The following is a 72,089-nucleotide window of genomic DNA, read 5'->3' as shown; positions in this document are numbered from 1 at the left end:
TCTCTGGATTCGATTACGATATACAGTACAAAAGTACTAAAATGCATACTAATGTGGACGGATTGTCGCGTTTACCCGCGCCGTCAAAGGAAAAGGGTAAAGAAATTTCAGTTGAAGATGTGTTCTACACTTCTCAGTTAGAACAAATTCCGGTCACGAGCGCGGAAATCAGCCGTGAAACTAGGCGGGAGCGCGTTATGTCACGTGTATTTAGGCAAGTACAACAAGGTTGGAATACCAATGATAATGACCCTCTTTTGAAAGGCTATTACGCGCGACGAAATGAATTGACGATTCACCACGGATGCTTAATGTGGGGCATTAGGGTGATAATTCCCATTAAGATGCGCGAACATGTGCTTGATTTATTGCACATCAGCCATCCAGGTATCGTTAAAATGAAGGCACTAGCGCGTAGTTACGTCTGGTGGCCTGGCATTGACACTGACATCGAACACATGGTTAAAAGATGCGAACCGTGTCAGATGCAACAGAAATCGCCCGCGAAAGTTCAGTTACACCCGTGGGAATGGCCTATGTCAAGTTGGGAGCGAATACATGTAGATTTCATAGGTCCATTTCTTGGACGCATGTTTTTGGTTATCGTAGATGCTCATTCGAAATGGCCAGAAGTCATCGAAATGAAATCGATAACTTCTGAAAGAACAATTGAAGAATTGCGTACAATATTCGCAAGATACGGCTTGCCCAAGCAATTAGTATCAGACAATGGTTGTCAATTTACATCTGAAGAATTTTCTCTGTTTATGAAGAGAAACGGGATATGTCATATAAGAACTGCGGTAGCAAAACCGTCCACAAATGGTCTTGTGGAAAGGTTCAATGGCTCTTTCAAATCTGCAATGCGCGCTTTAATGCATGAAAACACCGATTTCAATTTGAAGATCAACTCTGTCTTGTTGGCATATCGTAATACGCCACATTGTACGACGGGGGAAACTCCTGCAAAACTGTTTTTCGGCCGGAATTTGCGCAGTAAACTTGATTTGATGATACCCGACACACAGACACGAGTCACTAATGGTCAAATGCAATTGTCAATGGCTGACAATAGAAAAGTTCGCGAATTCGAATTAGGCCAACGTGTCTTAGCGCGAGATTTCAGACCTACTTCAAGGGAAAAATGGACCCCTGGGTCAATAGTTTCTCGAGATGGTCCACTATTATACAAAGTAGATATCGGGAATAATATGACATGGAAACGCCATGTTGATCAGCTTCGCGCGTCGGAAATGCAGAAGTATTCTGGTATAAATGTACCTGTTTTCACACCCTTAGAAACTACTTTAAATGCCGCGAACACAAATGTCAGTGAACTTCAGCCGGCACCGAATTCGATGGAAATAAATGAGTCCCGGGATAATCGTTGTAATGATACGGATTTACGATTGCCAGAAAGACGCTATCCATTACGCAATAGAAGACCGCCCGAACGCCTGCAGTACTAATGACACTGATGGTTTAATGTTAGGCCAATTACGTTTATAGTGACATACAGACATTAACTTTAGTTGGCAGGAGAGAAAGACAGGTCATCAGTTGTTTTTACAACCTGTGTCGAATTCGGACGCTCACTAATGTTCTTTGATTGCATGCTATAATGAATAAACGGTCATGCTTAGTTAATAGGTCATGAACTTGAAATCTTCAATGTTTTATTGATTATTCATTATAATTGTTAGAATTGTGTACATTGATATTTACATGTAAACGCATGTGTTTGTATGTTCATTTTTATTTACATGTATGATCAATGAAATTAAAAGGGGAGAATTGTTGTGTATTGAGATAATGCCGCTACGCCACGCCTACTTGTAAATGAAGCGTAGCAACGCCCCGCCCGATGTTCTTTATAACTGCATGTTGACCGCTGATCTAGTTAGTTAGTTGTTAGGCATCGATTGCTTCTATCGTTGAATGATAATAAAGTAGCCACTGAAATAATTATGCGTTTCACTTCGTTTGTTTACCCAAACACACAACAGTATGCTATGCGTTTGAGATTTTCATCTTGAAACAAGCAAAACAACAGTCCTTGCTAAAAGAAATGTAAACAATATTGGTCCTGACTAAAAGAAATGTAAACAATATTGGTCCTGACTAAAAGAAATGTAAACAATATTGGTTCTGACGTAAAGAAATGTAAACTAGAAATGGCGCGGCAGAGGCCGACGCGTATCCCCACGCCGCATGTTTGACCCAGGGGCGCCCCAGGAATGGTAATGGGGGCCATGCATAGTTGAGATTGACCGTATTGTCATAAGAGCTGTTCAGTATCAATTTGAAGTAAAATGGTGTAGAAATGAAGAAGTAAATGTAAAATAACCTAAAACAAGAGATGTGTTTGTCAGAAACACAATGCCCCCTAATACGCCGCTTTTAATTTTTTATTTAATTATTTTTTTGACCTTTGACCTTAAAGGATGACCTTGAAGGATGACCACTCAAAATGTAAAGCTCCATGAGATACACATGCATGCCAAATATCAAGTTGCTATCATCAATACATGTACTGCAAAAGTTATGACCAAGGTTAAAGGCAGACAGGTAGGCAGGCAGGCATGGGCAGGCAGGCAGGTAGGAAGGCAGGCAGACAGGCATGAAGGCAGGCAGGCAGAACAAAAAAATCCCCCGATCATTTGATACGGCATAAAAATGAGTAAAAATCTCTGACCCAGCCCCACCCCAACCCCAATAACTTTTTACCCAGGGGTCAGATCAAAATTCCAAATAGTGCAATGTCGCACATATGCTCATAGCTACCATGTGTGTAAGTTTCAGAATCTAGTGTTGGAGGAGATAGTGGCAAGGACAGACGGCGGAGATAACCACATAAAAGATTTCAAAATCTAAACGCGGACCCTAGGTTCAAGGTCGAGGTCAAAGGGGTCAAAATTTGTATGTGCATCATGGAAAGGTCCAGATACACATGCGTACCAGCTATGAAACCAATATCTGAAGAAACACAGACGTTATGAGCTTTTTTTGAATCCCGGTCGTAGATTTCGAAACCTGATCGCGGACCCCAAGTTCAACAATTTCATGCGCATAAAAAAGGTGTTGTTCAGATAACATGAGTACCAAATATGAAAGCAATATCTGAAGGGATACAGTAGGTACATGTATGAGCCTTTTTTCGAATCGTGGTCGCAGATTTCGGAACCTGAACGCTGACCTCAAGTTTAAGGTAAAGGTCACAGGGGTCAAAAATTAAATGCGCATGGAAAGGTGTTTTCCAGATACACATGCATATCAAATATGAAAGCAATATCTAAAGGGACACAGTAGTTATGAGCTTTTTTCAAAACTCGGTTGCAGATTTCGAAACCTGAACGCTGACTTCAAGTTCAAAGTCCGCCAGGGTAAGATCAAAATGCCAAATACCTCACCGTCGCACATATGCTCATAGCTACCATGTGTGTAAGTTTCAAGGTTCTAATGCTAATAGTGTAGGAGGAGATAGTGGCCAGGATGGACGGACAGACGGTGGAGATAACCATATAATCCCCACTTTTTCTCTGAATAGTGTGGGGATAACAATATTGGATAACCATATGATATTGATAAAATAATTAAACATTTGTTAAATTTTGTAATTATTTTCCTCAACAATCTGGAAAATACGTTGAGCAGCGTTTATATTTTGCCTTTAAATACTTAAGTCTGCATGGCTTCGTGGTAGCGCATTAGCTTTGGCTTCAAGAGGTCCCTGCTTCAAATTCATGGTATTTTTAATCAACTGTATTTTCTTGCTATAATAATTAGTTAAGAATATTTAAAACATTATTATAGATTTGTTGATCAACAATGACATTTTTCAACAAGAGCTGTCACCGTAGGATGACAAATGCCCCTTATAAACGCTTGATAGAAGTTATGAGCATTTGACCATGCTAAATCCTTGAAATGCACTAAGTGACCCCGTGACCTAGTTTTTGACCCAGCATGACCCATATTCGAACTTGACCTAGATATTGTCTAGATACAACTTCTGACAAAGTTTGGTAAAGATCCGATGAAAAGTATTTGAAATAGAGAGCGTACACGAAAAGCGTGACAGACAGACTGACAGACTTACAGACGGACAGTGCAAAAACTATATACCCCCTTTTCTTTGAAAGGGGGCATAAAAATACAAAACGTGAAATTCAATGTGAACTGTGAACAATTCCCTTTAAGTAATGAAAATAGGACATAAAATCACCCATTAAAAAATTGTGGTCGCAGTAAAAGGGGCTTGTGTCTTCCATGGCCAAGTATTATTAACGTCAATAATAATAAATGTAATTTTATTTGAAAATCAAAAAGTCAAACAAAGTTAAATTGATCGTTATCTCGTAAAACACAGAGTTTTCCCGCGTTGCCTACGCAGAGGGCAGCCACGTCAACTTATCAATTTTGCCGATTGTTCAAGGCGGCGTCCCAAATCATGCAAACGCCACGTATCGCGAAATTTTCTTAATCTCCCTTGGCGTAACTGCACGCGGCGTATGGAGGAAAATTGGGGAAAACACGTGGAGTGTACTGTAGTATACTTATTATTAAATGTAGAAGAGTCTCAACAACAGCCACAAGTCAGGACCACCCATATATGTGATATACCTAGTATTTACAGCCCCATATATCATAACCAAATCAACCAGCATAAGACCCAAACAACAAAACAAGGGCTGTTTGTAAAACATGCATGCCCCCCTATATGGGCTATAAGTTGTAGCAGCAGCCATTGTGAGAATACGTTTTTTGTCACTGTGAACAACGGTGGTGGTGGTGGTGGTGGTGGTGGTGGTGGTGGTGGATATAATGCATTACAAAAATGCAGTTAGCCTTACATTTGGTAAAATTTTAATATATTACAAGGGAGGCAAATGCTGTAACAGAAAGAACATGCATAAACGGTAGTTGTTTCCCTTGTTTGAACCATGCTAAATCCTTAAAATGCCTATTTCCAGTAACTGTGACCTTCACCTGTGACCTTGACCTTTGACCTAGTGACCTCAAAATCAAAAGGGGTCATCTGCGAGTCATGATCAATGTACCTATGAAGTTTCATGATCCTAGGCCCAAGCGTTATTGAGTTATCATCTGACAACCACCTGGTGGACGGACCGACCGACAGACAGACATACCAACATGAGCAAAGCAATATACCCCCTCTTCTTCGAAGGGGGGCATAATAACGTAAGAAAAGAACATTATTGGTAAACTTTGTTCAACCTGCTAATAAATTCATGCGATTGTTGAAATATGTGTAAAAACAGCTAGGGAATACAGTTTCAGGGCTTTTTTTAAGCGGACGCCCGCTTTCCCTTGCCGGGTTAAAATCGCCCCAGGCAAGTGATTTTCCAAAGCAGATAGTCCGCCGGGCAAGTCCGTTTCGTATTAGCACAAATGCGGTATTTTTTCGACTTTTCTCCTTGTATCTATTTATTTTCTTTGGGTCAATATATTTTTTATCAAGTACAAGTAAAACGAGATTTGATTGGTCGCTTGCGTTGTATAAGCCAATCTAAACGCTCAAAACAAGTTCTACTCGGCAGACGTTTCAACATGGCGGACGGCAGCGTCCAGCCAATCTTTTCTATTTTTCATGAAAGTAACTCGAAACACTGAAAGGAACAAGCCAAAACAACCGAAAAAGAAAGGAAGAGAAAATATGAAAATGAATCACGAAAGCGTAACTTTCAAACTATTGTAAAAATATTTCATTTATTTCACAACAAAACATCGTGGCTTGATGAATTTCCATGGCTTGAATTTGATAAAGAGTTGCGATTGATGAAATGCAAGATTTGTCTCAAATTTGAAAACAACAGTAGTTTCGTAACAGGTTCAATTTTTTTTTTGAAAAGATTCTGTTAAAGCGCATGAGGATTCACAGTCACCCTACGTAACCCTAACCCTATCCCTAATGTAAAAAAGGATGAGGCTCAAAATTAATCTATGCCATAACTTCTATAGATATAGTGACAACTATACCGTTTTAAATTGTTAAAAGTAATAAACTCTTCATATGTATTGTATTCAATAGTGACTATTCAATGAAATAAAACTGTCCAGATTTTGTTTTGTTGACAACTTTATATTATAAAAACGATTATTATATTAATTTTGATACATTGAATATAGCTGAAATTAAGTCTAGCATAATAATGCATGTGAATCAATGCTTTAAAGATCAAATGACAATAAAAAATTGACTTCAAAATAGGGCAACCAGTTTTTAATGAGGGCAAGTAGATGTTCAAAGTAACTTGCCCCCTGGGCAAGTGAGTGTCAATTTGTTACGTTAACCCCTGAGTTTGTACACATACTGACATTCACTATTAAATATGAAATGTTTCCAATAGGACCAGATTGACTTGGGGCTGCTTACTTGTTCACATTCATGATTATCTCCCTTTGAAATAGGTGGCAAAATTTAAAAAATGAAACGTTACAATCTATTTTTGAAATGACAGGTTGCGATGTATAACGGAGATGTTTAGTGTTAAGTCAATTTTTTACTTGCAATGGTTTGTAAGAAGCATCATACAGTTTTTGCAAAACTGATTTTGTTATCGCATTTTGTGAGTGTGCGAGTTTCAATTAAGAGCCCTGGCTAATAACTTCCTAAACACACACTGTACTTGTTAAATTGTTATATCTGCATTATTTATTGTAAGAAATAGTGGATCACTGCACATTCTTAAACTTAACTTTTTAACAATCAAGTGTTTTTTTTTGGGATGAAATATTCGGCGTTATTTTGCCCCATTCCACCATCTTTAGAGCATGTATTTTTCCCCCAAATATTTTTAAAATTCCCCTCTCGGAAGTGTTATTCAATTTTAATCAATACCTCATTTAAACACTGACAATTGATTATGATACATTCTATGTTCTGCAGTGTACCAGTACATGTGCATGTAGCAACAGGATATTTATCATATTGATGCATCTGCGCTGCAGGTAATCAGATTATCACCTTCAATCGGAGGCGATTTAATTAACACCCCGCTGATAAGATAACAGGATTAACACCTTTAATCAGTTGTGATGTAATTAAAACTCCCCTGATAGTTTATCTGTGCATTCCGTTGATATTTCTACCATGAAATAAATGAAACACAAGTTAAATGCCCCGTCTTATATATTTCTTTATAATTTTTAATGGTGATCATACCTGGTTTTCTGTTGTTTTTTTATCATTGTTCACATTTGTTATCATACATGTAATCATGATTTTGAATTATGTACATGTAACTTTACTAACTTCTTTGAATATGTATGTATGTTACAAGATGTGGCCTCCATGCGGCAAGAGCTGGGCAACATTTCATTACTTTGGAAAACCACCTCATATATAGAGTGAGAAATTGAGTGCTTTTGGGTGATTCTGTGCTGACGTGGGAGTGCTTTTTGGTGGCCTAAAATACTACTGTGCTTTATATTTAAACTTATATCAATATTTAATGAAGTAATTATTGACTTAATACATACAGTCAATCTTGTGGATGCGACCACTTGCATTAAGCGACCTTTGTCTTATGCGACCATTTTGAAATCCCACGGAGCTTTTTTGCTATATAATGATATTGTATTTAGCGACTTTTGTCTTACGCGACCAGCGACCGCTGATTTCTATGTATTTTGATGTCCAAATCTTGAATTAAGCGACCACTAGGAGGTAAAAGTGGTTAATGTATTGATCTTTCAGGGACAAAACCGTGTTAATTGTTTATCTAAGCCGATAAGATGTACTGTTACACCGCTGCTTTGTTTTCACACCAACCATTATGATTATGCTTTGTCTCATTGACCGGTTCTGACCGGTATTGTTGTAGACTGCATATCAATTTATTGAGTTCAATAATAGAGGAACGTTTTACGCACAGTCTACAGCTTAAAAAGTTTACTATGTGGAACGTTAAGAGACAACGCCGATTTTTCTCGAGTATAGATAACAGGTGCAGAAACAATGCACTGTACGTGACAAACATTTCCTGAGAAGTGCGGAAAATAAACTATTAATCGGCAACATCTGTCAAAATCCGTACATTACCAATTTGTAATTATGCTAATTTGTAGATATTTGTTAGCCAATCACATTGTTATTTACTTAATAAATTTTCCAATCAGGTCTGTTTGTTTGTTTTTAATTGACGTGTTTTAATTTTTTCAGCTCATTATGTATCATAATCGAGTCAGATTTCCTTAAGCGTACATGCAGAAATTAAAATGTCAAAACGAAAAGTGTTAACGTTGAACGTGAAATTTCCGGTTTTGGAATAGTCAAAGAGTAAAAGTGCACGTAAAATTGCAGATGAGTTTGGAGTCGGTAAAACTCAAATTCAGAACATTCTTAAGCGTAAAGCCGAGGTGCTTGAAGACGTGGAAAACTATGTGTCAGGTGAAAAAAAACGTGAAAAATATTTCCTTGTCTATGTTGTTTTTGCAAATAAATATGACTGTACACACAATTCATTTATAATATATGATAATTTATAATAAGTGAAAAAATAAAACACATTATAAGTAAAATATTGTTTATGTATTGTGTTTATATTCATTTTATTATAAAAGTTAAAATCATTGTTGACAAAAGAGATTATCCTTCATATAGATTAAAATTGAGGGTAAGCATTCTTCCAGAATGGCCTTTTTTATTTAGAGACCACTTTTGATTACTCCCTTGAGTGGTCTCTTAATACAAGATTGACTGTATATACATCTTTTCAATCCATTAAAAACGGCCCTTATAGCTTACTTTCATGTATATATAGAGAAATTGAATGTTTTTCTGTGATTTTCAGTGTTTTCGGTGATTGTATGGACCCCCCGGGCTCATGAGCAAACACTTATTGTTTTCTGCAAACAGGTCTAATGAAGTATCTGGAGAAAGTGTAATTGAACTAAAACTGAATTACAAAACACATATGTTGAGTTAATAAATATCAGCACAGGGTCAACGAACTAAACAACTTGAAAACTGAAGTTTTATAGATTAGGCCTAGTTGCAATAATCCAACTCCCAGCATCCCTCCGGGTCCTGGGAGTTGCAACTGGTTTCTCGATTTACCATAGCAAATTCACCGCCTGAAATCCGGTGTAGCGGTCCATTTTTTACCCGGCCAGTTTTTTTCCGGGGAAAGATTGGCCTAGGCCAGATTGCCCCGGGGAAAGATTGGCCTACGCCGTTTTTCCCCCGGGGAAAAAATGGCCCAGGCCATTCTTTCCCCCCCCCCAAGGCCAAATTCCCCCCCCTACTTAAAGAATTAATTGCAACATGACTCTTGGCCATTTTTTCTCCCCTCGGCCAATTTTACGCCCTACATAAAAATTTATTTTAACATGACTCTCGGCCATTTTTTCTCCCCTCAGCCAATCTTCCCCCCCTCCCTACTGAAAAATTTATTGCAAAATGACTCTTTGCCATTTTTTTCTCCCCTCTGCCAATTCCCCCCCTCCTCCCCATATTTAAGAATTTATTTTAACATGACTCTGCTATTTTTTCTCCTCTCCGCCATCCCCCCCCTCTACTTAAGAATTAACTTTAACATGACTCTCGGCCAATCTTTCCCCCCTCCCTTCTTAAGAATTTATAGCAAAAAGACTCTCAGCCATTTTTTCTCACCTTTGCCAATCCCCCTTTCCCCCTTCCTCTGCTTAAAGAATTAATTGCAACATGACTCTTGGTCATTTTTTCTTCCCTCGACCAATTGTCCCCTCTACTTAAGAATTTATTTTAACATGACTCTCGGCCATTTTTATTCCCCTCTGCCAATCCTTCCTGCCCCCCCCCCCCACTTAAGAATTTATTGCAAAATTACTCTTGGCCATTTTTTCTGCCCTCCGCCAATTCTCACCCCCACCCCCCTCTACTTAAGAATTTATTTCACATGGCCATTTTTTCCCCCTCACTCAATTTTTTCCCCACCTTAATTATTGATTTTAACATGATCGCTACTGTCTGCCATTTTTCTTCCCTTGAGCAATTCACCCCCTCTGTACAGATGTGCTTGATAGAATAATACAAGTATCAAGTTAATAAAAGGGCAATCAAGGTCAAATGTCAAATCGGGTTAAAATATCTTTAGTATTTTGTTTAGCAACTCTCAATCAAATTCTGTTGTTAAACTACTTGTACATGGTAGGGGGGAAAACTGGCCAGGGGTGAAAAACTGGACGAAAAGTGACGAAGAAATGTAAAAGATAAGTAAAATAAACGATAAGGGGGTGGAGGCAGTTTTAGCAACTCTCAATCAAATTCTGTTGTTAAAACTTCTTTTACATGGTAGGGGGGAAAAACTGGCCAGGGGGGAAAAAATGGCCGAAAAGTGAAAAATAAATGTAAAAGATAAGTAAAATAAAAGATAAGACTGTGTGGAGGCAGTTTTAGCAACTCTCTATCAAATTCTATTGTTAAAATTACTTTTACAAGGTGGGGGGGGGGTGGAAACTGGCCAGGGGGAAAAAATGGCCGAAAGGTGTAGACGGAAAGATATATTAAATGAAAAATTAGGGGGGGAAGAATTGGACTAGGGGGGGAAGAATTGACCTAGGCCATTTTTTCCCCCGGGGAAAAAGTGGCCAGGGGGGGGGAAATGGCCTTTACACCGGGCGCTCATTTATTGGTCCATTTATGCCCAGTGGACTCTCCCATCCTTCTAAATTGGATCAATTTATTTCCAAAATTAGGGGTGTCAAGTATATTTATTTCTATATTTAGAATATTTCATAAAGAAATTCATTGAAGCAAACAGCGTAGACCCAGATGAGACCCCGCATCATGCGGCGTCTCATCTGGGTCTACGCTGTTTGCAATGTCCTTTTTTCAGGACGCTAGGCATGAATGGGTTAAATTAGCAACATAACTATTTTCTGGGATGAATTAACACAAATAGATCGTCAATATATCTATCAGGGATGGAAATTAGTGGTTGCCCGTGAGCCCGGGGCAAGTTGATTTTAGCCTTGGCAACTTAAATTCAAAAGTTGGTAGTCCAGTCGGGCAACTAGCTTTTTTAAGCTTGAAACATTCAAGTACAAATAAACATTTAATAAAATTGGCGACTGTTGATTAATAATTTAAATAATATTATTCATAAAGGCCAAGGAAATTATTCAACTCAGACTCATATTAAGACATTGTACACAGAAAATGTGTAATGTAAGCAATTTTGTTCAGTTATCTTTGATTTAAAGAAAGTATTAGATACACATGACAATACATGTACATTGTACTGGACTCGTTAGTCTTTAGCTGGGCAACCAAAATAGTAAAGATGGTTGCCCATGTGGGCAACAAATTGTAAAACGTTAGTTTCCATCCCTGTCTATAATGAGCAAATTAAGATAACTTACATGATATGGTGTACTCGCAGAAGAAAGAGTTTAATCAAAGTTTCAAACACGTCAACCGTAAATGTAAATGTCAACTTGTTTGCATATGGAACAGTTTTTATTAACCAAAAGAAAAATTAAAGGAACGCATGCGGTGTGTTTACAACAACATGTACCAATAAACAGTTTACCTATGCTTTTCTCCGAACATACAATTTATGTTTTTAAGAAAGGTTATTTTCAAATATTAAATATTTGTTTTAAATGGACAGATATTTTATATATAATTTGTTCAAATTGTAATTAATACTTATGTTAATTGTATATGAATAGCGGTCAGATCTGCCGTAAGGGAATTGTAATACAACATCTGCAGCAGCAACATGTATTAGCTCTAAAGCATACAATTGCTTTTAACCATATTCAAAATAGAAAATAACAAAAGTGTAATGCATGGATGATAAGATTTATGATTTCCCCAGGCGATTTTAGCCCAGCGGGCTAAAATGCGTGCACTTGAAATTCTCACAAGCGCTTGCTGTCTGCATTCGGCCAATGTTCAATCAAAACATGCACGCTCTTATCAGCGGTGTGTGCATAAGGGGCTTAGATAACATGTATGAACGATTTATGGGTCGTTCATGGGGATCAATTATGGTGTTTGTTTTCTAATAATGGCCAATAATGATCTATTATTACCGGTACATGTGGACTAACAGCAATTGACCAGTCGCCAAAGTATCGATCGCTCCGCCCACATTTTTCAATCGGCCAATCAGATATCGATTTTTCACATACACCTCAGCAACGCTTATCTGGCCGCCATTTTGTCCGACAAACAAAGCGTGTTGTACATATGGAATGGACGTAATTATCAAGCGTTTACACAGATTTGATATCAAATGCATGATCATTACTGTTCGATCATTATTCAAAATTGTAGGTGCTATACATACTTTATAAAAGGTTATTATTTTATCTTTATTTCTTGAACATATGAACGAGTAATGAGTAAACAAACACAATAAATAGTTTAACCACACCAGGTGTGTGTTCTATAAAACGTGTTATACTGTTAGATGCACAATATTATTAAGCAGTATTGGCAACATAATAATTGCCACACGTGCTTATTAATCTCAGCGTAATTGTCGATAATAAATAACAGTATGTTGCGTGGATCTCAGAATGAAGGAACATTAAGGCATTGTAAGGTACTGTACACAAGAAAAGAAAACTATTTAATTACTTAAATGATTTCTAATTATATATTTATTTTCTGTGGATCATAAACAAGGGAAATCATTATAAATTGTTAACTTAAATATTGTTTTCACTAAAGTAAAAACAACAAAAAGATGATTTCAACGCGGCTAAGCCAGCTTAAAGCGACTTCAAGTGTAAAATGTACGGCTTATAATACAACAACAACATTTCTAATACAACATATATTGTTACGGGGAGAAATGTGAAAATTGCAATTAACATATAAGGGCCATCTTGTTATAAATAAGCAAATGCATAATATGCTAAATGTATTCAATTCGAATGTTCGTGAACAGCACCGTAATACCAACATTTCATTTTTTGATAGTGAAATGTAACAGGTTCTCATTAAACATTAATGAAATAAAATGCATATTAGACTGTCTGTTAATGAAACCACGAAATTAGGCCTGTATTAAATTATGGTTACAATCAAAATTTTATTTATTTCTAAATAAACAAAAATCGGTGTCTTTTTGGAAATAACACAATAAAACAAAGATCTAAACATTTTTAATAATTTTTAATAAACAAAAAACCCATCATGATATGGATATGTCATTTGCATTGAATAAAAATATTTTCAAAATTATATATGAATAGCCACCGGGTTCACTGTCAGACGTATAGATACAAGTTCAAAATTAATATGAAATAAATGCTCATTTTTACAACGGATTTTTCATCAACTCCCTATATAATATGTATAAGAAACGTTTCTGATAGTCAGTCTGCCGTTAACTCATTTATTTTGATTACGCCATTTCTCTCTAAAGTATTTATGATTGTATTAACGTTTTAAAAGCAGTTTAGTTTAGTGTGCGGCTTTAATAATTAATATTATAGAAAAGAGCATGATACATCATTACAAATATAGAATTTCCCTCACGTTATCCGCTATAATTGCGATCTGCTTATCAGAGTTTTCTAATCACTAGACCACGTGACTATGTGGGCGGAGCGATCGATAATTTGGCGACTGGTCAATTAAAGATAAGCTCAATTGTTTGTTTGTTCTATTTTAATAAGTTTAAACCTATTTATTGTAGCTCGATTGCATCGAAAGCCGTAGGTTTATATAAATGCTCTCGAGTCCATTTCCTGGGACTAGAACCAGTACTTAGTGTCTTTTGGGGAGATCAAAGGAACGCTCCCAGTGGGGATTGAACCCGTGACCTCCCGATCTCTAGGCGGACACCATATCCACTACGCCACAACGATCTTTTAAATATTTAAATTGTTTACGACTATTGCAGAAAATAAAAAGTATAAAGAACTTGCTTCAAAAACAAACCGTAACTGATGTGTGTTGCGGTTGTGCGTAATTTAAGATATAAATACAATTAATTGGAATCAAACGTCTTATTTGATTGCTCTCGACCATTTACAGTAACATTACAACTCAAAATCATAGAACATTTCATACAATTGTTCGTAAAATAAACTTAACCAATTAAAAATCAGTGTTTTTTATGGCAATTGACCAGTCGCCAAATTATCGATCGCTCAGCCCACATAGTCACGTGGTCTAGTGATTAGAAAACTCCGACAAGCAGATCGCAATTATAGCGGATTACGTGAGGGAAATTCTATATTTGTAATGATGTTTTATGCTCTTTTCTATAATATAAATTATTAAAGTCGCACACTAAACTAAACTGCTTTGTAAAACGTTAGTACAATCATAAAAACTTTAGAGAGAAATGGCGTAATCAAAATAAATGAGTTAACGGCAGACTGACTATCAGAAACGTTTCTTATACATATAATATAGGGAGTTGATGAAAAATCCGTTGTAAAAATGAGCATTTATTTCATATTGATTTTGAACTTGTATTCAACCGTCTGACAGTGAACCCGGTGGCTATTCATATATAATTTTGAAAATATTTTTATTAAATGCAAATGACATATCCATATCATGATGTTTTTTTTTGTTTATTAAAAATGTTTAGATCTTTGTTTTATTGTGTTATTTTTAAAAAGACACCGATTTTTTTTATTTAGATATAAATTCAATTTTGATTGTAACCATAATTTAATACAGGCCTAATTTCGTGGTTTCATTAACAGATAGTCTAATATGCATTTTATTTCATTTATGTTTAATGCGAACCTGTTACATTTCACTACCAAAAAATGAAGTGTTGGTATTACGGTGCTGTTCACGAACATTCGAATTGAATCCATTAAGCATATTATGCATTTGCTTATTTATATCAAGATGGCCCTTATATGTTAATTTCAATTTTCACATTTCTCCCCGTATCAATAAATGTTGTATTAGAAATGTTGTTGTTGTATTATAAGCCGTACATTTTACACTTGAAGTCGCTTTAAGCTGGCTAAGCCGCGTTGAAATCACCTTTTTGTTGTTATTACTTTAGGTAAAACAATATTTAAGTAAACAGTTTATAATGATTTCCCTTGTTTATGCTCCACAGAAAAAAATATATAATTGGAAATCATTTAAGTAATTAAATAGTTTTCTTTTCTTGTGTACAGTACCTAACAATGCCTTAATGTTCCTTCATTCTGAGATCCACGCAACATACTGTTATTTATTAATCATCGACAATTACGCTGATATTAATAAGCACGTGTGGCAATTATTATGTTGCCCAAACTGCTTAATAATATTGTGCATCAAACGGTATAACACGTTTTATAGAACACACACCTGGTGTGGTTAAACTATTTATTGTGTTTGTTTTCTCATTACTCGTTCATATGTTCAAGAAATAAAGATAAAATAATAACCTTTTATAAAGTATGTAAAGCACCTACAATTTTGAATAATGATCGAACAGTATTGATCATGCATTTGATATAAAATCTGTGTAAACTCTTAAAAATTACAGCCATTCCACATGTACAACACGCTTTGTTTGTCGGACAAAATGGCGGCCAGATAAGCGTTGCTGAGGGGTGTGTGAAAAATCGATATCTGATTGGCTGATCGACAAAATGTGGGCGGAGTTGGCGACTGGTCAATTGCCGAAATTTCAACGCTGGATGTGGACTGGTAAAATAGATTTTTGTAGATACAAAATGCTCGTTTTCATTATTGTTTTGCATATCTATTCATACGACACCTGGACACTAAAATGGTGTTCGTGTGTCATATGAATAGATATATGCGCAGGAATTAATTGTGGCCACAAATAAATAAACACGAGCATTTTGTATCTAAAAAAATCTATGTACTCATATCACATCTAGCGTTGAAATTTTGGATATTGCTATAAGGAACACTGATTGTTAAGCTGATAACTTTATTTTACGAAATACTTAACAAAATTTTCGTTGATTTTGAGCGTTATAGAGACTTTAAAATGTGTTCACATTATTTTCTTAACGGCGACTATAGCTTAACAGTACAAATATTTAATATATTCAGATCCAATAGATATATAGTTTCTTTCATATTTACGAAATTCGCTATATACAGTACAGCCAAAGCGGCACAAACATAATCCGCGGCTACGCCACGGCCAGATTATTAGTCCGCGGCGGCCGAATCGTGTGTTCACGCGGCGTATCGCCGTGGCACTCGGCATCGATCCGCTCAACGACGCCGAGTCTGTTTTAACCTCGCGTACTTTCGCGGAGTAAATCCGCCGCATACGTACGCGGCGGATCGAGTGAAAAGATATCCACCTACATGTACATACATGTATGTGTAGCGTAGAATTAATTACGAGCAACTGTGTATGTTTCGTTCGATTATCATTATTATATTTGTAATCCGAAACACACTTCAGAATTTTAATGCTAACGCGTCCTTTGGCAAATTCTAGCGTCAAATAAACAGTGCTAAAATATCCTTTGTTTCATAAAAAGCGCGCGAAAATTATGCAGACATGTAGAACGTCGTTTGGAAAGTTTGGGTGTATTTTGTGTTGTATAAATACATGAACATCACGTCATGCGTAAATCGCGTGTTCAGTGGAGAAAAAAAAACGCCCCGATTAGACGTTATTTCATCATCTCTATAAATAGTAACAAATGCCCAAATGTATTTGAATCTTAAGGAAATATCGAGAATGTTTGTGTATCGTAAATATTTGCCAGCATTTGCTTTAAAACTGGAATATACGGGATTATCGGGTAATTAGTAGCGATGTTAACTGTATAATATGAACAAAATAAAACGTGTTTATATACGCATATTCAAACAATAGTTGTAATAAGCTGATAATTAACAAAACTACAAATACGTCGTCACCGTCTTGATTATTGATGGGGCTTCAAACTGCTAATTTTCTCAGCTAAAATATAATAGCGGAATCAACATGCAATTAATTTATAAATCCACCATATGCTGGAGCCTTGACCGCTTGTATGTGCGAAATCATAATTACGTGACCTTGTTTATGTGTGAAATACATACGCGGGAAACAAACTTAATAATTGACCAGACACATTAACTATGCTTACATGTATATGCTAATACAATCCGCGCACAATAAATTTATTATGATTTTAATTATTATTATAATTGTTCTTTCAAAATTTGTTAACTACATGTAACTAATAATTAAAAAAAAAATATTTCATGATCGCATCGAATCGGCATCATGTCGTGGACCGTGGCATGCCTCGGCGGACAGATGCGACGTTTCGCGGCGAAATGCGACTTGCCGCCGCATACTGACGCGGCTTCAACGACTGACGCGGCATCGACTCGTTTCGCCTTGCCGCCGCGGATCGCGAAATACGTTTGTTCCGCTTTGGCTGTACTGTACCTGCAACACATTTTTCTTTAGTCTTTGTGCATGACAGAATACAATATAATAAACGACCAGTAGTTGGAAGCAAGATTTTCCATGGGTCACTGAATGTTTTTCAATATTTTTTTTGCTTTCTGTTTATTTTGGTAGTTATTTAATATTATAATATATGACTAGAATGAAATGAACTGTGGACAAATACATAAATATTCAAAGAAATGTTGTGATTTGGTAGCTCCAAAGTAGTGTGGATTTTGATTTATAGCATTTAGAAAGTATATAAAGAATTCGACACCAACCGCCTGCCGCAGTGCCTGACCAAATTCCTGGGGAAATGCCATTATGTATATATTATTCGCTTGTTATTCTTGTTTGTTTATCATAACATTTTAATCAGTGACAAGAATCAAATGAAAAATCTCTCCAAAACACCAACACATCCGCATTTTGCACAGCCAGGCTTTTGCCGCCCTAAGCCACGGGTCCGAAATTCGGCCCCATTCCCAATGCAAATCTGGTTGTTTTTTTCCCAATTGAAAAAAAATATTCCCAATTCCAAAAAAAAAATATAAAAAATTTCCTTAAAATATATCAGTTAACCTGATCCGGTGTTGAAAATAGAAAGTGTTGCATAATTAAATTATCTGTTGCCTTGAATTTGTTTTAAAAACTTTAACATATGTTAATGATCATTTAAGACTTTCCTTATTTTCCTCAAAATCTGGCGCTTCGCACGATTTTTTTCACCTGGTGGTGGTGGTGGTGGTGGTGTGGTGGTGGTGGTAGTGGTGGTGGGGGTGGTGGTGATCAAATGGGAAAAGGTAACCTAGCACTGGCAGTAAATATGGGGCTCATTTACAGGTCAGATTTGGAATCTCTGCTGTAAAATGAGATTTTAAATGAATTAAAGGGAGGCAATGCTGTAATAAAAAGAACATGCATAAACAGTAGTTGTTTCCCTTGTTTGAACCATGCTAAATCCTTAAAATGCCTATTTCCAGTAACTGTGACCTTCACCTGTGACCTTGACCTTTGACCTAGTGACCTCAAAATCAATAGGGTTCATCTGCGAGTCATGATCAATGTACCTATGAAGTTTCATGATCCTAGCCCCAAGCGTTCTTGAGTTATCATCCGGAAACCACCTGGTGGACGGACGGACCGACCGACCAACCGACTGACTGACCGACCGACATGAGCAAAGCAGTATACCCCCTCTTCTTCGAAGGGGGGCATAATAAGTTATCAAAATAGTCGTTATTTACCAGTTAACGGCTTCTTTGAAATATAAGAAACACTATTTACATGCGATAATTTTTCCCATTTGAGCCAATTTTGCGAATAATTTTTTTCCCAAAACTGGGGTTTTCACAACGCGAAATTCCCAAAATTCCAGTGTGGCGTATTCCTAAAATAGAGCGGGAAAAGCCTGACAGCAACTCGAACAACACTGACAAAGATCACACTCACATACAGAACAATTCTTTAAAACTCAACCTTCCCTAACGCATAACACACTTTCACCCATCTCTTTAGTCAACAAAGTCCTTAATACAAACAGCCTTAAGCACTCAACACTCTTAAACCTCTCTCTCAGTCAACTGTCTCCCACGAACGAACGACCATACGGATAGACAACGGCAAGGGAAGGGTTCTATATCGAGGGGTGAAAGCGAAACAGCTCTAAGTGAATTTTTCAAAAATGTTCAGGAGAAGGTTTAAACTGTATCAGAAGAACAATTAAAACAATGAAGGCTTTAAAATTTAAAGTTATATTGAGAATTGTCTGCTATAATCACATTTTTGTTAAACATGTTTGTATTTTCACAAATAAAGAAGTTATTTGAAAAAATGTCACTTAGACCTTTTTCGCAATAAAATATCACATTTTTTTTACTTAAAGTTAAGAGTGAAAAAGTTCTAAGTGCTTTTAAAACAACGTTTAATGATCAATTTACAGTATTTATTTCATATGCAATACTTTTCACATTTTGAAACAAAGAATATTATACATAAAATGCAAAAAAATGGCACTAAGAACCTTTTCGCACTGAAAAAACAAAAAATTCGACTTATTTTTCAGAGCGAAAAGTTCTAAGTGACATAAAGTGAATTGAAAAGTATTGGAAATTCTCACTTTATTGCGTATTTTTTTAATTATATACATTTGACATTCTTAATATGAGTATTTTTTAAATATATTTGGAAATATTGTTATTTAGAACCATTTTGCTTTAAACAGATAGCATAAAAATACTGTATTGATATTATTTAATAGTGCTGAAAAGTTCAAATTGACAATTTATCTTATTTTATTCTAAATACTTTTTTTTGCAATTGTTTGTAATCAAATGTCCCAAAACACTGAATGGATTTTTTTATATTGTACTGTTTTACAAAAACAACAACGAGATACACTTTGACAAAAGTATAGTAGATGTTGTGTGTGTTTCCAACAATTAGTAACATGTAAGAAAAGGTGAATTGTATCAACGAACTTGATTGAACCTTATTTTTTTCATTCCTTCTTGAAACACATATTGGAATCTTATGCTGATTTTTCCATCATGTTGCTATTTTCTATCATATTTGTTATATTGATTGATACTTTGGCAGATTTTGGACTTATTTTGTAGGCAGTCATGTCCATTAAACAACGAACGTTATGGGTAAGTAATTAACAACTTTACATTTTTAATGATTTACAATAATAAGTATTAGCATGGTATTGAACGCTGTATTATAAATAACACACCTAGTATTTTTAGAATGGGCATTGCAACTTAGATAGGTAACTGAACTGTTATAAGGTAATAATTAGCAAATTTACAAAATATCATAATTTGCACAAATTGACATCATTCAGTTGTTTGATTACATCTCATCAGAATTGTAACCTGCTGATTTACATCCACTGGAACCGATACAAAGCAAATCACATCACACCAGAATAGAAACTAGCTGATGAGCATCCATTAGCAGAGTTACCAACCGAATCACATCACACCAAAATAGTTACCTACTGATTCACAATTACCCAGATCAGTTACCAACCGAATCACATCACACCAGAATGGTAACCTATTGCTTATCATTTCAGTTACCAACCAAGTCACATCACACCAGAATTGTTACCTATGGATTCTCCTTTCACAAACACAGTAAGCAACCCAATCACATCACACCAGAATGGTAACCTTCTGATTCACATTTCACCATCTCATATACCAACCGAATAACATCAAAACAGAATGGTAACCTACTGATTCACATTTCACCAACACAGTAAGCAACCAAATCACATCACAACAGAATGATAACCTACTGATTCACATTTCACCAACACAGTAAGCAACCAAATCACATCACAACAGAATGGTAACCTACTGATTCACATTTCACCAACACAGTAAGCAACCAAATCACATCACAACAGAATGGTAACCTACTGATTCACATTTCACCAACACAGTAAGCAACCAAATCACATCACAACAGAATGGTAACCTACTGATTCACATTTCACCAACACAGTAAGCAACCAAATCACATCACAACAGAATGGTAGCCTACTGATTCACATTTCATCATCTCAGTAACCAACCAAATCACATCACACCAGAATGGTTACCTACGGATTCTAATTTTACCAACACAGTTAGCAACCAAATCACATCACACCAGAATGGTTACCTAAGGATTCACATTTCACAATCTCAGTTACTTATTGAATAACATCACAACAGAATGGTTACCTACGGATTCTCATTTTACCAACACAGTAAGCAACCAAATCACATCACACCAGAATGGTTACCTATTGATTCACATTTCACCATCTCAGTTACCAACCGAATAACATCACACCAGAATGGTAACCTACCTATTCACATTTCACCATCTCAGTAACCAACCAAATCACATCACACCAGAATGGTTACACTACGCGACCCGTGATTTTTGCCGCGATTCTCACATCACCGCAATCGATTCAACGTGACAAATTGCGGTGTTTCCGAGCGACAAGAAAATTTGGGTGATGTCTCGGCGACCGTCGCGCGATGTATCTCACTGTTGCGCAATCAGCGCAAATCACCTCGAACTGCCGTGATTCCCCTTTTTAAGCGATTAACGTTGAGGGTTACACTACATTACATGTTACATGTATGTATACACTTACATTATACATTGCAATAATAAAGCTTTTGTTGTTGTTGTTAACAATGGGCGTATTAGCTAAAATACTCCTGTTCTGACATGAACTTGATGAAGTAATGTCGGAAGCTTTAACGGCTCCAAATTAATATAACAGCGCAGAATTATCATGCAATAATTATTGAACATAACATGTAAACATTATGTAACTAATTGCATTAGCAGAATGTTTATTAAAACTTACAATCAATTATATTCCAGGCCAGAATACACTACCACTGTTCAAATTCCACATTGTTGCCATATACATGTAGCGTAGCACTGTGTTAATTGAAAGTTGCATAGTATTTCGTCATTGGTCGGTTATAAATACCTTGTTTCTCTATACATGGTATTTGATTTAGACGAAACTAATAATTTGGTAATTTACGCGAAATATGATATAAGTTTTCCTTTTAAACTTTGATCTTACCGTGTGTGTTTATTGACGTTATTAATTATGTAAATACTTATTTTTGCTTTTCATTAAGAATTATAACGTGTAGCCCTTTTGTTAACAGTGTTTAGCAAAATATTCGCGCCTTAAGGCACGGAAAACTGTTTAAGTAACACTTTCATTTAAAGTTTAAATGTAATCGGTAGATTACGTCTCATTATTTGGATTAAATTATGCTATACTTATTTATTTTCTGTTTCAGGCTCCAATGTGGATAACTCGTGTTAGTCGCGTTACTTTCCGAGTGTTGTAAAACATCACAATGCTTGATAAGCAGGAAATCCGAAATACATAACTGTTCTATTTTTAAGTACCTGCTATTATGACATCGTGTATATAATATGTTGTTATTACATCATTGCCTATATATTAAAGCCATTAAACATTGTGTTTGTTTTGCTGAAAAATAACGAGTATATCAACGTAGCACTAAGCATTCGCAGAGTTCAATAAAAATGATGATGTATAATGTACATGCATTTCTCTGGGTTTTCAAGCCCAAAACAAAAAAACCTCAACATTTGATTATTTATTGTGTACTTTCCAGCGGGTGATAGTGTTTGTTCTAGTGTCTAATTGGCACTCTTTGTACGTGTTCAAACTGTGAAAAGATGTGTCAATCACAGAAACAACAAGATGGCGCTGCCAATTAAGTGCGATAATGGATCAAAGGGCATTGACAAAAAATAACAGTTTGTATATATTTTTTGGCGTTTACTCAGATGGTCTCTCACAACAAAAAAACTATACAAGTCAAGGTGTTATGTTTTACTTCTCAGTAACGATACGGATACGGCGTGTTTGATTTGATATGACTTTAAAAGAAATATCAAATTGTTGGCGATATAACTGTTTTAAAAATACCAAAGAAACATTCACCGAAATCAACAGAATGCAATGTTCTCTGCGCTACGCAGTTTGTATAAAAAATCAATACTTACACATTCTATACCTTGACCTTGTACATTGCCGCATAATTTTCGCGCTCTTTTGTCGGAAAATATACATGATGGCTATTTTGGAAGCTTTTGTAAACGTCGTGTTAACATTAAAACATCGGAAGTGTGTGTCGAATTATAAATTATTATTATCGTTTGGGAATTTAACGGAACATTTATACTTAATGGTATAATTGTTCTGAATTGTATATTGTTACAACGCTTTACTTGTCGAACAAATGTTTTGATAATAATATGCATTAATAGCACAATTTCCAGGAGGAAAGCGTTTTTTACATGAAGGCCTATGACGCAATAAAACGTTTTTTTGTAAGATCGTATTGCATTGGATCTAAATTTAAATATGCTCGTCCAATGAAAGCTGTGTTACACATCATGCACTGTACTCTTGACACTTGGCGTAGTCATAGAATGCCGGACAAAACCCCTCCCGGATAAAAACCTCTCGTCAGTTTTATAGGGGCCGGACGAAAACCCTCCAATGAATAAACGGGGACAGACAAAAACCCTCCCATGAAAAAAACGGGGGAGGACAAAAACCCTCCCATGAAAAAACGGGACCGGACAAAAACCCTCCCGTAAAATCTGAGCCACGAATTCAACTATCAACAATTATTTATGAATTTTTTCGGTCATTTCCGAATGTCATTTCCGACATTTGTATTTTGTTTTGTCGGTTATCCGAGATATTTATTTTATGTAATAGTGACTTCACTTCAGTAGTAAACATTACACTATATATTGACTAATTAAAATATTTCCGAATTGAAATGTTGTTATTTTACACCCATTTGAAGTCAATTTTATATGTTTGATTACTTAGTATGAATAACAAGTAGGTGTTTATATAAAATATATAAAATATCAAATTGTGCGCCGGCCAGTGCATTAAGAACATCAAAGTCGTGTTTTTTTAGTCATCATCGGAAAAATAACAGAGGCGGACACAGGCTTCCCAAGACATTCTTTATTTCGTTTTATAACAAGTATTATGAAGTCTAGACAGTATAATGTTACATACATTGACAAATAAGCATATTCAATCAATAAACAAAAACCAACATCGTAGACACGCGTGTGCCTTTACACAAACAAATTGCTTTTATATGTTGCAGATTCACAGTATGATATTTTGAACAAATGTTGTCAGCATTGAGTGATTTTTTCGGATTAATGAATCAACATTGTGTGAAGCAACTACATTTGTCGGCGTTTAATTGCTTTTAATTGATTCTGTGATTAAACTACTTAAAAACTAAAAGTAGTTGCAGATTCACAGTTTGCTATTTTGAGTAAATTTTGCGGATTAATGAATGCAACAATGTGTGAAGCAATTACATTTGTCGGTGTTTAATTGCTTTCACGGGAGGGTTTTTGTCCGCAGTTGCAGATTCACAGTTTGCTATTTTGATACATATTATTGTATGCCATTAACTAGTTAATTGTTATGATTAGCTGATTAGTGGGCCTAAATAACTGAATCATTGACATATTTGACAATACAGTATGCTTTATATATTGTCTGCAAAAATGCAATTGAAAACGTTACAGTCAAAGCTAAATTAAATAAGTAATTAAGACAAATTAGTTACATGCTAACGAATTGATAGTTGTTAACAGAATTTTACTTTCATTTTCGCAAAGTTTTCAGAAACTTCCCGGAAAGCACGTTTTTTGCATGAATGAGCTTATGACGCGATTAATCGTTGCACTGTATCGTATTGCATACAATCTAAATTTAAATTCACTTGTCTCATTTAATGTTTTAATTGGTGTTGTTATTATATTGGATTATCGGATATATATGCACATTAGAGAGCGGTATGTTTACAGGTAATGGATACACATTTTCTTTCAATTTCATACCCATGAAAACACAATACACACAATGGGTAATTTTATCGGATTAATGAATGCAACACAAAGTGTTTCTTTTACGGGAAGATTTTTGTCCGGTCCCATTTTTTCATGGGAGGGTTTTTGTCCTCCCCCGTTTTTTTCATGGGAGAGTTTTTGTCCGCCCATGTTTATTCATGGGAGGGTTTTCGTCCGCCCCCTATGAAAATGACGGGAGGGTTTTTATCCGGGAGGGGTTTTGTCCGTATTCCGTAGTCATAGTTGTGTTGAATGAAATTCTCAAACATATTTACCGACATAAATGTTTAAGATTATTTTTCGCAAGTAATGTTGCAATTATGTTGGATTATTTGATAGTTGTGAACTTTAGAAAAGCGTTATGTATACAGTTATCAATACGATTCGGTTTGTATGCATGAATTGGCGAATCATCGATGTCACCGAGATCCACTGCGATCACGGCGAATTGCGGCGAATCGCAGCAAATCACCACAACATTGAGGGGATTTAGCGCGAAGATTATCTTGCTCTCGCGCGACGTCGGAGTGACGAGTTACGTGAAATTGCGGTGATTTTACACCCAAAAAGCAAAATGCCTGCCTTGACTCTGCTAATTAGGCAAAAATCACGGGTCGCGTAGTGTACCTATGGATTCTCATTTCACCAACACAGTAAGCAACCTAATCATATCACACTAGAATGGAAACCTACTGATTCACATTTCACAATCTCACGTACCAACCGAATCACATCACATTAGAATGGTTACCTACTGATTCTCATTTCACAAATACAGAAAGCAACCAAATCACCTCACACCAGAATGGTTATATACTAGTCAGGGGTTCTGAAATATTTTATGAGTCTACTGCCCGTCTGTAGATCTGCCATAGTCATTAGCACTTTTCTATGGAATTCCATAGAAAATATTATGGAATTCTACGGAAATCGATGGAAATCCATGGAATTTGATGGAATTCCATCCACTTGCCAATTTTCCATCTGAAGCTGTTATGGAATTCCACGGAATCTTGACTAAAATTCCATGCATTTCCACGGAATGTATGGAAAACACCATGGAAAGTTGGACTTAGCCATTTTTTTCAATGGAAATCGTTATGGAAAATAACTTATACATTTTCTTGGATGAAAATCAATGGAAAATAACTTGTCTGAAATGTATTTGTAGTTTAATACATGTATGAATTTATTTGCATCATGTATTTTGTATTTAAAAGAAAATGCAATAAAGATAATTATAAATTTGTTCTAGAAATTGGAACAGTTCTGGAACTGTTCCATATTTGTGTTCTAAAACGTATGTTCTGGAATTGTTCCAAAACAGTTTTTTTAGAATAAATCCTAAACATTTGTGGAAAATGGCTTAGGACTGAAACTGTTCCAATAATTTCAAGAACCTTTTTAGAACATTTCAAGGACAAAATATGGTAAAAAATTTCTAAAAATGTTTTAAAATGTAGTTCTAGAACACATCTAGAACGCTTTAAGAACCAGTAAGTTCTACAAAAGTTCTTACGGGGAATAAGAACACATATAGAACACCTTACACTTACAAATAGCCAAATAGACTTCATAGTAGCGACAGCAGCAGCAGCAGTAGTAGTAGTAGTTGTAGTAGCTGTATTAGTAGAAGTAGTTGTTGTTGTTGTAGTAGGTGTTGTTGTTGTAGTAATTGATGTAGTAGCAGTAGTGTTTTTTATATCAGTAGAGGTTGTGGTGGTAGTAGTAGTAGTAGAAGTAGTAGCATTAACAGTTTCTGTAGCAATAGTAGTAGCAATAGAAGTAGCAGTAGTAGCAGTTGTTGCTGTAGTAGCAGTTGTTGCTGCTGCTGTTGCTGCTGTTGTTGTTGCTGCTGCTGTTGTTGCTGCTGTTGCTGCTGTTATTGTTGCTGTTGTTGTTGGTGGTGGTGTTGTTGATGCTGTAGTAATTAAAGTAGTAGTTCTGCAGAAGTAGGAGTAGTTGTTACTTTCAAAGCAATTTCTACAAGTTTAAATTCCTTAACCCTGTCCAAGTGGTATACACACTGTTTTTTCTCAATATCAAACTCAGCCAGTCCAGGTTGTCAAATAACAATCTATCTGATAAGCCAAGCATGTGTTGTACATCAGATGTTGGGTATGTTTGCTGCAAATCTATTGGTTATAAGATATAACAGCCTTTTCTAATTGGCTGAATTCAAATACAGAAAGTTTACCTGTTAGATTGAAACATGAAACATGGTGGACAATGTACTGGTTTAACTTGTTAAAATAAAGTTAGACATTTAACAAACAGAAGAGTCATTAGTTTTTCCATTAAAAACACTTTCTTAAAATACTTATGTATTTATATCATTTGGAAAGTGACATGAAATATTGCTAAAGAGTGATGCATACAGTGTTTGAGCATTCTGTCTAGGAATAGAACAACAACTGAAGGTTTGTGATTTTTATTATTTCTAAATATTCCTTTAAATTTAATCTTCATATGACATTATTGTAGACCTTTTTATGTGATATTTGAGGTTTTAGTATGGCAAATATTAGTTTAAAAGCAGCTGTCACCCAAATTTTCACTTAGTGGAGTTTGCAGGTTGAAAAAGGAAGTAATAAGACCTATGTGGAGAAATTAGTAACGTTGAATGTAGTATCGGAATTTTATCATGCAAGGTTATGGAAATGCAGGCTAAGGAAGTTTTTTACTGTGCATGTTGAGCACTCAATGCTCATTAATGGTGTTAATGTTTATTATTATCCCCGGCCATAGGCGGAGGGATATTATTTTGGCGTTGTCTGTTCGTCCTTCCATCCTTTTGTCTGTCGGTCTTTCCATCCGTCCTAAGTCATATCTTGGAAGTGCTTTGGCAGATTTCACTGAAACTTGGTATGAGTATGTATATGGATAAGAGGATGATGCATGCCAAATGGCATTGTACACCATTAGTTAATAACAGAGTTATGGCCCTTTGTATCTTGAAAAAATGCTTTTTGTGTGTCCAAGGCCATATCATGGAAGTGCTTTGGCGGATTTCATTGAAACCTGGTTCGAGTATATATATGGATAAGAGGATGATGCACCCCAAATGGAATTGTACACCATCTGTTAAAAACGGGGTTATGGCCCTTTGTATCTTTAAAAAATGCTTGTTTGAGTGTCAAATATAATACTTATGTGTCCAGAAGCATGTTGGCGGGGGATATCAATTCAATGTATTTGCTTGTAAATAAAAAATTAAACCAATGGAATTGGTTTTTAGGTATCTGAGTGTGCATTTTCATACCAATAGAATTACACATCATTCTAATTATAGCAATAATAAATTTGTACTAATAATACCAACAAATTAAGTTATGCTTAGTGCTTTGCGATGTATTCACTTCGTTTTTAGTTCTCTTTCTAAAGACCATTTAACAACTTAATATTTAAAACAATTCATGAATTACGTTCCCTATACATTTTCATTATGTGCTTTAATTACCATTGACCAGTTGATGGAAGATACTGCAGAGTTTGGCAGGGAAATAATCCAACAGCAAAGCGGCTCTTTAAGCGCATTTACCTAGAGGACTTACAGGGCCACAAATTCATGGTAAATATTGTCATGCCCTGGGCTAGATAAATTATTTAATGTTAACCACCTGAAAGTATTTTGTCTTTTTGGAATTCAATATATTAGTCTAAGTCATTTACACTTTTCTGGATCCTGGGATAACTTTTAAAGTTCTAAGTAGTTTTTCATGAAACTTGAAACATGAACAGATGACAATAAGGACATTTTGCACGTCATTTCATGTTGTTTATAATGCAAGAATTCTGGTTGCTATGGCAACAAATATATTTAACAAACTTAAAATAGTGAAGTTTAACAGGTAGGGGACCATATTGCTTTACAATCTCTTGTTATAGTTTGAATGTAAATAACTCTTTTTTTTAGACATTTTTATGATTTTTTATTCTGTAGAGCACATGTGAGCAGTATACAATGTACCTCATACCAAAAAGGACCCGGAGGCAGTGACTGGTGTTCAATATTCTCAGAAGAAAAGGAAAATGGCAGTGGAAGACTTGGACAAACATTTTTAGCCTCTGTGTTAAGCCTGGCAGTCTGTGGCTGGTGACATGTTTTATTTTGGTTACTTCTTGTATAAAAAAGACCAGTTATTTATTTTGTGAATTGTATTTTGTGTTTGTTTTTTGTCTTAATTTATTTGTTTGTTTTTTTAATTTAGGAATTTGAAACTTGGATAATTGAATTAAGTCCGTGTTCAACAGTACTGAGCATAGTATAATAAATAACAAATTTACAACAGTTGTTAATTTGTTATGTATTATTATTAACTATGCTCAGTACTTGAATACTGGCTGTCTGCATGGGAATTTGTTTTCTAGAAAGTTGGTTTCAGACTTAAATATTTGAAGTTAACCTTCGGAACTTTTCTAGAATTGTACTGGAACACATCAACTAGAACTGAACTTCTGTAATTGTACTGAAAGTGTTCTAGAATTAATAAGGAACAGTTGTTGAACGTTAAAATTTATGAGAAAAAACTCTAGAACAATTGTGCGTGATGTGTGTGTGCATGTAATTGTGTGTGTTTATGAACATATGTGAGAAAGGAAGTATACTTGTCATAAGAGAAATGTAAAATTCTACTTCTATGTTTTATATTGTGCCTTTTATAAGTTTTTCTGTTCTCACCTGTATATGCGTGCATGTTTATGGATGTGTTTTTGAATGTGTGCATGCATGCCTGTGGTTAAGAGAGTTGGTACTTTATGAAAATGTAAAACCACTCATTTTTGAATATGTACTGTGACTGCATGTGTGTGGTTAATGATTGATGCCAGATCTTGTTCTTGTTTAACTTCTATGATGAAACCTTTAGTTACATTCACATTTGTTTTTCAAAATCAATAAAATGCCTTTGATCTATAATCTGTTTTTTTTCTATTTTATTCCAGCTTTTTATTAAATTCCATAGCTTTTCACGGAATTCCACGGCATTCTATGGAATTCAATGGCATTCTATGGAATTCCACGGCATTCCATGGAATTCCACGGCGTTCCATGGAATTCCACGGCGTTCCATGGAATTCCACGGCATTCTATGGAATTCCACGGCATTCTATGGAATTCCACGGCATTCTATGGAATTCCACGGCATTATATGGAATGCCACGGAATTCTATGGAATTCCACGGCATTTTATGGAATTCCATCCCATATCAAGTCCCCCTTCTGTTTTTTTTTCACTTTTCCATTGATTGCATGGAATCGGATGGAAAGTTAGTGCCAATACTCCACGGAATTCCATCTAACGATTTCCATAGAATTCCATATGATTCCACGGCAGATCTACAGACGGGTTGTCCACGGACAAGTTGGACCCACAAATTCACTTGTCCGTACCAAAGAAGTACTTGTCCGTACTTTTAAGATAAATAAAGGAAAACATCATTACTAATTAAGCAAATAATACAAACATACACTTTTGTTAAGTTCTATTTTTGATTTTATACATAGTTAACTAGAAAATACAAGCAAGATGTGCAAACAATAAGAACACATTTAAGTCACACATGATACCATCTCGGATATTTAATAATCTCAACATGACTAGAAAATTCACTTGAAATAAAATAATCTTCGCTAAATATAAGTATGTAATTATCCGCTTATAAAGGAAACTTCTTACAAAGTTTACATTTACACACACCGGTAATGTTTTCAATCCAAGGAAATTCAATAAGCCAAGACTCAACAAATTCTCGTTTCCGCTTGGCGTCGTATGCTTTATCATATTCATACTTGGCTTTTCTCTTCTTTTCCGAAGCCGGACTGATTTTATAATAGGTCTGATAAGCGTCATGGCTTGACGTTAAAGTGATTATATTTTTTTTTAAATCAAATGCAGGTCGGTAAAACATGATTGCGGCCATTTGCAATTTACAAAAAATGTTATCTAATGCTTGATTGGCTGTTGCTGTACACGTGCGCTGGTTTCTCTACTATAAATGTTACCTTGATTGGCTTTTGCTATATACGTGTGGACATGTTTACAACATTAAATAATTATTATCGGAAAATAACCTACCTCCTGTTAAACAAGGGCTGTTTGTAAAACATGCATGCCCCCCATATGGGCTCTCCGTTGTAGTGACAGCCATTGTGTGAATATGTTTTTTGTCACTGTGACCTTGACCTTTGACCTAGTGACCTGAAAATCAATATGGGTCATCTGCCAGTCATGATCAATGTACCTATGAAGTTTCATGATCCTAGCCATAAGCGTTCTTGAGTTATCATCCGGACATCATTTTACTATTTCGGGTCATAGTGACCTTGACCTTTGACCTAATGACCTAAAAATCAATAGGGGTCATCTGCGAGTCATGATCAATCTACCTATTAAGTTTAATGATCCTAGGAATAAGCGTTCTTCAGTTATCATCCAGAAACCATTTTACTATTTCGGGTCATCGTGACCTTGACCTTTGACCTAGTGACCTGAAAATCAATAGGGGTCATCTGCGAGTCATGATCAATCTACCTATCAAGTTTCATGATCCTAGGCCTAAGCGTTCTTGAGTTATCATCCGGAAACCATTTTACTATTTTGGGTCAATGTGACCTTGACCTTTGACCTAGTGACCTGAAAATCAATAGGGGTCATCTGCAAGTCATGATCAATCTACCTATCAAGTTTCATGATCCTAGGCCTAAGCGTTCTTGAGTTATCATCCGGAAACCATTTTACTATTTCGGGTCACTGTGACCTTGACCTTTGACCTAGTGACCTAAAAATCAATAGGGGTCATCTGCGAATCATGATCAATCTACCTATGAAGTTTCATGATCCGAGCCATAAGCGTTCTTGAGTTATCATCCGGAAACCATTTTACTATTTCGGTTCACCGTGACCTTGACCTTTGACCTAGTGACCTCAAAATCAAAAGGGGTCATCTGCGAGTCATGATCAATTTACCTATGAAGTTTCATGATCCTAGGCCCAAGCGTTCTTGAGTTATCGTCTGACAACCACCTGGTGGACTGACCGACCGACAGACCGACATGAGCAAAGCAATATACCCCCTCTTCTTCGAAGGGGGGCATGTACCTTTGAAGTTTCATGATCCTAGGCCCAAGCGTTCTTGAGTTATCGTCTGACAACCACCTGGTGGACAGACCGACCGACAGACCGACCGACCGACATGAGTAAAGCAATATACCCCCTCTTCTTCGAAGGGGGGCATAAAAAGTGAGCTAGTTTGTTTTTTATTTTCGGAAAATATTGAAGTTTCGTTCTCTAAACAAAATTTACCACGGAAATTTTACTTGTCCCCGGACAAGCCAGCTTTCAAAAGCTGCTTGCCCGGAAGGGGAAATTGACGACTCGGACAACTCGGACAGCATATTTCAGAACCCCTGCTAGTGATCAACATTTCACCATCTCAGTTACCAATGAAATAACATATCACTAGAATGGTAACAAACCATATCACAATTTACCAGCATGGTAATCTTCTAAGTTACATCATAGCAGCAGAGTTATGAGCACAGTTTCCTACAAATTCACATCTTTCCAGAAAAGTTATTAATGTATTGACCAACTTATTTACATCTCACCTCAGTTACAAATTAGTGTTTGTAAATACCACAATAACAACTAATTACATTCATGTTTGTTAATATTTATTTATTGAGAAATGTTAATAAATATGTTTCACTGTCTATGCATACAACTAACTAAGTTCTCGGTAATTCTGAACGCGTTTTTCACGAGAGAGCAAAATAGAAATATATAAAGGTACATGTATCTGACATTTACACAACTTAACATTCTAAACACAACGCACTTTAATGAGTTTATTCTTCGTGGTTATGTAACAAAATAAATTGTTTTGCATTCAGAACTAGGAAGAGGGTGAAACAAGGATCACATCTCCTTGAAATTCATTCCAAATTCAACTAGTTTTTATGCAATTAAGGTTTCAATTTTTCAATTAGCTTTATGGTTTTAAGTGCAGACAGGTATGTATAAACATAATTTGAAAAAGCCATAAAATCCTTATATTAATGTTGTCAAAAAGTTTATCAAATATGTTAAACAACACAAAATAATTAAGGAAAATAAAAAAATACCCAAAATTTACTGCGAAAAAGGTCTAAGTGCATAATTTTATCAATATTTTTTTCTTATTCTTTTCATCAGTTACATAATAGTATCTATTCAGGAGGTTTTTCAAATACAAATATATTATTTATTTATTCCTCAATAATTGATAAAAGTGTCATTTAAAATTACCTTAACATCAACAACCTGAATGCGAAAGAGCTCTAAGTAGCACTTCACTGCAAATAGAGCATTTTTGGCACTAAAAACATAATTAAATTTCACTTAGAGCTTTAGGACAAATTTCAATTTTACTTTTTATTTGATTGCCTGGATTGCTAAGATATTTTAATACATGATGGGCAAGGATGTTGCGATGCAAAATATACAAAAAAGTCATTTTGTGAAAAAAACGTCACTTAAATCTGTTTCGTTTTCACCCCTAGATATGCTATTATTTTAATATGTATTTCAATATTTACACACATTATCAAAGCTTTACAATATGTACACTAGGAAACAAACATCTATACACTGTTACTTTAATATTTATTTCATAATCATACACAGTATCAAGCTTTACAATATGTACATAAGTAGACGTACATCTATATACGTTAATGCAAATATATTTATTTCATTCCGTTAATTAACTAAGTACTCAATTGTATAGCATGAAAAAATAAAATATCTATTAAGTATTCCACACTTCAGCCTTATATCTCTATGCAACCCCTTTCAGTAATAGCTTTATCTACCCCTCGATAATCAGTACCCTCATCAGCTCTGAGATGGTCTATTGCCTTATCAAAGACATTCGCACGTGTTTATCCCTTTGTCAATGCACCGCAGAGTACATAACCAGTGTTCGACACTAACTTATCTGAGTAAGGAGTCCTTTGGACTCCCTACTTTAAAAATTAAGGAGTCCGAACAGACTTCAGGGAGTCCAACACTCAGATACTTTGTATATACATTATTGTTCGGGTTATTACACATGTTAATCCATAATATTGTTTAATTCTCTTTGATTTTGGTTTCAGATCGAAGTTCAATAATTGTTATTATATGTTATCTACGATTGCAAAATTATTTAACCCATTCCAATACAATTGAAGTTAATTGTTATAAGGTTTGAACAATGTACATTTGTTAATTATGCATTTATATGTATGCTTGCTTGTTAACATTTGGATTAGGATTAGGGTTAAAAACCATAATCGGAAAATTATGTTTTGTTAGTGTCATAGTTGATGATTCACATCTTACGGGTGTAACAGTCCTATATGTTTCATTGCTTTATATATTTTTGCTCAATAATATTTATAAAAAATTATTAATTTAAACAATAATGCGATTCAGAACAAAGTATTACCGGCCATTACTGACCACATTGGCAGAGTTGCATTCCCACATTTTAATCACTTTTGTCAAAACATCAAGGTCTACAGGCAGGCGTTTTTAAAACGCCTTACACTAATTCCAGTTTTGTCCGAATTTTCTGTTTAATATGTATAAAGTACAATAACTGTTTATTTAATTAGATTTCTACTTATCTTAAAGACCGTAACACTAAAGATACAGCGTGTTTGATTTGAAAGTTCTTTAGATGAAATGTCAATCAAAAGAATATTCGCCATATAATTGAATTAAAATTAACTACTAAACTTTTAACCAAAATTAAAAGATCGTAATATTCAATATTTATAACAAGGTGTGTACGCATACACATCCTTGCCTTATATGCGAATGACGTGGCGTTGTACATGCAGCATAATTTTCGCCCGCTTTTATCGGAACAAAGGATCAACATGAAATACATGAGCACTGTTGATTTGAAGATTGTATTTGTTAACGTCGCATTGACATTAAAATTCGGAAGTGTGTTTCGGAATAAATTGTGTATAATGCTCAATGGATAATTCAACAAAACATTAATAGTTGTGTAATGATTTCAATGATAATTTGTTAAAACGGTTAATGTGTCGAAAAAATTTTTTTTAGTATTATGCATGAAAAGCACAATTTCCACGAGGATTACACCCGGTTGCCATCATCAAGCTCTTAAGTAACTGGCAACGATTTTATCGTGGAGTAATACACCGTAGGGATAGACAAGTGTGGTTGGTATAACAAAGTCAACGAACTGCAAATAAACCTCTGAAATAATCTATTGATAGCGACACGTGGTTCTTCACGCATTTGCTATCTTCAGTTACTTGGGTCCATGAAACGTGCATTGTGAAAACAATTTCGGGTGATGATGATTTTTAGTGATAAGAGACTGTTCGGCGAAATCTGGTTTAATTTAGCAAAAATGGCAAAGAGAAAAGAAAACGGCCAGGATCGTGTAGATTTGGAGTTCTAGAGTTCCCTTTTTACTACACACAAGGCCTACGACAGGGAAACAAAATAAATAATTCGGAATGTTTGTTTTTTGTCGATGTGTTAAAGCAAAATGATGTCAGAGTGATATATGTTTTCGGATGTGCAAAAGTTCGGATATTCCGATCTCGAGATAAGAACATGTAGATCAATGGATGTTTTATAATTGAAAGATGATTTTCAATGAGTCCGACGGACTGCCTTGACACAAAAAACAAGGAGTCAGAGTCCCATTTCTAGGAGTCTCGGACTCCCGGACTCCTGTTAGTGTCGAACACTGATAACAGAGCGGTAGACTTGTGAGAACACCCGACACTACATCAAGATTTTTTCCGGATTTTCAGTTCAATTAGCATACAGCGCAATAACTGTTTTTATTATGCCACGACAGCGCATTTACGTTGGAGACGCTGACATGATATTTTAAAGTGTTATCGGATACCCATCCGATAACAGTTTTAAGCTCCGCCCATCAATATCCGTTTTAAAACTCCGCCCATATTTGGTTTACTCAATGATTTTTTTTAGCGTTCCATGTTTTAGCCCCGCCCATTCTGAGAACTACTTTTTTGTAGGCGTGGTATGTCGCTTCTTTGATTTAAATGGAAACAAACAGCGATTCATATTTTATTCAGAAGTTAGAACATTAATAAACAATAAGTTGTTTTTTTAAACAAAACTAACACTTTATTAAGTATATATCTATAGGGAAATATAAATTAAATGAGCATTAATCAATGGAAAAAAATTAAACAAATACAAATGTGCACCGCTAGCCTACCATTCATTGGCTGCAGATGAACACAATTTAAAACAGTAATGATAAACATTTAAAACGTAACACAAATATACTTAACACGTTTTAAATAAAATATGACAGATTTGATCAAGTTGAAGAAGAATTTATGACAAATATTCACTAAACATCTCGTCTAAGATTATATAAAAAAAATTAACTAATACTTTACAAATGCTTTCCTTTTTTGTGTCATTCTTATAAAAAGCAAGGCAAACAGGTGAATAGCATACACAATGAATTAACATTGACAAAGTAAAATAATTAATACTTGATTGAGATGCTTTGCTAATGCCTGCCATGCCTAATAATACATGACAATTTCAATTTTTAAGTGTCTGAAATCAAACTTTCACAAAAAAAAATGATTCTATCTCCACAACCAAACAGGAAATTTGTGTGGTCAACCTGAAAATAAAATAAAGATTCCTTTAGAAGAAAAAACATCATCAAACATTCATTGCATAACTGCTTTAACCCTTTCAGTGCTGGAACCGAATTTTGAAGGCCTTTGCAAACAGTTTGGATCCAGATGAGACGCCACAAAACGTGGCGTCTCATCTGGATCCAAACTGTTTGCTATTCTGATAGTTATCTTTGAAAAAAAATGAAGAAAATGCTTATTTTACAAATTCAGCAGACGACATTTTAGCAGACGACAAATTTCCCAGCATGCAAAGGGTTAAAAATAAAAATCCAGATATATAATTTGTATTAAAATTGAAACTTTATAAATATAGTGACATATAGATTTATAACATTTTCAGATAAAACAATTACATAAATACTTTCAAAAATAAATTTGTTGACAAAAAAGAATTACCTTTACGACAAATTAATTAGATGGGTTGATGTGAAGCTGTGCCGGGATGCAGTTGGGGGGGGGGGGGAATATCTCGAGTTGGTTGAGAGGCAGAGAAAGACTCGGACAAGTGCAACTGACGAGGGTAGAACTGTGCCGCCAAGAATTTTGGTAGATATCATCACCCATGGAATGTGTGGTCGCAACTTTCTGCCATTAAAAGAAAAACATTTCATATTATAATAAAATAAAACAAATCCAACAGGAGATACCCTTGTCAAAAAAGTGGGCAAAACCCGGTTTTAATCCGTGTTAAAACGGTGTTAAACCCTGCGGTATTGGCACCAGGTTAAAGCGTGTCTTTTAAACACACTTTTTGCTTACCGACTTGGTTTTTTGTAGGTAAAACCTGGATTTCACTCACATAAACCAACACGCTTATACCTTCTTATACCAACTTAAACCAACTAAAACTAACTTAAACCAACTTAAGTGGGTTAAAAGTGAGTGTGTTTTCCTTCTCTTTGTTGGCTTTTAAACCCGCTTCTACACATCAAGTCGGTTTTTCCTGTTCTAAAGCGAGTTAAAAGTGGGGTTTTGTTTTAGCGTTATGTGAGCTAAATGTGTGCTTTTCACAGATTAAGCGCAGTTTAAACTTACTTTAAAACCGTCTTATACCAACTTAAGTTGGTTAAAGTGATTGTGTTTTCCTTCTTTATGTTGGCTTTTAAACCCGCTTCTTCATATCAAGTCGGTTTTTCCTGTTCTTAAGCAATTAAAAGTGGGTTTTTGTTTGAGTGTTAAGTGAGCTAAATGTGTGCTTAACTCAGATTAAACGCAGTTAAAACATGCTTTAAAACCGAGTTTTACCAACTTAAGTTGGTTAAAAGTTAGTGTGTTTTCCTTCTTTATGTTGGCTTTTACACCCGCTTCTACACATCAAGTCGGTTTTTCCTGTTCTTCAGTGAGTTAAAAGTGGGTTTTTATTTGAGCATTAAGTGAACTAAATGTGTGCTTTTCACAGATTAAACGCAGTTAAAACTAGCTTTAAAACCTGTTAAATGCTCAGTAAAAACCCACTTTTCACCCACTTGAAAACTGAAAAACTTTTTTACGATAAGAACAAAAATATCATAAATTAAATTCTAATTACTTTTTTAAAGGATAAAACATAAAACTTTACATATATATCCATATACACAGCATGATAAAACTATTTTGACAGACATGGCATTGTTATAATAAAATATAATAGTGTTATAACATAACATTGAACACAAAGAAAGAACTGAAAAAAGTAAGATTGTATGGAATAAATACAAACAAGAGATGTTTGTCGGAAACACAATGCCCCCTACTGCGCCGCTTTGAAATAAAATTTCTATTTATCATTTGGCAGGTATAGAAATTATCTCTCTTTGCTTATTACTTCCATTGGATTTTGAACTCTGACCTTGAAGGATGACCGTGACCTTGCACCACTCAAAATGTGCAGCTCAATGAGATACACATGAATGCTAAATATCAAGTTGCTTTCTTCAATATTGCAAAAGTTATGACCAATGCTAAAGTTTTCGGACGGATAGACAGACAGACGGACAGTTCAACTGCTATATGAGACCCTACCGGGAGCATAAAAATAAGTTAATGTTGTTGAAACAGGTGCAAATCTATATAACAAAGTGAAAACAATGGTTAAATAATCATTTTAACAGCACATTTTATTTACAAAGACTTCAGTCTTCTTGTGCATCAGCCGCAGATGCCTTAAACAACCTCTCATCTTTTCTTCAACATCAACCAGAGGCTTGTCAAAGGTTTTGGCTATGACATCTGAAAAAATATAATAGACTATTCATTTTAAAAACATGCAAAAAACAACAACAAAATCTGTTCTTAAATAGAAAACACTCTAGCCAGAAAAAGAGGTTAAATATTTGCATATTAAGGAAGTCAACACAAATGAGTTTATTACTGATTGTCCTGGAGACAGTGACTAGAGACACGGACAAAGTTTTTCAATCCCTGTCTTCGTGAATAAAAAAAAACTATTGTTAACTGTCACTTGGATTATAAAAACTCCCCCTTTTCACAAATGATGTAATATAATGATCATTTATGCGACTGTAAACAGTAAGTGATCTGAAAAATATTTGTAGAATGTGTATTGAATTTCTATATGGATAACTGGTACTTCAAATTTTTATGATGAAGAAAATACCAATGATTGCATTTCTCTCAGCAGCGGGGAGGCTTGGTCTTGGTGACCCAGTTGTAGTTGTTGCTCCCTTCATGGAGCAAGTCACAAGCTGGTGGAAAGTGAATAGTCGGCAAATGGCATGTGCGATGGCCATCACCTCCCTGGTTTCATGCTGGATTTCAGCTTAAATGATACTCTGGAACCAAAAAAAGAAAAGGAGTTTTGACAAAATATTAAAAATTGGTAATTTTCCAAAGCTTGTAATTTACTTTCATCACATTTCAAACTCTAAAAATAGTTGTCACATTGGTCAGAATTGTGACGCTTTTAAAATGCAATAACCTGTATAGTTTTACCTCTCAACAAATCCAGCTTTCTTGTTCAAGGACTGTGAGGGCGAGGTTTGCCCACTTCAGTTCCCCTCAAGTTGGCCAGCTCGTGCAGGGTAAAAGCCTGGTGTAAAAGTCCATACATCAGGTAGTATGATTACCCCTTTTGCTCTTGGGGCAAGAGTTTAACCTTCAAAATTAAAATATGAGGGAAAGAAATCTGTTCAGTAATAACCAGAAATAGCTATAAATAACAATAAAGATGACAATAATCATAAAACACAACAACAATAATTCACTGTACACAACATTTACACTTTGTCATGTGTATGTTCATCTATTTTTGCTTCAAATTGTGATGTTTTTCCTTTAAGTTGCAATACATTAACTTATCAATTTACATTTCCCAGTGACAATACATAAATATAATAATGATCATAATTAATTCAGTAAACTTAATAAAAAAAGGATGAAGAAATGACAATACAAACCTGTTAAAACTGTTCTTCAGTATTCCAAAAAAAAAACAGTTGAACTTCTTTTCCAACAAACTTATTGTTGATTTCCAAATTGTAGTAAAATACACATTGTTTTCATCACACAATACTTCATGCTGACAGTTTTTCAATACATTTTACAGAACAATTATAAGTCTTAATGTTAATTTAATTTAGCTCAATTCAATTGCTGAAACCAGCTTGTTTTTCAAAAGTTGTTGTTTTCAAATAATTTCCTGTGCAAAAAATTGAACCAATCAGAAGTCTTATACCTCATTCCAGCCTTATGTCTGGGCAAACCCTATCAGTAGCCTTATCTGCCCCTGATAATCAGTACCTTCATGTTTAGCTCTGAATGCCTGACAGATTGTTATCTGTTTATTGTTAGTGGTGTGAAAAGGGGTGTTTATAGGTATTGTCTTGTTAGTTTGTTGACTGTTTATGTAACACAGGTCATGTTTGGCATTTTATTATTTTATTGCAAATTAAGAAAATGGATATAATGGTATCATCTGAAAATATCAAAATTTGCATACTTATGTACACTAATAGATTATTTCCAAAATAATGTTTCCAATACCATATTTTTTTAAATATGCAGATGTAACAGGGTTGAAATATTCATTTCAAGGATTCTGTTCATGTGTTCTGTTTTAAATGTTATTATTTCCATATAACGCATTGTGTTTACCTGGGTTACTTATTAAGCTGTGCTCCTGTGGCCAGTCTTAGAGTTAAAGTCAGTCAAGCATGTGAGTTACACATGTCCAGTTTATATAATTGTTCAGTCAGGCTTGACCAGTTATTTTCCCGCCCTTTCCTTTGTCTTCTGGTCACTTCTAACTTGAACACAGAGCTGTACACATCTACTTTTAAGATGTACATTTATAGTACAGAGTTGCCATTACTTCAATATAAGGTTAGTTCTATTTCTACCTGTTTGCATTTACTCTTTCTTGTATTTGCATTGAGTTGTATTTATGTTGTGAGTTGATATAACTCATATTTGATAAGTAATTAGGTTAAATTCAGAAAAGCAGCATTGCCATCCTAAACGTGCTAACGATTCCTATAATTCACAGTTTCCCATACTCTTCACATGTATAATCTTATTTGCAGCAGTAGCACAGCACCCGCAGAGAATTGTATAAGATTGAGAGAGAGTTCCGTACACATTCCACAAATGGTAAGCGAGAACGAGAAAGAGTTGAGATCTCATGTAATTGTATGTTTATGCTGTATATGTACCATTTATCATGTTACCAGATCTTTTATATATATTTCATTGTAACTTGTTAAAGGCCACACATGATATGTTTTATATATTTGTTACTTTGCATATAATAATATAGTGTCTGATACCATGTTTATATATGTTTCAGTGACATGGAATTCGTATAATAATAAAGACGAATACAACATATATTCGGGTGGTTATTTTGAGCCGGGTACTGCCCGTTTATATTTGGCGCCCAACGTGTTTTGCGGACCCGAGAGGAGGAAGGCGGCCCGTGGAGAGCGGAGAAGTCGTGGAAGGGTCGTTGAGGACTGAGCGTACGTAGGAAGAGTCTTATTGGACGGGTCGTTGAGGACGTAGCGGAAGTGGGAGTCGTTTAACCGTGTATTTAGAACATTTCCGAGGATTTATAGTGCAATATCGTGTACCTACCGTGTGGACAATTGTGAAGTGGACATCTTTAAATAGTTATCGTGTATCATATTCAGACTTTTAATCATTTGTGGCCTATATTCATCATATGTGTATTCTTCACCTTTCTTCGTAACCGTGAGTATATGTATGTGAGTGAGAGAGAGAATATATTATTTGTTTACCTAATATAATTGATTGCTATAATTACTTGGTAACGGTTACATCTTTATAAGATCTATTCTTCATCCTTTATCAACAGTTACTAAAAACATTGAAATGCTGCTATTTTGAATTTATTCATAAAGTGATTATAAATTCATTAATTTTGTAACCAACTCATTGCTATCCCTTTAACCTCTTTATTCTATAAATTCTCATATAATCCCTTTCCCAGTGTCCATACCTTTATCCAGCCCTTTTACATTTTGGCCTTAATTCTATTTAGTCCATTGTATTCCATTTTATTACTGTGTGAGTGTTTGTTTTGATTTGCTGCATTCCTGAGTTTATGCATTGCTAACAGTACATCAGGTTACACTTGTTCACCTTGATTATACATGATTTGGTTTTGATTGGATATAGAATTCCCTAATTTGCATACTGAGTTTGGATATCATCGCTTCCTTGGTTTTCATTGGTTGACACATGACTGAATTTTTTTTCACTGACAGACCATGTGACTACTATTTTACCTTATATGGAAGTTGTAGTAGAGTAGTAATTCTCAACACAGTGTAGTAGTACATGTACATGTAGGTAAGGTCTGTTTTGGACAGATGTCTCCCGTGTGAGCTGATATCAGGTAAATCTGTTTACACATTTGTGGTCGGCTTCTTTGGTTGTTATTTTAGTTAATTTGATTTGTCTCAGGGCATTGCATTTTTATTTTGGCGTTTAATATTTCTGAAGTTAATACTTATAACACAGTGTAGGTTGAGTGATTTGAATTAAAATACTTGGTGCAATTTATTCATTTGAATTTAATTTGAAATTATTTTGAACACTTATTTAAACTTCTTTATTTTTTGTGAAATATTTTCATTTATTATTGATACTTAGGTTTGATTTGAAATATTTGGTTTTATTTATATTGTATTATTCTAAGTTGGACTTTGATTTTTAGGTTCTTCCTTGCAGTTTACGGATGGAAATACTTAGTTAATTTCATTTCATATCTTATTTGGAATTATTCTTGGACATTTTGGATAATTAATTATTTTCATTTACATTGCATTCCATTTACACATAGTGTGTTGAAGTTCTGTTTGATATAGGTGATTGAAGTTGTGCATGTTTAGTTGTGACTTAAGTTGACGCAATAGTGTGTTAGCTTGTTCTTGTACTTTGGAGTCTATTTTTCAGTTCATTCAATTTTGGGTTTGTGCTTTTGTGACCGAATTAGTTTGAACGTTGCTGAAATTGTGTGAAAGTGCATCACTGTTCATACTTTGAAGTTTGAATTTGATGTTTTGTTTTAGTTGTGATACTTGATTGATTGGTTCATTGTGGGTCAATTAATTTACTTGTATCTTAACTTTATTTTTTTTATACTTTGTGATAATATTCTTAGTCCAGGATCCGTTTGCGCACAAGTGATTTATTTATTATTCATTATACTTGGTGATTATTGATTGACTTTCAGACAGTGCAAAAGTGATTTAACTGGTGTTTTCACTTATTGAATTTGATTTAAAGTGGATTCATTTGTTTGTACTTATACTTTGAATTGATTTTATAGAAGTTCACTTTGAATTGCAACTTAATTAGTCTTTGAGGATTTATTTGGTTGAACTTAAGGTTGAGTTGATGCAATACTGACTTAACTTTATTATTTTTTTTAATTAATAATTAGAATTGGAAGGTGTTTGTTTGTTGTTTTATTGGCAGCAACTTTGAATTTTGGGTAGCATTTAACTGACTTTGAACTTTATTTGGTCTAAGCTATATTATACTATGTATGTTGGAAGAGATTAGTGTTTCTTTGAAACACAATATACTTGGAAGGGTTATCATTATTTCTTCGGAAACTATTGACTTTGAAGTTGACATGAATTGATTATTTGACAGAATTAATTAATTGATTAATTGATAGGTTGCATTAAATCACTGATAATTGAAAGTTGAATTTGAAGTTAAATGAACATGGCATCAAGTGAAGGGAAGATTATGGAGACTGTTCAAGAAGAAGGAGGTCAGGATATTACAGAGGAAGATAGGAAATTGCTTGAAGCATTTAAGAAGCTTGATGTTAAGCCTGAAATTGAAAATACAGAAGACTTAATCAAATTTATGTCCACATATAGATGTCGGGAAAAGGCTGAAGATAGGTATAGGTCAGCTGATACTTTAAGATATGTTGAGGACAGAAGACACTTTGAAGACAGAAGACACTTTGAGGACAGAAGAACCTTTGAGGAAAGAAGATATGGGGATGACAGAACCTTCAATAGTAGTAGCTACCCCAGGATATCAACCTTTGGAGGGGTTAGTGGAAAAGGAGAAGCCAGTTGGGAGAGTTTCAAGTTTGAAGTTCAGTCTTTGATGGCTGATAGGATATTCAGAGAAGAGCAAATATTATTTGGAATAAGAAAGGCTGCCAAAGAAGATGTGGCTGACATATTAAGACGACTAGGAACAAAGGTTACAGTGAATGAAGTTATGTGGAAGCTGGAGAGTACATATGGAAATGTTGAAACGAAGGAAACTATTCTAAGAAAGTTTTACAATTGTTCCCAGCAACCTGCAGAGTCCATTGCATCATTTTCTTCTAAGCTTGAAGACTTGTACGACAAGGCAGTTTCTTTGGGGGGTATTAAGAAGGATGACAATATAATTAAAGGGGTCTTATACCAAGGATTGAAGAAGGAACTCAGGCAGCAGGCAGCTTACAAGTTTGAAACAGAACATGATTATGACGCCTTTAAAATCTATCTAAGAAAGATGGAGTCTGAAGATAGAGAGGAGAAAAGAGAGACAACAAAGCCAGCCAACCCTGCGGTAAATACAACAGCACCAGAATTGACTGAGGTCCTGTCACAACTCAAAAGGTTGAATGAAAGAATCGATAGATTAGAAAGAGAGAAAGTAACAGGTCAGTCAGAGAACCAGTACACACCATTTATCAGCAGAGGTGCTCGGCGTGGACAACACGGTTATGATAGACATTTCCGGCCAGATCAGAGGGGTTTCAGAGGAACAACAAGAAGGGAACCATCAAGGCCACTGTCATCAACCACGTTTATGCCCACCTGTTACCACTGCAATCAACGTGGACACATTGCTAGGGAGTGCCCAAAACTAGTTTGTGCTCCAGTCGCCGGGTCGGAGAGGAGCACACCAGAGACTAAGAAAGACCCTCAACTAGTTGGAGATGTGAATGAAGTCAACCTGAATATTAACAACAATACAACCACAGCTCTTTTGGACACTGGATCATGCGTAAGTATTATATCTGAAACATTCTATAAAGAACACTTAGCTGATACTGAATTAGAGCCACTGACAGAAATGATCAACATAGAATGCGCTGATGGTCAACAACTTCCATACTTAGGATGTATAGAAGCTACCATTAGTATTGAAAATGGATTGGAGAAAGCAACATCAAAGCAATGTCTCTTTTTGATATCACCAGATACGAAATACTCTGCAAGAACTCCAATAATTCTAGGAACAAACATATTGAAAACATTACTACAAGACTGCAAAGATAATTTTGGTGAACAATTTTTACAGAAGGCTAATTTACATACTCCATGGTTTTTAAGCTTTAGATGTTTAGTAATAAGAGAGAAAGCACTTAGAAGAAACAAGAATTGTCTGGCTATACTGAGATGTGCTACTGAACAGAAGATTACCATAGGACCAAATCAAACCAAACATATACCAGTGACAGCTTATAGAAAACTACCATACAGTGAATGTAATGCATTGATATCAGAGATAGGAGATTCATCACTTCCTGACTTCATTGACATCGGACCAGCTCTCGTGAATTATGACTTTAAGAAGAATGAGTATGTAGTGGAGTTATCTAACGTCACCTATAATACAGTTACAATAGCACCCAGAGCCATCATTGCAGAGCTACAGCCAGTTGACATTGAAGATGATACAACAAGGAGACACCTGAAGGAAGAGGAAGATTTGAAGAGAAGACAAGAGGCATTGATAGAAAGCTTGGACATCGACAAAGACAACATTTTAACACCTGAACAAAGAGAACAATTAAAAACACTTCTTCAAAAACACAAGGATTTATTTTCAACTTCTGACACAGATATAGGAACGTGTACGAAAACCAAACATAGAATAAATCTACATGACGAAACGCCATTTAAAATGAGACATCGCAGGATACCACCTAACATGGTTGAAGAGGTTAGAGCACATCTGGAACAGTTACTTTCATGCGGTATAATAACACCATCCAAATCTCCATGGGCATCACCAGTAGTTCTTGTTAGGAAGAAGAATGGAACACTCAGAATGTGTATAGACTTTAGAAATCTTAATGCCAAGACTATTAAAGACTCCTATGCCCTTCCCAGAATAGAAGACGTTTTTGATTGTTTACAGGGGGCGATGTATTTTTCTACGTTGGATATGAAATCAGGTTATCATCAAATTGAAATTGAGGAGGAGCATAAGGAAAGAACAGCCTTTACAGTAGGAGCACTAGGGTTTTACCACTTCCGAAAAATGCCATTCGGATTGACAAATGCCCCAGCAACATTTCAAAGAAATTCAGAGGAAATGCTAGGAGATTTGAATATGAAGATCTGCGTTATTTATTTGGACGACCTTATCATCTTTAGTAAAACTTTTGAGGAACACCTACATAACATAAACACCATTTTTGACAGATTAAGGGAATTTGGTTTGAAACTAGCTCCTGAAAAATGTGAATTCTTCAGAGAAAAGATAGCTTTCCTAGGACACATTGTGAGTAGTAAAGGAATTGAAACTGACCCAAGTAAGATAGACAAGATCAGAAACTGGCCATCACCAAGCACACCAGAAGAATTGAGAAGTTTTTTGTCATTTGCTGGATATTACAGAAGATTTATTCAAGACTTTAGCAAAATTACGAGACCGTTGAATGATCTGTTACCACCAACCAAAGCAAAGAAGGGACAGAAGAAACCACTGAAGGAATGGAAATGGACAGACACTGAAGAAGATATATTTACTAATCTGAAAGAAATTCTGTCTACACCTCCAGTTCTGGCATATCCAGATTTCAACTTACCGTTTGAAGTACACACGGATGCATCAGGTAAGGGTTTAGGAGCTGTGCTATATCAACAACATCACGACAACACCAAACACGTCATAGCATATGCAAGCAGGTCACTCAGTAAATCAGAATCAAACTACGCAGCTTTCAAATTAGAATTTTTGGCATTAAAATGGGCAGTCACCGAAAAGTTTTCAGATTACTTAACCAACACTCACTTTACATTACTCACAGATAACAATCCACTCACTTACATTCTCACTACAGCGAAATTAGACGCAACAGGGCAAAGATGGGCATCAGATTTGGGCAATTACAACTTTGACATCATATACAGGGCAGGCAGAAACAACACAGATGCAGATGCACTCAGCAGATATCCTCATCACAAAATCATAGACCAACAACAACATGAAAACATCAAAATAGACAACAGCACAGTGAAAACAATTTGCAAGTACATAACACCAGCACTCATTGACACACTACCAGCATTGTCACTCAACATCATAGAAGCTACAGAAACACCAATGCAACCTATAGCACAGCTTGAATTAAGAGAAATTAGGAAAGCACAGAGACAAGATCAATTAATTGAAAAGTGGAGAATAGCAACTATAGACAAGACCCTACCCCAATTTAATACTCTACCTGGAGATATCATAATGAAAAAGAACTTTGAAAACTTTATCATAAAGAGAGGCATTCTGTACAGGAATTTACATGAGAATGAAGAGATTATTGAACAACTCGTTATACCAAACTGCTATAAGAGAGAAATACTAGAAGGATTTCATGACGACTGTGGTCACCCTGGAAGAGATAGGACACTAAGATTACTGAGAGAACGCTATTTTTGGCCAGGAATTACAACAGATGTGGAGAAACATGTCACAGGATGTAATCGATGTTTAAGGAGAAAGACAACAGTGAATACAAGGGCACCAATGATTAATGTGAATACAACTTATCCATTAGAATTAGTGTGCTTTGACTTTCTGTCAGTTGAACCATCTAAAGGACATAGTAACATCCTAGTGATAACGGATCATTATACCAAATTTGCCATGGCCATTCCGACAAAGAACCAGACAGCGAAAACAACCGCCGAAGCCTTTTATAACAATTTTGTTGTTCAGTATGGTATTCCAACAACTTTACACTCTGACCAAGGAGCCAATTTCGAATCACAGATAATCAAAGAGCTCTGCAAATTAACCAATACAAAGAAAACTCATACTTCTATTTACCATCCTCAAGGAAACGGAACTCCAGAAAGATTTAATAGAACATTACTAGGCATGCTTGGAACATTAGAGAATGATCAGAAGAAACATTGGACTGATTACATTAAGCATCTGGTATTTTGCTACAATTGTACTCCACACGAATCGACAAGAGTATCACCTTTCGAATTAATGTTCGGACGTAAAGCAAAATTACCCATGGACACCAAGTTTGAACAAGTAACATCAGAATTCAAGACCAAAGAAACCAAAGATTACATTGAACATTTAAAGATGAGAATGAAGAGGACAAGAGAAATAGTTGAACAGTATGTAGAAAATGCCAAAGGTAAGCAAAAGAAGTATTATGACATGAAAGCTCGAGCAGCAAGAGTTCAAGTAGGGGATAAGGTTCTTGTAAAAATCCTATCCCATACTGAAGGAAAACACAAACTGGTAGATAAGTTTGAAGAGGAAGTTTTTACTGTCCTAGAACAAGTAAATGACCATATACCAGTCTATCGTGTCAGGTCAGAATCAGGTAAGGAGAAAACTCTGCACAGGAATCATCTGCGCCTGTTGGTTAATCAGGATGAAGCAGAAGAGTTCCGGGATAATCAGGAGACTACTTCAGGTAACAGCATACCTGTAGACGTAGCAGAAGAAGAAGTAGAAGAATTATCAGACAAGAAGACCATGGATGCATCCAAAGAAGTAGAAAAGATGGAAGACGATGATGAGGATGAGTCTGATGCAGGAGATCTTGTATATTTTTCAAGAGGTGGGGACGCCCATATCCTAGCTGACGACATAGATATGTCTAGAGAAGAATCAAGGACGGAAAACATAGATATGTCTACAGAAGAATCGAGGATAGAAGACAGAGATGATATTTCTAGTGAAGTTCCCGGAGAACAACGAAACGAAGATAGGGAAGAATTAATACAAGCAGAGGATAGAGTAGATGACGTTGTTGAAGATGTTCCTGAATCTACAGCAGGGAATGAAGAAGAGAACAACGAAGAAGAGATGCCTGAAAACGTACCTCATCAAGTAGATTTGTCGCAAGAAGCTGACATTACTGAAGAACCAGACATTACTGAATACCCTATACAAGATCAAGATAATAATAATCAAGAAGAAATTGAAGTCCCTATAGAAATGGATGAAGCACAACCGATAAGGACAGAGACATCTACATCGGATACTAGAGCTCCAACACCAAAACCAAGACAATCTGTCAGAGAGAGACGACCTCCAGATCGGTATAAGGATTACCAGATGAATGCTTGTGTGGTACCAAGACCACAAGATGCCAGGTTTGAGGCATTAAATAAATTGATTGCCTCAGGTGTTTTAAATCAATTAGACAGTAAGACAGCTGGACGTATGGTTTCTAGTATTTTTCAATGAAATTTTCATTAAAAATTTGTTTTAACATATTTTAAACAATATTGTGTATGTATTTTGTGTGTATTTTATATCAGATGTTGTTTTTTTTTTTGCAAGGTTCGGGCAGTATTATTCTGATTAATAATTATCAGAAAGAGTTATCTCTGAAATAAATTTCAGTGAGTTTTCATGCGAGTGACGTGATGTTATTTTTGTAACTTTCTTATTAACAATGTGAATTGCTGATATTGCATATAGTATCAATTGATTTTTTTAATGTATTATTTTAATGTGAGGACACAGTTCTGAAGAGCAGGAGGAAAAGAGTCAGAATCATATTTATACATTTAGGTAAGGTAAGTATGTATCAGTTATTCAGTAGTATAACTAGTGGATGTAGTTTCGATAAAGTATGTTGTTCTTGCTTGTACAATGCTGTTATTATAAACAGTATAGTGAGATAGATAGGTATTGTATCTATTTTGTATAGAAAGGTTATTTGTTGACGGACGATTCTGTTTTTACTGTGACATGACAATTTTGTTTTCTTCTTGGTTTGTTATGATGAGGACATCATTTTTCGGGCCAGGGAAGTCTGTAACAGGGTTGAAATATTCATTTCAAGGATTCTGTTCATGTGTTCTGTTTTAAATGTTATTATTTCCATATAACGCATTGTGTTTACCTGGGTTACTTATTAAGCTGTGCTCCTGTGGCCAGTCTTAGAGTTAAAGTCAGTCAAGCATGTGAGTTACACATGTCCAGTTTATATAATTGTTCAGTCAGGCTTGACCAGTTATTTTCCCGCCCTTTCCTTTGTCTTCTGGTCACTTCTAACTTGAACACAGAGCTGTACACATCTACTTTTAAGATGTACATTTATAGTACAGAGTTGCCATTACTTCAATATAAGGTTAGTTCTATTTCTACCTGTTTGCATTTACTCTTTCTTGTATTTGCATTGAGTTGTATTTATGTTGTGAGTTGATATAACTCATATTTGATAAGTAATTAGGTTAAATTCAGAAAAGCAGCATTGCCATCCTAAACGTGCTAACGATTCCTATAATTCACAGTTTCCCATACTCTTCACATGTATAATCTTATTTGCAGCAGTAGCACAGCACCCGCAGAGAATTGTATAAGATTGAGAGAGAGTTCCGTACACATTCCACAAATGGTAAGCGAGAACGAGAAAGAGTTGAGATCTCATGTAATTGTATGTTTATGCTGTATATGTACCATTTATCATGTTACCAGATCTTTTATATATATTTCATTGTAACTTGTTAAAGGCCACACATGATATGTTTTATATATTTGTTACTTTGCATATAATAATATAGTGTCTGATACCATGTTTATATATGTTTCAGTGACATGGAATTCGTATAATAATAAAGACGAATACAACATATATTCGGGTGGTTATTTTGAGCCGGGTACTGCCCGTTTATACAGATTTAACAAGTAAATACTGTTTTAAACAAATATAAACAATCATATAAGATTGTTTTAAAATTAAAAAAAATAAAATAATTTTAAGACATAAAACAATCATAAGATATTGTTTATAATAAAAACAAATATATAGAAAAAAATCAAAGCGAAACACAAACTCTTTCATTTTCAGGTATAAAACTAAGTTTTATCATTTTTATAGTTTTTGGCAGTGATACTTGTTGTCCATCTGTGAACCTGTGATGTTCTGAAAGAGCCATTTTCATCCAATATTCACTAAAAAATTATGGGGAGCACACACATTTACAATAGGGACAATGGCAAACAAGCTGTAAAAAAGCCCCTTTACAATTGACTTGTATTATATATGGCTATAAACATGAAACAAAGACCTAGTTGAATAATTATTGTTTTATTGATGAGTATTATTTATAAACAAAAGACCAACTTATTGAAAAGTGTGTTTAAGTGAGTTTTTTAGCCTGGTTTCAGCTCTCAAATTATTTACAAAAAGACCAATTTAAACTCGCTTAAAACCACTTCTGTTTAAAAAGGATCAACTTCTGTTGTAAAAGACTCGCTTATAAAACAAAAAGACACACTTAAACACACTTAAACCAACTCATAAATAAAAAGGCTCACTTTTGACACACAAAAAACTTACTCCTTACAGAAATAAACTCGCTTAAACACACATCTTCTTAAAATAACCAACTTTAAACTCAGTTAAGCACAGTTTAGCGCACATAAAACTCGCTTTTAATAGCAAAAACCAACTTCCGCTGAGAAAAACGCAGAAAAAAACACAGTTTTATGTTGGTTTAAGTGTGTTTTGGTATGAAAGTGGGTTATTTTTTTGACAAGGGTAACATTTCAAAATAGAGTGTTTTAATAACATTTTTATTGCACAACTTGAACAAATTACAACTTTAATAGACACAATATTATTAATACAAAATGAAAATGTATAAACTCCACTTTATATTAAAATAATTAAGAATTTCTTTTAACTTAAAATATTTTTATTATGGACTCAGGGCTTTTTTTGCTTATTAAGGGAATATGTGTTTGTTTTCCTAATTTGAGAAATTTGCGACTCAAATTTTCACAATTTAAAGAAGTTCGGGACTCAAATTTTCACAATTTAAAAAAAGTTTGCAACTCATTTTTTCACAATGTTGATCTGTGGGCGACACAATTTTGAACAGTTTTCGACATATGTTTTCAAAAAAGTTGCACAGCGCGCAACTCATTTGTTCACAGTTTTCAACAGTGAATTTTTTTATGAACAGTGCGTGACTCAATTTGTTTACAATTTTGAACAGTGTGCAACTCATTTTTTAAAATTGTGAACAGTGCGCGACTCATTTTTCCACCATGTTGAATAAACAGTGCGCGACTCCTTTTTTTCCAAATTTTGAACAGTGCGCAACTCATTTTTACAAATTTTGAACAATGCGCAACTCATGTGTTTTCACAATTTGAAGAGTTTGTGACTTATTTTTTTGTAATTTTGAATGAACAGTGCCCCACAAAATTGTCCCCCATTTTTGAACAGTGCGCAATTGATTATTCCAAATTTTGTACAGCGCGTGACATGATTTTTTCACAATTTTGAACAGTGCGCAACTCATTTTCCCACAATTTTGAATGAACAGTGCATGCTTATTTTTTTGCAAAAATTTGAACAGTGAGCAACTCATTTTAAAAATTTTGTACAGCGCTTGACTCATTTTTTCAAAATTTAATTTATGAAAAGTGTGCGACTCATTTTTCCACAATTTTGAAATCATAATGAACAGTGGGCAACTAATGTTTCCCACAATTTTGAACAGTGCGCGACTCATTTTTTCAAATTTTGGTACAGTGCGTGTCTCATTTTTTCACAATTTCGAACAGTGCGCAACTCATTTTTCCACAATTTTGAATAAACAGTTCGCGACAGTAGAACAACTGGCACTGATCATTGGTTCATTGGCATGAGAATGGGTGTAAAAAAATGGCACAAATAATGAAACATGTGTGTTTAAGTATGCATACATAACAATGAAACTTAACAACTATTCGGACAGGAAACATATGGTGCAGAAGCTGCGGGATTCAGCATGCTCTCCCACTGATATTATGCAGATCAGTGGTCAAACTGGCAGTCAACTTATGTTGGGATTTCCCAATTGTTAAGATATTAACCTCAGCAATCTCCAAACACAAACATGTTCATTTATTGTCAGTCAAACAGCAATTAATCCATCATGTCACCGTGACAGTCTCAAAACACGATGCAAAACCAAAGCATTTTCGTTTCGTCTAACACACAGCTGGTAACGTCGCTGAATATTGCACAAAAGCAGCTTCATTATGAAGTTCCAGCGACTCGAAATACACGTTCCCCACCCACTTTGATTTCGCATGTGAAGGCCTGTTTTTTGGGGAAAACTGTGAACATCTCACAACTAAACGTATATTACGGAGATGGACAAGTTGAAAAATAAATCACTATTATCACTTCCAAATTGCACACTACGTTAAAATCCCGTTCCATTTGATTATTGTATTTATTGTTTGAAATTTTCACTCTACACATTCGCTTTGAAAATAGCGGTTGGTGTGTACTCTTGGAAGTACATGTCGAATGTGTTATTGTAAAAAAAATATTGGTATTGTGTTTTTAGTGCAGAAATTGTTCTTTTAAGTTTCGATTTCTCGCTATAGTTTTTGTATTATGTGCGTTTAAATTTGATTGATTGTTGCTTACTTTCGAACTATTTTTTTATGTGTAAATATATATGCATAGACGCTAGCGGATGTAATCAGGTTGCTACTAATTTGCATATTTATCAATGAATTTAGCGGTTGTTTGTTTTTGTTTGTTTTGTGAATATTTTCTTATTTACTTTAAAATGTGGCATAATAAATAGAATATATGGTTGGTGACTTTTGATATCATGTGATATAAGACTCGTCCGATATGGCGTGTGAAAAGGCTCGGCAAGCCTCGCCTTTTCCTACGCCATATCAGACTCGTCTTATATCACATGATATCAAAAGTCACCAACCATATATTCTCTATATACACTGCGGTATCTAAAAGCACGGACTCTGCCACTTATCCGATCGCAGCGAGAATACAGTAATAAGAATGTGTCATAATTCAAACTACACTGTTATGCGCAATACAATTTCAACTGCTACCACAAGACATCGTCAGATACTACAGTGAAAACAATTTGTGCAGTGTATCATTTTCTTTTGCTATGCTCAATTCGACAATTCACAACTTCCGCCATGAACGATTTGTTATTAAGTTTATGTTTTGAGCATTTCTCAACAAAATTCACGCAAATCGATGTCGATTGCAACAGGCATTGTGGTTGTAACAATGTATTAGGTTGATTTAACTCGATTTTATGGACATGTGTGAGCCAATATTTTTTTACATTGAATTTGGTTTTACCAAGAAGAACTATGAGCTGTACGTATGTACTCATAAAAGCTCAGAGCATTCAAGAAGAACTAAGATTTATAGGCCCTGAAATCGGGATCGAAATTACCATGGGGCGAATCACCACATTGTCATTCTGTATGCTATAGTCTGGTTGAGTCGTGGGTAATTTTCATAAAGTTGTTACATCACAAATATTTTATAAATATATGACCATGAATCATTATGAAAATAATTATTAACCTTTCTTCTTTAAGATTTGTTGCTTTTTTCCAAATGTTTATCGTCTTTAAACATCAAAATAATCGACTGTGTTGATAGTGTCAAACTACCATCATGAAAATAAGCTTCCGGTTGATTCGTGGGTTCTGATTGGCTGCCAGAATTTCAAGATTTGCATACTATAAATAGCCTTTAAACTGACCTTGCAGGACAGGTTAATTTCTTGTGAAAAAATGTCAACAGACGATGAAACATGCAGGGGTTTTTTTTACTAAGAAAGTGACGCCGATATTCGGCGTCTTCCCCTACCAGAATTTTTCCCCTAAAAATAACATTTCCCCCCCAAAAATATAATTTTTCACCCAAATATAATATTTTACCCTCAAAGACATGTTTTTTTTCTTTTGGGAAGTCGACACGTATCCAAATTGTACCATGTACAACGATCTCGCTCTCTCTCTCTCCCGACGAACACTCAAATCTGGGAATCCCATTGATTCTATATATCGCTCTTAAAGTACGTCATGGAAACCGGGCAGCTAATCGTATTAATCATGTGACTATTTTACTGGATTCCGGTCTTGCGCGAGAAGGGTGTTTCCTCAATTAATTACCGGGAACCAGTCGAATTTTCATCCGGGTTATATGAAAGCCTAGATATAAACGTTAAAACAGAAAAAAAGTCTCACAATTGGCGTTCATACACGAACAAAATAAAACGATCGGACTCGGAAAATATTAATTGCGTTGACGCATTTTTTAAGAATGAATCATCAAAAACCGTTGAAACCCAGCAGGATTCGGAGGTACATGTAATCAACATCCATTAATACTGTCGCATTATTGTGAAAGTGAAAGTAGACAATCGGCAGCTGCCGCACCTTTCCCTTCCAATACTGTAGCAGATCTATATTGTCAACCCATTCATCATGAAATTGAAATCATAATATTGACATTGTTCCCCGGCCCCAGTTGAAAACATTTCTCATTATTAGATCTACACCTGCAACTATATTTAGGACTTTGACTTTAATTTCATACTTGTTCATGTGTTTAAGAACAAAAAGGTCAGAGACATGCCTCTTTTTTTAAAACAAAACCTTAAGTCTGTAGGGGAGTTACAGACATTAAAATGAACAGTTTTTATTTTTTCCCCAAATATGTCTCTTTCGCGCTCGATTTTCCCCTTTTACCCAGCGTCCAGCGTCTTCCCCTTTTTCTAAAAAACCCCCTGAGCATGGTAAATACTCATAAATAAACAATTTTGTGTTACTTTGAAACACTATATGAACAATACTAGTCCAAATAATTAGACGTAAGCTACCCCGCTTACGTCTAAACGGCTACCGTCGTTTTCCTATAGCAAATTGAGTTCAACTTAAACTTCAGTTTTTCTCGTTAAATCTTTGCAAATGCATAAAATTATCATTAATTAGACATAAATGTGAGCGATTACCTCTTAAATGTGTAAAAATTGTGCTTTTAAACCAGTTATGTACATTTTTAAAAATAAACATACACAACACACGAAGTGTGTTTGTCGTTTATAGAATTACATTGAATTATCTTGAACGAAATTATTTTTTGAATAGGTTACACATAACCAATTGTTGTTGTACAACAAACCACGTCACTTTTATGCTTTCTGTACTCTTTAATTAAATGAAACCTATATGTGTGTGTTAAAACTACCAGTTGTATCACGGAGTGTATATTGATAGGAGATGAATCGAGTATTTGACCCTTACTGTAGTAAATTCAATCTTATGCAAAAACTATTCATCCAATTTTATTGGTTTATACGTTATCTTGTTGCTTATTAATTCCTCTTTCAAAAAATATACGTTTTAGTATATTCCCGTTGTTATTAATGGATTTATAGCGAGATAAACACAAGAAATACACATTTTATGTTTTACCACCCCGCGTTTTACCGTGTTGTGGCTATCGATCTTGTACAATTAGCATACAGCGAAGCGCCGAGGTTATACATTTTGATGTACCCACTCACGTCTTTTGTTGAATTATAGTTTAATTTCTCTGCCGATTTTGACAAATTATATATCATTAGAAAGCGAACGTTACGTAGTAAACAGATATATAAAAATATATTAAGTTTACTTCTGATTTCGACAGCCCGGCGAGTTATAACTTTAACTTTTGCAAATATCATACCGTTTTGGAGTTTTAGAATCTAGATTTACGGTTGACATGTTCGTACTTAATACCAATTTGTAGCGTTTATATTTGGATTTCAGTTTTAAAAATAGATCTTGTTTAGGATAATAGAATTCTGTATACGATAGAAAAAAATGTTTAAAAACGAAAGTAATTAAGGAATGAAGGCGGAAGAAAGTAGCGCGCGTTCCTAACGCACTGAACTTATGCTACGGTCTTGGCGATTATGCTTTTGTTTAGAAACCGGCCATTGAATTTCCTTTGCCATGATTATTATATTTTTTATGGAATATATTGTAGTATTTTGTTCACGAAACATATCAATAAAGCTTATTATAAATAAATCTTAATAAATTAACGATTTCAGCTCTTGTTTATAACACAGAAAGGGTGTTAAACTTATGATGAAACAGCGTATATAGCGGATCCTCTCGATTTTATTCGGCTTTACATGCATACTTGAAATAAAATGGGTGTCAAAAACATTCATCGTTTGCTGTTAATTATCAAAGAGGGAATTATGTATAATTATATGAAATGTCATTTACCTTAAATTATCAATTTATTAAAGATTCTTGAAAATCACGGTCGGTGTTACGCGGGTCATTTCGTATTTTGACATCAGGGCATCATGTCCAACTATTAAAAATCAGATTTTTTTTCACTGGGACGATGACGGCTTAGATTTAGACAGGCAGACAGTTTATTCAGACTTTTACAACAGTACATCGTCTTCAACTCAAATATATAAATTATTTTTACTTTTAGACGAATTGTTAGGTGATTACACATATAGCAGTGATGATTCTGAGAATGTTGCCATGTTTCTTATCCGTGTAATCTAGAGTCCGTGGTTTGAGCATTTTTATCGCGGTGCTCAATAAAAGATATCTCAATAATCTTGTTTATTGATAGATCTGTGGTTTTATTGCCCGTGTTCAGCACAAACCAATTATCGCGTTATGATCAGATACTGTGCCGACCAATACTAAATAACACTATGGTGTCATACGCCACAGCAGGGACCTATACTTGTGATCATGGAGTCTAAGTGCAAGACTTAAAAAAGAATGTTGTTTCGCTTGCGGTTGTTAAATCCAAAACGGGGCTTCCCAGCTGGCACAGCTGCTGATATTCAAATCTGAATACTTAAACTTATTCAGACATTATTCTTAACCGTTGTGCGTTTTACGATATCGGATTTTAGGCGTGAATACAACTCAGTGAAACTATTCAAGTTCTTATACAAAATTAAGCATAATAACAGTTATTGAAATTAACAATATCAGCGACATCTTTTTAAAGACTAAACACCTTTTCAAGTATCGAATTTAACATGTCAATAAAATATATTAATACCAAAAAAGGTTTCATTTAATATTGTTCACATTAAACCTTTAAACGAAAGTGTCGCTTTAACTATTTTCCGTGTCTTATTAAGCCGCGAATCGTTTGCTAAAAACAGTTAACAAAAAGGGCTACACGTTCTAATTCTTAATGAAATACAAAAAAATAAGTATAACATAATTAATAACGTCCATAAACACACACCGCAAGATCAAAGTTTTAATGGAAAACTAATATGACATTCCACTTAAATTATTATTTTCGTCTAAATCGAATACTATATATAGAGAAACAATGTATTTATAACCGACCAATGAGGTAACATTATGCATCTTTCAATTTACACAGTGCTATATGGCAACAATATGGAATTTGAACAGTGGTAGTGTTTTAAGGTCTGGACTATCATTACTTGTAAGTTTGTATAAACATTTTTCTAATGCAATTAGTAAAATAATGTTTATATTTTATGTTTAATAATTTATTGCATGATTATTCTGTGCTGTTGATGCCGTTAAAGCTTCCGACATGAATTCATGTCGGAACGATGCTATTGCAAAATAACGTTAAACGATATGAGGTCGATGTAAATCGACCTCATATTTATAGGAGTAGAACAATACATAAATGAGGAAATACTTCATAAGGACCTTTCAAGTTATGATGAATTACACTATTTATGGTGGACGAACCAGTTATCGAACACCTAAGAAATTACCTTAAATTATGTTAACATTGAAACACTTAAAATGACAAAAACATTTTGTTTTAACAAATGACTAACAGTTTAATCATTAAATAACTTATCTATAAAGTTTTCCAGCAAATATCCTTCAAGAATTCATAACAATGATTCCCTGGTTATTGTCACCTCTAGCAGACAAAACAAAATGGCGGCCGATGTAAACATGACCTATTACCCGACACTTCATAAATACTACTCTAGCATATACAAAGTCACATGACTATCACGTGACCCGGACTTGGCGAAAAAATCTGCGTCGGCTGCAATCAAAATTGCAAACGGAAATATGCTTTTGGTGTGTAAATGCACGTTTTGATAAATGCATTCAAAAAGTAATAGCAAAAAACACATAAAACCGTGTAAATAACAATAAATGCATTCCTTTAACCTGTTTTCAGCGCATTTGTTTCAAGCTAAGTAGGCAAGTAGGTCAGTCACTTTATGTGCGACCATTTGTTTATCAATGTGACGTAATGCGCACTTTTGCGCATGTGCATACAGAATCAAAACAAAACGTCCGATAATAGGTGCTGTTCGATAACAGGTACTTACACGATACTTGTTTTTGACGCATTTTTGATCGGAAAAAAATGGTGACCGTGTCAAAACATTTTCCGTAATGAACTGCATCATGTGCGAACGTTCTATCGCGAGATTTCACGCGATTTCTATACCCACGAATCAAACAGAACCCACGACTCAACCAGTAACAACCATAGTAAATACTAAAATGTAATGATTTATAAATAAATAAACGGAAAACAAACAATATAAGGTTATGTTAAAACGGGCCTACCTCCGTTTATATCGTGTTTGATAAAGAAAGGACCGTTTTTGTAAGTCAGACGCAATTTTCCCTCCTTGTGATGTCACGCTTTTAAGACTTACAGTAAGTATCAATATTTTTATGTTGTCGTGAAAGTAGCATTTTTTATCAATTCGTTCCCCCACATTTCGTACCAAAATCATTGAAGTAATTTCCTTTTTATATAAGCTACTCAATAACAGCGCGACTGCAACGCCCATGCAAATAATAGTTTAATTCTTAGAAAACATTTTTAAAAAATCATTATAATTTGCCGTATAATTACTGAAATGTACACAATAATTGTCACGTATTTTCCTTTTACAACCCTATTTTGTGACTGCTACCATAGGCATATAAATAATCTTCTTATGTCAAGGACTTCTACCACCATCGAACGTTTTAAGAATGGAACTATAACTTTTAAAATGGTCTTCAAACCATTATGGACAACCAAGCTCGACGTGTTTCTTTCTTCTATACATAATATCACTATAGAAGCATATATAATAGCAGTTAAAACTGCAGTCTTAACATTAATGCTCCATAACCACGTTTTATGCGCTTTACTTCAATAAATGGCTTGTTCAAATACATTGTGAGAAAACAATTTTATGATACCACGACCCAACCAGACCCTTTTATGTCACTCTTAAATAGTTTGTGGTATTTTTTTAAGTTGTCGAACAAGTAGGCGACTTCGATCATATTTACTAATAAGCGTTTACAAATACAGAGAGAAATATGGAAAGCATACGACTTCTGTATTTTTAAATATTTTATTTAATCAGGAAATAGCTCGCGTATACTCTTCTAATTGCCGATAAATCAAGTATCTGGCATACGCAGGACACCATCATCCAACACTCTATTTTTGCCATCATCGGAGTAGAAAGCGTTGCATCATTGTAATGCTGTATTTGGCCCAGTGCATCCGTCTTGAGCTGTGGTTTTATATTTCGTGCTTTTCTTGTTTTATGAGACTTGTCAGCCAAGGCTTTAGCGCGTCTCCCGTCCTTGGTTTTCCTATCTGATTGACCCTACTCTTGGCCTCGAGAAGAGGTGGGTGATATAAGTCTGACCACAACCCTTCAACCTTTCAAGCTTGGGAAACTCACTAAGAAGTTTAGACTCCCGCTGGTATAGCTCTAGAGGCACTCAAACCACCACACCACAATAACGAATCAGCCATGTTATAGACTCGCGTATAATAAAACCAGTTTACGAAATACAGCTAGGAAAACCTACGTACACGATGTTTGGGGGATATTAGTGGAACTTTCACTTGACTGATCGGGCTTACGGCGCCATATGAACGCAGTGTAAACTTAGAATAAACATCGATGTCTTAGATAAATCTAATGAACGTTGAACGGAGTAGTGGTTATGCCTATATACAAAAAGGCTGCAACCGCATAAGTGTGCAATAGGCATGCCAGTTTACACAATCAACGGAGTGCGTTAGGATAACGTCGAGTCTCAGGCGATCAACGAACCATTTATGTGCGTCTCCACGGAAACTCTCGAGGGTATGCGTCCCGTCGGTGTTTTGTTGCGCTCTATTGTATTGTAGTTACCAAGACGTCACCAGTAAGAAAAATCTCGGGTTTAAGTACAAAGTCTATCTTACGAAATGGAACGCTCTTGGTGCTCTACTAAGACGGCATTTCGGTTAGCGCAGTGGTTTGTCCAACAGCATCTCACATGAGCGACGCTTAGTTAATCCCCGCTCCTGGCGCATGTGTTAGTTGGAAAATGTTGAATCTGGTTGTTGTTTTAGTTGAGGAGCCATCATATTGTACACACGTGATTTGTGTTTGGTTTCATTTATTTTCGTGAATATTTTTATAAACAACTTTGATTTTCATTATAATTTTTCAAATAAATCTATTATGTTATAACACTTGACATTGAGTTGTTATTTAATGATTTTTTGATTAAATGGTAAGAATATTTCTTTCTTAAAAATAGATACTACTTTTGAGACATCGGTTTCACGAAGTGCACTATTGGAAACGGTCCCAAGCTATGTCCATTAGAGCAGTTTATTCATTTGCATTGACGATCGTCTAATCAGAGACTTCAAGATTGTATGATTGGACATATCATGCAGCTTTATGGTATATTACATTGAATTTATAGTGATAATATAATTTATTTAATAACAATTTACTCACTGTTTTAATGCTGATTGATATGCATTATATATAACTGATGCCTACGTTTCATTTGAAAGTGATTCATATGTATATCGTCATTTCGTTAAATCACATCGAACTTTATGGTTCGTAATACCTTAATTTATGAAAATTTTCCTTCGTTAATAATGGACACAGTAAAAGTTTGTTCTGAAGAAAGCAGATTAACAGCTGTTTCAAATATTCTAACAATTAAACTTATTGACGAAATCGCTCTTAATATTTATGTAGGGAATCCTACTTATATAAATCATCATCGTATGTATGATATTTTTCTTGCTCATATATTTCATACATCTAACAATTCAAAGAATGTTGATAATTTTTTTAGCAACATCCGCTTAAACATAGTTTTCGCTCTTCAAAATACATGTACATACTTTTATCAGCATACATGTTAAAAGACATTTGTAAACATTTAAGACTGGGATATACATTCGTTATTTCCTCTTTTTGGCGTCTGCATATCGACAGACAGGAAACACTGTTCTTATAAGAGAATTTAAAAATTCAAATTATATTTTATAATTTGAAATAATTAAATATGTCGGAGTAGAGTTATATGTTGTTTTTTCTATCAGCACCGATTATAAAATTGTTATTGAGATGCTTTACTGAAACCATTTAAGGGGTCTTTTCGCGGTTTGGTAAATTGACAAAATTGAAAAAAGTTTTTTCAGATTCGCAAATTTTCGTTTTAGTTATGATATTTGTGAGGAAACAGTATTACTGAACATTTACCATTGTCCAATATAGCCATTATATGTATCTATTGACAATTTGAAAACATAAAAATTATAAAGCGTTGCAACGCGAAACGATTGAATAATTTGGAGAGTTCTGTTGATGTCGTTTAAATGTACGAAACTACGAAGATTGCTTATATAAGGTATAAAATACTTAACTTGTGTACACTCGGCGGAATAGCTGAGAGCGCTTATGCGTTTTTACTTCAGACTAACTCCAGGACTCCGAGGGTCAGTGGTTCGAGCCCTCGTACCGGCTACTTGTTTTCCTTTTTTAAATTTTATTCTTGATTTTTTACTGGAGCTTTTTAAGATCCAATGTTTACATTTATCAATACAAAGCATTTAATGACAAACTTCAAAATATGTCAAAATCTGTGTAAAGGCCCCTTTAATATTAAAAAATACACTTTACATCCATGTTAAAGTTACATATTTTGCATGTATTTTCTTTTCAGTGATCATCGTACTTACCAGGACCTCATGCGAATTCGAAATTAGAGATTGTGCTACACTGCTTCTTTCAAGTTTCCCAATGACCTGTGCCAATATCAACAAGAAATGCAACCCAATCATACTTATGGTAAAATACACTGTGATTACAACCCTTGCTATATTACCTATATACTTTCGTACAATTGCAATCTTCAAGATCAAAACATACCATTTATCACCGCTGCCCGTTTTGTCATGTATTAATCAACACTAAATGTTTACGCCCTAGCAATGCAACAATACTATAGTCATGAAGAACAACATGAAGTCCGCAATAACGTGTCAATATTACTAACATTATAAATTAAATCATGTGAAATAGAATGTTACGGTGTAAAGATATCGAACAAAATATCTTAGCAATACATAATGTCTAATGAACATGAATAATTTTTCGTTTTTCTATGACACTTCGACCATATGATGTTGACGAAGTCTGAAAAAGTCTTATTGTTGTGCTATGTACGGCATATCTGCAAAAAAAGCTCTTAGACTACACAAATAACATCCTCCTGCGCATCACCAACATCATCATCCCCATACCTACACGATCACCACCAACAGCAGCATCATTATAATCGCCATCATCATCATAGCCCTCATCGTTGTCATCGCCCTAGTTATCATAAATGTAGCCGAGATTATAATAATCAGTATGTGTCGGTACCGGGTAGAGCTGGTCGGCTTAGAGCTCATATTGATGTCTTCATTCGGCCATCTGACTCGCTCATAATGACAAGATGGGTTGTGGACCATATAGAGAATTGCTGCAGATGGAACCTAATATACAGATGTCTTGGTGTATTTTATCCTTTAGGCGATTCAATAAAGGTAATTCAGACATTTGACGGCTATTTTCTTCACTGAGATTAAACCGTGAAAAAAACGAATACGCTTCAACTTTCACAATAAGCAACAGTATAACTTATCAATTACTAATACATTTTTCTTTCCTGCATGTTTTGTTTCCATATATAAACAAGAAATATCTTTAATAAGATATTCAGCGTATATTCTGACTTGGAAATAAAGCTAGCAAATTGACGTTGTTAAATAATACAATTGAAAACAAAGTTAATTTGTTGTTGTTCTTTGCATTTGTTAGTCGTATATTCATCGCATTTAATCTTTATTATTACGTGCACTTATATTTAAACCAAACACTAGTGTTCGTCGATAAAAATTATACAACGAGAGATCACAGCGTTTGTGTCATCACATGACTTATGATGAGTTTATTTCTACACCATCGAAATAAAAGGTATGTTAATATTTGATTAACACGCAGTTTTTTTCGATACATTCAAATAACACTTTCAGAGCTACGTCATGCGAAAAATAGGTATTATGGCCAGCGTAGTTCAAGCCCAGCCTGCGCAAATGCGCAGTCAGGCAAGGAGCTGCGCGGTCCTTTATTAAATCACGCAAGGTTTCATGGTCTCATCAGGTATCTCCTTACCAGAGTGCGAGATGCTTAGGCGGGGCAAAAGCTACGCTGGCCGCATATGGCATTTCGCATGACGCGGGTCTTTAAAAATTGTATTGCGTCTTGTATATAGAAAATCTTAGTACACTACTTTTCGATTAAAAATTGAAGTCAAACTGTGTTCTTTGTAGCAAACTGGCACATTTCGGTAGCCTATTCAGGCTTTGAGGAAATATTTCCAAACGGGCTGACTGAGTAGAGTACGGCACAAAATTTTGATTAGATAATTAAACGACAACCTTATCATGGCAGTATAATATTTCGGTAGTGTTCATTTTGTCATCTTGAAAGAAATACTGTGTTGTCAAAGTTTATCGATGTTCCATTATGTCTTCCCCTATTAATTTAGTGACCGAGTAATGACTTTGAAATTCTGAGATCGATTTAAACGCGTAATTGTAACTGGGCCAAAGTATGTGTGTTTGTGTCGTATATATATATGCAGATTGTAGACCGGAGTTCATTACAATGAACAGTGTTACATCCTACATGCTGTACACAGACGCAGTGATGTGGCCAAAGTTCTGGGATATTTTTCTCGAAGCAGCCATTGGAATACTCGAATGTTTTAATTCGGGTCTCCTGGAATTATGTAAAGGTCATTTAAAGTGCAAAGCTGGGTTAAACAGCTACGCCGAAAAACAGGGTACGTTTCCACAATAGTCTCTTGTGTTACAATTAGCAAGTCGATGGCTTGCAAAGCCGGAAGTAGTGTGAAATGTGCTGTGATAAACGTCATGTACACACTCCAACATGGCTCATATTCTTCCGATATGGAATAAAAACATTACATCAATGTTTGCTCGATCAGTGAAATTTCTCAAATTTTCCCTGCAAATGTGTCAGCGCCTAGTCGTCTGCAATGAAATACTAGAACACGGAACAAACAGTTCATGCTACAAACATGTGACTAACAAAATGTTATTTTGCGCCATTATATCGATGTAGTTTTATCATGTCTATATAGTATATACATTTACAATTTTAGCGGACAACTTAAAATCACAGTGGTGCTGCGAAATCGTGTCTCAATATCGATCCCTACCAAGACAGCGTTTAGCCGAATATGTAATAGAAGACAAAATGAATTGTCTCTACTCAAACATCGCTTCTAACACCGACACAATAAGTTAATGTGTTTGCAAGAAATCCCAGTATGTCTTGGATTGATATTTTGCAAATCATTGCGTTTATTATTACCAGTGACAAACTCAAAATATATTAAAAGTAATTAATGTTTGTTCTCTCAGAGAATGCATTATTTCCGTTTGGTAGCGATCTATCTGTGTTTGTCCTTTCGGAAATACGCATGAAACTGATGAAATCAACCGAAAATAAAACATGCAGTCAATCTTTAATAAGTAGGTTGATACTGTATACATTAAATTGCTACAAATTGTTTTTTACCAAAAAATAATGCTGATATTTTGCATTTTTTTTAGGTTGTTTCGATTGTTTTTAATTCATTAAATGAAAACAAAACCATTACGTCAATGTTTGTTACAACTTAACGGTATTGGTCTTCTTTCGGTTCAGGTGTCGTGCATGAATCTCTGGAAATTGTCATTACAAGTATCTAAGTAAAACAAAACAAACTTTGGGAAGCGTCTCCTACATTGCCGTCTGACTGACGTCTGTATCTGACTCAGCGTCGTCTGAATGGGTCAATACGTAGAACAAAGTGTCGTCGGCTTCAGGAAAATCAAAGGGAAACAGAAAAATACGCTGAAATAAAATCAAATGAGTATCAAAATAAATTTGACATCAGCAATTATATTTTATCACAAGCCATGTGGTTATTATATAGAACTTATGTGTAATTCATTGTTAAAAAAGGGTAAAAGTAAGGACGGAATACCACAGTACTTGGTGTTTGTTTTTTTGTTGTTTTTTTTTGGGGGGGGGGACGCTCCCACATGGGCTAGTACTTGGTGTTTGGTGGGGAACGCTCCCACATGGGCTAGTACTTGTTGTTTTTTTTTTGGGGGGGAGACGCTCCCTTATGGGGAATAAACTAAACTTCGAACCGAAGCAGGTCGGTATGCGGACACCATATCCATGACACCACGGCGACCTTGACAATACTTACGTTTGTCCGTGGAATATATATCTTAGTGCTTGCAGATGGAGTAATGTGCTAACGCTACCGTAAACAGTTGGCATATTTATAATGGAATGTTAAAACAGTCGCTTTCAATTTTACCGACATTTACATGTATAGTTAAGAAACTCAATAAAACAAATTTATGAGACAATTTAACAATTTTCAGACTCGCTGCGTTTTTCATGTCACAAAGATTTTTTGACCGTCATACGTACATAAGAAACATTGAATAGTTTAAAATGAATATTTACATTCCGCAAAATGATATTCGTCTGTTTATCGGTGACGAAAATATTACAATTGATTATCATTTTTGCGCGTGAACAAGCACTCACGATAAATTTATATACTAAGTATATTAGGGCGAATTTTCATTTAAATTTAGTTCATACTATAAAAACAAAATGTTCAAAAGTGATGTTGAGTAAAGATATGTTTTTAATCACACTGAATAGAAATGTTTGAGTATCAGGACGCAACAAACATGTTTTTAAATCCAATGAACACGTGTTCTGTGTTGATAATAACGTGAATGTTCTTAGGATGTAAGATTTTATTGTTATTTCAAAAGATATTTATTTCAAGTTGAAACAGTGTATGCAGACCTTTCGAATATACCGATGGGTCGAGAATGTAGATTTATTTTTTTGTGAATAAGAAGACAAGTTTTTTTATTAACTTATAAAGCAAGTTTTTATTTTTATTGACATAGGCATTTATTTTTTAAACGATTTAGTAGACAATATTAAAATTTCGTCAATTATAAAAAATGATTTATGCAGTATGCCAGCATCAAACATATAGAAAGTACACAAATCTGTTTTGCCTGTACATAGGGACCATCTTACAGACTTATATTTTAATTGATAGATTTGCATTGAAGCGTAGTGTACTTGTTAGCTTGTAGTTATTTTTTATCCATGAAGACTTTTACCATTTTATTTTTTTTATTACTGAAAATCATTTTTCAGTTTGTCAAAGTTATTGTCAAATCTGTATTACATCATTCAAATAGTTAAATAACAAGTTAAAGAACTTTAAACAAACAAAAAACAACTAACACTTTTGTTCTGAAACTCAAAAGCAACTTGTAACACTAAAATACATTTAAGATTAAACATTATTGCATTATCCGAGGATTTTATTAGATTGCATAGAGTTTTGAAGTCAACAGTATTTGCCTGATATCTCCTATGCGTGGGGCTTAATGCATTTGCGTAAGGGGGTCGCCCAAAATAAGCTTGTGTTGTCCGCACAGGTTAATCAGGGACGACACGTTTTGTTTCTACGTAGTTTTTGTTTAAAGGAAGTCTCTCCTAGACGAAAATCCAGTCATGATGTTATGTTTCGTGTCTGATGAGACTGTACTTCACAGGCTGATCTTGCATGAGACATTTCGCACATGCTTTAAGAATAGTTGTTACACAGCGAGGTTCAATTATTGATTCCATTTAAGATCACGTGTCTGCGAATAAAGACTCCGAAGAAAGCGTGAAATCTTTCCTGAAGTCACTGACAAGGTATATTATATTCATTGTCACTCGTGTCTTTAGTTATCAACATTTATTAACAGTAAAGCTGCCTTGGTAAGTTATTCATGATAAAATGTGCGATTTTGTCCTAGAAATTTAATAAATATCGTTAAGGCGGTTTGTTGGATTCGCAGCGTATGAGACATATGTGTAAGCTATAACACGAAACAAAAAAATATGCATACAGGTCGCAGTGGCGAAGTGAATAATGTGTTCGCGACCGGGAGGTCAAGGGTTCTAGTGAATAATGTGTCCGCGACCGGGAGGTCAAGGGTTCTAGTGAATAATGTGTCCGCGACCGGGAGGTCAAGGGTTCTAGTGAATAATGTGTCCGCGACCGGGATGTCAAGGGTTCTAGTGAATAATGTGTCCGCGACCGGGAGGTCAAGGGTTCTAGTGAATAATGTGTCCGCGACCGGGAGGTCAAGGGTTTTAGTGAATAATGTGTCCGCGACCGGGAGGTCAAGGGTTCTAGACCTACTGTGGGATCGTTCTTTACATTTTCCCCAATATACACCAAATATTGGTTCTAGTCCCTGGAAGCGGACTTGAGAGCGTTTCAATTAAGCCTTATGCTTTCTATGCAATCGAGCTAAAATGAATATTTTTTAACTAATATATACATACGCATATTCAAACACATTTTTCCATTTCATTCAAAAACACAAGAATCAGCAAAGGAACCTGGAAATTTGTTTTCCAATGCTGCGAATCGAATAATTGAGAACATTATGGCCTGTGGCGACACCAATAAACGTCTCGTGGAAACCCTCGAGAAGTTGATAAACCGCCGAGACGTCGTAAAAAAAGACAACAGCGTAATGGAAGTCGGGCGAACGCGGAACTGAATTCAAAACGCGTCGGCATGGAAAATGAACGGTCACAAGCTCAAGGCCAAATATCAGAACCGGCTGTTGCAAAGCGCGACTTCCATAGCTAAAACTGCTTCAAGCTTGGGCAGATCTGCGGCTTCTAACGAGACTCCTGCTCCGCGCGCGATACAAAATACTGCTCAAACGCACCGCTGTGCTGCATTGGGCTATCCGGCGGCGGAAATTTCCTTCTAAGTGACAGTTACGGGAACTGCGTGCCGATTTACGACTCCTACACGTGCGAAGACGATGCAGATGATGTACAAAGTTGGGCAGCGTTAAGCGGCCGTTGCACCGGACATGACACAATTTATAGGTGTAGGCGCCTGCTAGCGCGGTCTGTTGTGTTTTTATCATAAGCTCGTTTAACAACACTTTAAACGTTGTTCTTCGCGTGCGTTAGTTTGTTCGGGGATATTTAAAGAAGAACACTGTATATGATTTGTGATCACTTACTATTTAATGTAGAATGTTCATTATGATTTTGTTGTTTGAACTATTATTAAATGAGGGCCTTAGTATTTATCTTACTACACATACGCAGGATGCATAGGTTCAGCACAATCGTAATTATTCGGTGACAGCCTGATTACTCGTGTAACATCGTGATTACTCGTGTGACATCGTGATTACTCGTGTGACACCGTCATTACTTATGCGACATCGTGATTACTAGTGTGAAATCGTGATTTCTCGTTCTACATCGTGATTACTCTTGTGACATCGTAATTATTCTGTGTCATAAATGTTCATTTATTTCGTGGGTTAACCGATTCTCGAATTGAAGACAACAACGAACAATTAGTTCTTGTTAGGTTTTATTGTTTGTTTTGAATGGGGGATGGGGTTGGGGGGGGGGGGTCACAGTTCAATGAATTTACGAGTCCACAACTTTGTTTTTCATCCACTAGTTCTATACCGCCGTATATCAATGATTCTATAGTATTTGCTCGTTGGCGAAATGTACGAGTGTTCTGATATTCCTTTATTCCTATAGTCATGCTAAATTGAATTGAAGTTGAAATGCTGTCCTTCTGAGGTAAGAACGTACACATCAGAGCCTCGCTCTGGGAAAACGGTGCTTAATACATGCTCGACAAGTATCGTCCTAGATTAGCCTGTGAAAATTGCACTAATCAGGGTGGATACTGTCCGCTTTTATGATATCGTTTGGTTAAAGGAAGTCTCTTCTTAGCGAAAATCCAGTTAAGGCGAAATTGTAGCCCGTAATTAGCATGGGAGAACTGTGCAGGCTTATTTGGGACGACACTGTTCACACACGCATTAAACCCCGTTTTCCCAAAGCGACGCTCATTTGATCAGTTTCAGTTTGTGAAACTCTCGTTTAAATATATCCGTAAAGATTTGATTTTTTATTTAATTGGCTTTAACGCTCTGCACGATTAAGAAACATCTCATTTAACAAAAGTGTAGAAAAAACAAACAGCCGATTAAAATGTGTATACTTAAATTCCCCTTTTAAAGCACATTTCATATACAAAAGTACTTTTTACGTCGCTTACAGTCATTTTTAATGTGTATTTTATATGAAGTCATGTTTATTATTCCCATGTGTGTCGTATGTCATATTTAACTCCAATGTTTACACTTTTAAGTCATGTACGTTGAGTGTCCATCTAGTTAATAAAATACTGTAACGAAAAAAAATTGTTTTATCCCGATACCTAAATGATATCACGACTATTATTGATGATATCCCGATATCTAAATGAAATCACGATTATTATTGATGATGCTGATATCTAAATGAAATCACGACTATTATTGATGATGCTGATATCTAAATGAAATCACGACTATTATTGATGATGCTGATATCTACATGAAATCACGACTATTATTGATGATGCTGATATCTAAATGATATCACGACTATTATTGATGATGCTGATATCTAAATGAAATCACGACTATTATTGATGATGCTGATTCTGTAAAAAGTACGCCTCGCTCTGAGAACACAGGATTTAATACGTGTTCGTAAAGTGGTCTGGGAACACAGGATGTTATGCATATTCATAAAGTGTTCTGGGAACACAGGATTTAATGCATATTCGTAAAGTGTTCTGGGAATACGGGGTTTAATACATGTTCGTAAAGAGTTCTTGGAACACGGGGTTTACTGCATGTTCGTAAAGTGGTCTGGGAACACAGGGTTTAAGGCATGCTCGTAAAGTGTTCTGGTAACACAGGGTTAAATGCATGTTCGTTAAGTGTTTTGGAAACAAGGGGGTTTGATGCATGTATGTATAGTGGTCTGGGAACACGGGGTATAATGCATGTTCGTAAAGTGTCGTCAGAAGCAACACTTTTCGTTTTTAATGTTCTTTTCGTCCGAAGGAAGTCTTTTTTAAACGAAGACCATGTATTAGGGGAAAGTGTCATCCCTGATAAGCGGATCTGACGTTAAAGACTAATTTAATACAAGTATAAAGTATATTTTACCCAAGCTCGGTTTCATTTGTTGAATATGAAGCAAGAACATGAATCATACTTGTACCAAGTAAATATTCTTTCCTTTATTATACTAATACATGGAACATTCATTCGAATATTTAAACATGCTGGTAAATAGGAAAAGGGTCCAGGATTCCGTATGTTAAAATGTAATTTTTCAATGTATGTTGCATCAGTTGACACGTTTTAAACCACATCTGAAAAGTAAAACAATCAACAAACATCCTCAGCTAATGGCAAAATTGTCATTATAGTCCGCGTATCTAAATCACGTTGCATTTCATTCGTTAAATGACGGCTAATAAACTAGTTAGGCAATAATGTTGTGCTCACCGGTGACGTCGTCTATCCAGCCGTAATAAGCTTGCACGGAAGCAGTGACGCTAGGGACAACATCGTGCAGGCAGTTTCCGGACCCGAAACGGATTATTTCTGTAGCTTCCAAATTCCAGTCCCCAGCCGACACAACAACGGACCGCCAGAATCACCCCGTATAGGTCAGACAGTTTGGTTTAGCATGTATTCATTAAAACAA

The 72,089-nt window shown here is 35.2% G+C and overlaps 1 protein-coding gene and 1 long non-coding RNA gene across 6 annotated transcripts; both read left to right on the top strand.

Annotated features, from left to right (window-relative positions):
• Positions 1-27,262: 27,262 nt before the first annotated feature.
• Positions 27,263-29,748, top strand: LOC127874540 (uncharacterized). The gene is made up of 2 exons (XR_008046981.1): positions 27,263-28,401; positions 28,774-29,748. It is a non-coding gene; the product is annotated as an uncharacterized LOC127874540 (long non-coding RNA).
• Positions 29,749-40,543: 10,795 nt separating this feature from the next.
• LOC127874491 (uncharacterized) lies at positions 40,544-50,860 on the top strand. Of its 5 annotated transcripts, XR_008046960.1 has the most exons (4): positions 40,544-41,121; positions 41,318-41,721; positions 50,557-50,623; positions 50,820-50,860. XR_008046960.1 is itself a non-coding variant. In XM_052418864.1 (3 exons), exon 1 carries the CDS (start codon positions 43,723-43,725, stop codon positions 49,462-49,464), a length of 5,742 nt encoding a protein of 1,913 aa, XP_052274824.1. In that variant the 5' UTR covers positions 41,774-43,722; the 3' UTR covers positions 49,465-50,356; positions 50,557-50,623; positions 50,820-50,860. The 5 variants fall into 5 exon arrangements, 3 of the variants coding, with proteins under 3 accessions (XP_052274824.1, XP_052274820.1, XP_052274816.1); XR_008046955.1 differs by having other exon boundaries at positions 50,557-50,860; XM_052418864.1 differs by lacking the exons at positions 40,544-41,121; positions 41,318-41,721 and adding an exon at positions 41,774-50,356.
• Positions 50,861-72,089: the final 21,229 nt, after the last annotated feature.

The sequence above is a fragment of the Dreissena polymorpha genome, chromosome 1 (genome assembly GCF_020536995.1).
Source record: "Dreissena polymorpha isolate Duluth1 chromosome 1, UMN_Dpol_1.0, whole genome shotgun sequence".
In the NCBI taxonomy this organism is placed as follows: Eukaryota; Metazoa; Mollusca; class Bivalvia; order Myida; family Dreissenidae; genus Dreissena; species Dreissena polymorpha.
Note: the sequence above shows the minus strand (reverse complement) of the source record. Positions and strands in the feature narration are given on the sequence as shown.

Excerpts from the sequence above, each read along its gene's own strand:
- LOC127874491 (XM_052418864.1), top strand. The coding sequence starts at position 43,723 with ATGAACATGGCATCAAGTGAAGGGAAGATTATGGAGACTGTTCAAGAA.